General features: G+C 48.6%; 1 protein-coding gene across 1 annotated transcript; it reads left to right on the top strand.

Moving 5' to 3' along the window:
• Positions 1-36,821: 36,821 nt before the first annotated feature.
• IGFBP2 (insulin like growth factor binding protein 2) lies at positions 36,822-65,811 on the top strand. The gene is made up of 4 exons (XM_061147920.1): positions 36,822-37,310; positions 61,958-62,187; positions 63,210-63,350; positions 65,542-65,811. Exons 1-4 carry the CDS (start codon positions 36,890-36,892, stop codon positions 65,704-65,706), a joined length of 957 nt encoding a protein of 318 aa, XP_061003903.1. The 5' UTR covers positions 36,822-36,889; the 3' UTR covers positions 65,707-65,811.
• The last annotated feature ends 5,080 nt before the right edge of the window (positions 65,812-70,891 follow it).

Genomic DNA, 70,891 nt, shown 5'->3' with positions numbered 1-70,891 from the left:
CGTCCGGCACACCAGACATCCAAGGAACGTTCCTTTCCTTCTTCCCTTCACAAGCAAACACTATAAACATGATAATGGGAACCACATTTTAACTATTAGAGAGAGAGAGGCAAAAATGTTTTCTGGGACTTCAGGACATTTTAGGCAACTACTGTTACTAATTATGAGTCGTGTCCTGTTATTCGTGTTTGTATCTCTCTCCTGCGCTAATCTGTGAGCAGCCCCAGGGTGGGGTCCTGTCTGTTCCTCCTTGTTTTCCCCGCACAGGGGACAGAATTCAGTACACAGCAGAGGATCAAAAATGTTTGCCGAATCATTGTCATAAATTCAGTCTTAAGGTAGAAAACATTTGAAGCAGTGCATGAAAAAGGTAATACCAAGTAAGATGAGTATTTACGTGGTGGATAAATATAAAACAATAAAATCCTAGAGTGTGTTTTTTATTTTACTTATTCACTTTTTCTGCGCTGGGTCTTCATTGTTACAGACAGGCTTTCTCTAGTTGCAGAGAACGGGGACTACTCTCTAGCTGCAGTACACGGGCTTCTCATTGCGGTAATTTCTCTTGTTATGGAGCGCAGGCTATAGGTGCTCAGGCTTCAGAAGTTGCAGTGCATGGCTCATGGGCTTAGCTGCTCCCCGGCATGTGGAATCTTGCCTGACCAGGGATTGAACCCATGTCCCCTGCATTGGCAGGTGGATCCTTAATCACTGGACCTCCAGGGAGGTCCTAGAGTATGTTCCTTGTGTCCGGTTCTAATTCTGAGTGCCTGATGAGGTGTTTGGTGTTTGCCACAGACCCCCATGAGATAAGTACTGTTATTATGCCCATTTTACAGAGGAAAAGACTGAGGTACAAAGAGGTTAAGAAACTTGCTGGAGGTTCTGTAACTGGAGCAAAAGAAGCCAAAGTAGAATCCAGGCAGCCTGACTATAGAGCCTGGTCTTCTAGCAGCTATAATATTCTTCCTGTCCCTCATGAAGTGCATCACGGAGTGAGGAGGATGAAACACAAAACCCCACCTCGCCCCACACAGCTGATGCCCAGTTAGCTCCTAACAAAAATGTCCCACCTACTCGCATAGCTCAGGCCATCAGAGATCTGTACTTGGTAAGCTAGTAAGGCAAGAGAGATTACTTCTGTCTAAGTGTTTGCAATAATAAAAGAATTTCCTTTAAGGAAAAAAAAAAAGCATTTTTGCTGACTAATAAGCTGAACTTTCCTTGCACCTTATATTTCTATCTCTGTGCCCTGTGACCATGGGGAGCAGCGGCACCGTTCTTTGCATCCGTATCTGCCTCCCTGACTGGTCCGATGACCTACTTGGGAAAAGAGACCCGATCTTCCTTTAATAATCTTTCCATTTCCTGCCGTGCCTAGTACAGTGCTTGGCACAGAAAAAGCGTTCCATAAATAGTTGTGAAATTTTTGAACTAAATTAAATCTTCACAGTGGAAAAAGAAGAATGAAATAGTCCATGAAAAAGCAGAAAGTAATCTTTAAACCAGAGTGCCCAATGGTTTAGAAGATTGTATGCCTCCTTTTCACTAGGCAAATAATACATGTTCATGGTGGAAAAATGAGACAGTGTAGATAGGCAAAGAGAAAAATGTTGAAATCACCTGTGATTCTGTTAACATAACTCATTTCCTTCCTACTTTGTCTCTGCCTCTGCTGATATTACATACAGACAATGTGCGTGGCAGTAAGTGCATATGACCTATTTTCTGGCCTTTTTTTCCAACTCAATTTTATACGGATTTTATTTGCATTCTCCTGATTAATAGGGCATCTTTGCTATTAACATTCATTGTAGAAAACTTGGAAAATCAAAAGCTGGAAACAAAAAAAAAAGAGGAATAAAACAATGCCAGTACCAAGAATTAATGTCTGGGTTTTCTCTCTCATAAATACACACACACAAATACATATAATATGATTGAAATTACATACAAAGTTTTATATCTATATTTTCAAGTGTTCTTCAAAAGTATCGATTGCCATGGTTGTTATTGCATTCAGTGGATGTTACCGTGTATATTTTTAAAGTGCTGTGGGCTCTTTAGTGATAGATAAACTGTTCAAGGTCAAAGGATGATTCCCTTGTGAGCTAAGATTTTTTCTTTTTTAAGCAACCTTATTGAAGTAGGATTTACATACCATTATGTTCACCCCCTAGTAAATTCCATGACTTTTAGTAAATCTATACAGTTAATGCAGCCTTCACCAAAATCCAGTTTTCAAATATTTCCCATCTTCATAATGGGAAATTTTGAGTGCTTAAGACAGGCTTAAGAGGAGACGAGTCCGAGGACTGGAGTTGCCTTTCTGCAGATCTGAACCTCACACAGACACCGCTTGTCCCCGACAAGGTCAAGTACCAGGTACTGAGATCCGGAGTCAGGAGACCTGAGTTGCTGGTGCCCTTAGAAGGGGCCCTACCATCTTTCTGTCCCCCCTGATGGGGACCCATGCCCTCATTTATCAGATAGCTTTTTTTCCCCCTTTTGTCCACATTGTGTGACTTGTGGGATCTTAGTTCCTGACCCAGGATTGAACCTGGGCCACTGCAGTGAAAGCACCAAGTCCTAATCACTGGATCACTAGAGAACTCCACAACCAGATAGCGTTAATTTTGCATCTGGCATCCATTTCCTTCCCTCTGTTTCTCTCCCCTGCCCACCGAGGCTGAGACAGGCTGCAACAGCTCACAGCTCAGGCATCTCTGAGGAGCTTGTCATTTAGACATCAGCTCTGTGTTTTCCACTCTAGCCTCCCTGTGAGTAGGGGGATTCTGGCCCAAACCTAATCAGAGCTGATCACTTTCTGACTCAAAACCCTCCCACGGCTCCCCCATCTCACTTGGAATAAAAGGCAGATTCGCTGGTGTGGACTTGAGGATGCCTACTTTGTTCTCCAGCCTCTTCTGTGCTCACTCTTAGCCGCACGGGTCTTCTTGCTGGTCCTAGGATGTGCCACACTTGTTTCTACCCCAGGACCTTTGTGCTTGCTGCCCTGTTTTCCTCTTCCTCCTTTCACTTGGCCTCTGTGCAAATGTCACCTCCTTGGAGAGACCTTCCCTGACTGCTGTGTCTCAAAATAGTCCTGCCCGCCTCCCCCCATCACTATCTTTGCTTTTACCTTGCTTGCTGTGTTTACTTCATATAGCTTGACTTGCAGTTATATTTTAAACACAAACATTCATTGAGTGAATGAGTGATTAACCAATACATAGTTTGCTTTGACTTACGGAGATCTACTCATGAAAGGTATGAGCTCGAGCAGGGGTTCCCAACCCCAAAGCCACGGAGCAGTACCAGTCCATGGCCTGTTAGGAACCGGGCATCACAGCTAGAGGTGAGTGGTGGGCAAGTGAGCAAAGCTTCATCTGTATTTACAGCTGCTCCGGTTGCAGGAAAACAAGCTCAGGGCTCCCACTGATTCTGCATTATGGTGAGTTGTATAATTATTTCAGTATATATCATAATGTAATAATAATAGAAATAAAGCACACAGTAAATGTAATGTACTGGAATCATTCTGAAATTAACCCCCCAACATCCATGAAAAAAATTGTCTTCCACAAAACCAGTCCCTGGTTGGGGACCACTGATCTAGAGGACTTGACTATGTGATGGGGTGTGTAAGAAAAGTGTGAGTCTTTGTTGGGGGAAGGTGACCTCTGATGTCTCAGTCTGGCTTCAAATCCACTACATATTAGCTATTTTCACCTGTAATTAGGGACTGTTTATAATGCCAACCTCTGAGGCCTTTGAAGACTAACAGCCATAATGCATGTAAAATACTTGCTATTTGTAGTATGCATTTTAGGAAGTTAGCCACTATCTGATACATCCCTGTGATTATCACTGTCATCCTCCTCACTCTACTTGTCAAATCAGGGAATTCGAATATTGCCAGTGCCTCCTGAGAAGCTGCTTTGGCATCATGTAAAGAATTACATGGGCTAGTGGTCATCTTCCTATACAGTCGGGCTCACTCAGTCATGTCCGACTCTTTGTGACCCCATGGACTGTTGCCCACCAGGCTCCTCTGTCCATGGGATTTTTCAGGCAAGAATTCTGCAGTGGGTTGCCATTCTCTTCTCCAGGGAATCTTCCCCACCCAGGGGTTGAACTCAGGTCTCCTGTGTTGTAGGCAGAGTCTTTACCATCTGAGCCACCAGGGAAGCCCATAGAGTAGAGCAGTGGTTCTCAGGGTATGTTCCCTGGATCAGGGTATGTTCCCTGGATCAGGGTATGTTTCCCGCAGCAACATCACCCGGGAGCCTGTTAGAAAGGCAGTTCCTCAGGCCCCAGTCCAGACTTAACAGCATTGGAAACTCTGGGGGTGGGGCCTGGTAACCCACGCTTTAACAAGCTCCTGGGGTAATTCTGATGCAGGCTTAAGTTTGAGAACCATTTGGATGTGGCAGATAACTGGTACCCACAGGCTGAGTCAGACTGGCAGATGATTAAGCTTGGCCTGTAATGATGGCTGAAAAATCTGGAATTAGGTGTCAGTGTTTAAAATTAAGTGTCAGTGTTTTAAATCTCAGATTTCCAGCTTCTGTGTCAGCGGCAGAGTGGAAGAGCAGCTGCCCCTCGAGACAGTCAAGGGTTCTCCTATTTGACCCATCCCATTGCTCCCTGTTGTAGGGTGCCCAGCTTCAATCACTCCTCTTACCTGTCTCGACCCTGGGTAACACCTGTAACAGAAGTGTTTTTCTATAAAGAGTGTTACAGGTCATTCGACGGGAGCCCCACCTCACACAGATGACGAAGCAGAGCCCCCAGAGGGGAGGTGGCATGGGTGGCCATCAGGACTAAGTTCAAAGCGAGTGCAAAGTGAGAGACCTCTCGGATCTGCCCTCTTGAGGAAACCGAAGGGAAGGGATCAGCTGTCAGAACTAGCGCCTTCCAGAGCCCCTGGTCCTGCCTGTCCAGTCTGGGACCCCAACGTTGATCCACTGGAATGCTTTCAAGGATGAGATTCTGGATGATCAAGGCCATTTCCCTTGGCCTTGACATTTGGGCAAGCTGGGAGAGTGGGTCTGTTAATTTTCTCTGCTCTCAACCTGAGCGATGGGAGAGGGGGCTGTGCTAAAGAGAGTCTTGGACATCTGCAGGGGCCCAGCCCGGACGGCAGGCTTTTTCATGCAAGCTGGGCATCCCACAGCACTAGCAGACCCAGAGCTGGAATGAACAAAGCCAATGGGCGGGGCGGGGGGGTGGTGTGCTAAAGTCATGACGGCTGCAGCTAAGTTGACTTAACCCTGAACAACCTGGGTTATTTATTACTTCTCTTGACAGAGAGGGGAGGGGAGAAGAAGAGGGAGGAGGGAGAGGAGGAGTGGAAAGCAGGGGAAAAGGATCCCCCCCACCCCCCGCAAGGCCCGAGGTGGTCTCCAGGTCTCTCTGGAAACCCCTTCCTGCTGGTGGGCCTTGCACACTCTGCCTCTGCCCACCCCGAGACACAGCCTTCCTCTGCTGCACACAAGACTTCCCTTCTCCAGCTCCTCCTTGACTCCCATCTCAGGGATTCCCCCTCCAGGTATTCTTTCCAGGACTTTCTTTCCTCTTCAGCCTCCCTTCAGGTTAAGCCCACTCCCCCCTCAGGAATGTCTTTCCCTCAGAAGTGACCCGGACCCAGACCTTTACTCCCCTCCATCAACTGAACCCAAAGCCTGCTTCCCAGGGTGTCCTCCTCTAAGCCAAACCTCCTGACTGCCTTCGCCCCCTCCCAGGACCGTTGATATCTGGGGACAACACTGCGGCCTTCCACATGTCCATGTCTGGTACCCAGAGCACTTTTCTGGTGTCTGACAGCGGAGGAAGGAGACCACTTAGGGGGGACAGGGGTGGAGAGAAAGACAAGGTCTCTGGGATCCCAAGGAGGAAGGGAAGGGAAAGGAAGGGATGAATATGTGTGTGAGGAAGAGGGTAAGTGGTATGTGCCTGGGGGTCAGAAGAAGCAAGGGTGTTGAAAAGTGGGAAAGGTAAAATTATGAGCAATGGTGATTTAACCTAAAACAGTGGTTTCAAATTTTCTTGACCATGACCCACAATGAGAGAAAAATTTTACATTGCAACATGGTATACACAGATGCACACACACAATTGAACCCCTAGTTCAACAGAATACTTACCCTTACTGCATGTGATACACTAGTATTTTATTTTATTAATAATAAAATAATAATAATAATAGATGATATTCTATTATCTTTCTCCTTTTTTGTTACATACCTGTGTTTTGGCATATAGCTATAATATTTATTTTAAATGCATAATTTAATACCTATTAAAGTGATTTCACTTAGATGGTAAAGAATCTGCTTGCAATGTGGGAGACCTGGGTTCTATTTCTGGGTTGGGAAGAAGGTGACAGCTACCCACTCCAGTATTATTGCCTGGAAAATTCCATGGACAGAGAAACCTGGCAGGCTACAGTCCATGGGGTTGCAAAGAGTTGGACATGACTGAGCAACATTCACTTTCAGTGGTTTATAACCCATACATTGCAAAGAAATGACCTGGAGAGTCCAGAGGTTAGGATTCCACACTTCCACTAACGGGGTTTGATCAACGATTGAGAACTAGGATCCTGCAAGCCAAAGCAATGACCTGGAGGCAGGCAGTTGAAGGTGAAGTGAATGTATTATCCATTTCTAAATCTATGAAGGGTGATAAAAAATAATGATGGCTAACAAGCAGTGTTCTACACACTTTCACAGGCACTATCTTATTCAGCCTCACAAATGGATGGAGCACTATTATTATTCCTATTTACAAATGAGGAATCTGACACATTGAGAGTTTACATAACTTTGTTTAGGCTGGTCATCTGCAGAGCCAGGATTCAACCCCAGCAGCCTGACACCAGAGCCCTGCTCCTATTTTCTGCTTCTCCTGCACAGGGTGGCCGTAAATATGCAAGTCATTTGTTCACAGCTTTGAGGTTGTTGCTCCAGGGTTACCAGTGATGCGACTCAGCTCCTGTCACTTCTCAGGGGGCTGCCAGAGGTAACCAGGGACTTGAAACAGAGAAGTAACCAATACAACAGAACAGGAGGAGGCAGAGATCAACAAGGCCAGAGTTTCCCTCCACCATGGGGAATAGAGGCCCCAGGATTCACAGAGCAGGAGGCAAAGCTTGGTGAGAACCCAAGATCTCTGAGCAACTAAATCTGCTTGCTTTGTTCAATGGCTTTCCATGAGGTTTTAAGGAGTCAGGACAAGTGGACAAATATCTGTTGCTGATTCTTGTAAACAACATCATGAGTTCCTGGAGAAGGGTCATGTGTCCATATCTGTTCTGCTGCCCCCAGTGCCTAGCACCAAGCTGGGCATACTGTATACCTACTCTAGATATCACCTAAGGCATCTATTTCCTATTCATTATAAGCTTCTCTGTCATTTCCTGCATTTGTCATTTACATCTTATATGTTAGCAAATTTTCATGCATTTTATACTCCCTCAACCAACTAGAATTGTAAGCATCTTAAGAATGTGGAATGCATCTGTTTAATTTACTGACATGCACTGAATTACCAAGGACAATGCCTATCTCATAAGTAGACATTGAATAAAAGAGTGAATAGACATTGGGGGTCCCAGCTTCAAGAAAGGAACCATATCCTCCTCTTTCTAAACAAAGCACTTCTCTTTGATTCTTAGTTTAAGGATGCTCACAAATGTGCTCTTATCTGTTGTCTGAGCAGCAAGCAGTGACTACTTGCTCGTGGATCGATCATGAGAGTGAGCTAGGTCAAGGACTTCAGAGAATGACCTGATTGAGACTTGGGACTTCATTTCAGCCTGCAGATGTGAAAGGAAAATAAAAATGGAGTTGGTATTGCTAAGAGAGCTCTCTAAAAATGGAGCTGGGAAGTCATTAAGGAAGTGTGACTTTCCCACATCTCAGCCTGGATGAAATCTGACCTTTTGATCTTATAAAATCATCCAGAACATCTGCCAGAAACTCATGACAGCCTGTCTACTTATCAGGCCTTTACTCTAAAACAACTGTGATTCTTTAAGGACAAATATTTTCTAATCCATGTCAGAGTCAGTCACAATTCTCACCAGGCAACTCTTTAACATTTTCAACAATTCTTGCCAGGCCAGGGAACTCATGGCTCCTCTCTCATTTTTGATTCATTCTGTTTCCCAAAACACTCTCTTGGATTACCCGAATTTGTGTCTCTTGAATTGCAATGCTTAAAACTCCAAATAAACACTTTTCTTAATTGCAACCTCCTGCATTATTTTTTGGTTGACGTTATATGGTGTCAGAAGTGGGATACAGAACAGCCTGCCCACTCTCCAGCACTGCCTTGGATTTGTGTAAGGTAAGAGACAACTGAGGCTTCCCAGGTAAAGAACACACCCACCAATGTAGGTAGATGTAAGAGACACAGGTTCAATCCCTGGAACAGGAAGATTCTCTGGAAGATGGCACAGCAACATACTTCAGTGTCCTTGCCTGGAGAATACCATGGACAGAGGAGCCTGGTAGGCTGCAGTCCGCAGGGTTGCAGAGTCAGACACGACTGAAGTGACTTAGCAGGCACACGTCCACACAAGAGACAACTGGACGCTATCATTTTCTCAGTGTTCCCAGACTGTGGTGGTGGAGGCTTCCTTCCACCTTGGTAGAGGTTCTAGCTTATTTGGCTGCCCTCTGGGACCAGCTTCTGTCCTTTTTGCTTCTCATTTTGCTTGTTTCAGTTTCCCTGGTTGCTCAGATGGTAAACAATCTGCCTGCAATGCAGGAGACCTGGGTTCGATCCCTGGGTTGGAAAGATCCCCTGGAGAAGGGAATGACTACCCACTCCAGTATTCTTGCCTGGAGAATTCCATGGACAGAGGAGCCTGGCAGGCTATATAGTCCATGGGGTTTCAAAGAGTCAGACACAGTTGAGTGACTAACACTTTAACTTTTTCACTTTTGTTTGTTTTACATATAGGGCCTCCAGGATTTTGCTTCCTGTTTTGTTTGAGTGACCTTTAGGATTTCACTCCCCGTTTTGTGTTTGTTTGTTTTGTTTAAGTGAACTCTGGTATTTTACTCTTGTTTTGTTTAAGTGACCTTTGAGATTTCACTTCCTATTTTGTTTGTTTTGTTTGAATGGCCTTCAGGATTTTGCTTCCCATGTTGTTTGGGTTGCCAGCTTCTGTTCTTAGGATTTCATCCCCTGTTTTTGTTCTGCTGTGTAATTGCTCTTGTAGTACGGGGAGTTCACTTTTTAAGGGCAAGACTTCAGAGCAGCCTCCTTCTGGAACTTCTGCTGTTTTTGTGTATAAGAATTATGGGCCCTAGTCCTGCAAGTATTTGCCTTGCTGAACTATGATTACCCAGGATGTTTGCAATTAAATTGACCAACCTGGACTCCTTCGAAATTCTGAAATTAGTTTGTCTGTATCGTCAATTAGAAAAGGAATGTAAGACAAGAATGGAAGCATATTTCAATTGGTATGTTGAGACCTCCAAAAACATAACAAGGTATACACTGTTGCTTCCCTTAGAGAAACTGACAATTATCTCAAAGGATTTCCAAATTGGAAAAATCCTCTGGGGCTTCTGAAAGCTCACTCTCTCTCCCTCTGGATCCCTCTGCTCCTTCATGTACCTCAGAATGTCTACCACCATGCTCTCCTCCTTGCTATCCATTTCTCTCTGAACTTCTGTTTTATGATGGTGAGCTTGAGCTCCTGCAGAAGGCAATTACGCATCCAATGGCCTAAGAAAAATGTCTATCATTATTATGGCAATTTGGAAAACACATTTTTTTTTTTTTTAAGTTTTGACCTTAAAGGAACAAAAGCCCTTCTTAGAGGAAATTGCTTTTCTCTCCCTGTGCCTTTGAGATGTAAATATTCTACCTGGTAATCTCAGGGAACTATCTTGATCTTCTCTAATTTTTATGACTGAACAACAGAAAAAGAAAGAAAAAAAAAAGAAGAAGAAAAGAGGCTTTTTAAAATTCAAACTGTAAAAAGGACTCTCTTGCCCAGTCTCCTTAACATTGCTTGTCAAGGGCAAATACAGATTTAAAAATTCTTCTCTGCAAAAAAAATGAAAGACTTAGGCCATTTGAGTGAGTAGACTTAATTTATTCTAGTTGTTATTTATAAACTACTTGATTCATGATTGAAGTTTTAAAATGAAAACTCCAAGACCTCTGTCTGTGTCTATCTGTATGTATGTGTGTCTATGTATATACATTACAGATATGGCATCTATCTATATCTATAGTGTCTATTTCTATAGATACAGTAGACGGTATTGCCAAAATTAATTTGTAAAGGAGTTTTATTTAATTGGATTAAAGAAAACAAGCACTTATATAAATTTGCAGAAATATAATAGAAACTAATCCAAATGAATTGTAGGTTTACAGAATCTGGGAAATATTTGGTATTAAGCTAATATTCACTATTAAAGCTAGTTTAAGATTTCGGTTTAATTAATACAGACATGTCTTTAGAGTCATCAGCATTAAGTAGAATATTTTCATTGTACCTAGGTTTACTAAAAGTCAAATAAGTTCATGTGTTATCTTTGTTACAGAATTTGTCATCAAGAAAAATAAACTGATATGATATTTTCCTAAGTATCAATCAATTAAGTACATGTAAATGGGATAAGAGTTTTTAGGTGAACTCTTTAAGAATAATTATGTTTTATGATATGTTTCCTTAAAACAGTTTCCTTAAATCTTTTTGGTAACTTGAAACTTTAGACTTTTGCTAGGTTAAGTTAAATGATGGAAAGTTATTAAATACCTAGATCATTCCCCAATAAAATAAGATGCTGAAACATTAATGACTAAAGATATTTGGGACTATTAGTAAATGCATTTAGTGCCATACTGAGAAATTTTCTATAAAAAAAAGCACAGGCTTTTAGAGATTATAAAAGATATTTATAAGTTTGCCAATCTATAGAATGCTAATATAAAAGGCAGTTCATAATTGCTTCTTTTCAAAAGAAATTAAGGTTTCTAAGGGTTAAAAATTCTAATTAATATATATAATTAAAACTACTAAAATTAACAAGAAAAGCATCTTTGCTATAAAGAAATTTTTAAGAAAAGATGTAAGAAGTGAAAATGCATTTTGTTAAGGGAAGAGGGAGTGATTTTCTCCTAAAGCTGGTTATTTCTAAATGGGAACCAAAGAAAAGGACAGACTAAAATGGATATAGAAAGTTGTAGAAGGTTTGTGGAGGTAAAAATAAAAAAGGAATCTTTGGAAAGGAATTTTATGTGTGGTCAGGACTGGCTAAGATTGAAATGAATTTAATTAAGTAAATGAGTTTTAATATTAAAAGTAAACTGGTACAAAATCAAACTTTGGTTTTTCCCTCTGTTAAAACAACAAAGTTTTCTTGGATTATTGATCTAATCTTAATGAGAAGTGATCAAAGTTTTCTTTATCTTTAATGTAATCTGACTAGACAAGCAAAGATTTCATATTTTATAGCAAAGGCTTTTTATGGGCTTCCCTGGTAGCTCAGCTAGTAAAGAATCCACTTGCAATGAGGGAGACCTGGGTTCGATCCCTGGGTTGGGAAGATCCCCTGGAGGAGGGCATGGCAACCCACTCCAGTATTCTTGCCTGGAGAATCCCCATGGACAGAGGAGCCTGGTGGGCTACAATCCATGAGGTCACAAAGAATCGGACAGGACTGAGCGACTAAGCACAGCACAAGGTTTTTTATAAGTATACAACTTTTTATATTTGCCCATGAAGCCTTTAATACATTAAAAAAAAATAATTTTATGTTTCGATCTAATAATTTTTGGCAGGGCTGGATCTTCATTGCTGCTCCGGCTTTTCTCTAGTTGCAACGAGTTGGGTCTGCTCTGTCGTTGTGAGGCATGGGCTTCTCATTGCTCGGGCTTCTCCTCGTGGTGGAGCACCGGCTCCAGGGCGTGTGGGCTAAAGAGGTTGCGGCTCCCACGTTCTTGAGCACAGGTTCATAGTTGTTGTACATAGGCCTAGTTGCCCTGTGGCACGTGGGATTTTCCAGGATCAGGGATCGAACCTGTGTCTCCTGCATTGGCAGGAGGATTATTTACCTCTGAACCACCAGGGAAATCTGCCCATGAAGTCTTTAATAGTTATTTTGGTTAAATAGGTAATTAAGCATTGTTTCACAATGACCTATGATTCTATTTGACCAAATTTTTTTTTAAAGCTTTTGATACTTTTGACAAATTTTTCCAAATCAAATTCTAAGTGAAGTTTTATTTTATTTTTTTAATTTAGAACTCATCTGAGGTATGAGATGCTTCCGAGGGCCCCCGAACTATCTCAGGACTTCCTTGGTGGCTTAGATGGTAAAGCGTCTGCCTACAGTGCGAGAGACCTGGGTTCAATCCCTGGGTCAGGAAGAGCTCCTAGAGAAGCAAATGGCAACCCCCACCAGTATTCTTGCCTGGAAAATCCAAAGATTTATTTTCTCTTTATAAAACAAGAGTTAAACTAATTAGGCTTAGATGTTAAATTACATGGGATGGATTGTTGAGTAAGTAACACGAAACCTTCTTTACATTGTGTCTGTATATGTAAGTGTTCCAGTAACTATGTGAAATTTCTGGATATCTGATATGTCCTAGAATAATGTTGGAGAAGGAAATGGCAACCCACTCCAGTGTTCTTGCCTGAAGAATCCCAGGGACGGCGGAGCCTGGGTGGGCTGCCGTCTATGGGGTCGCACAGAGTCGGACACGACTGAAGCGACTTAGCAGCAGTATAATGTTATCAGTCATAATTCTAGTTATTATCTTCAATTGTTTTGTGTCACAAAAATAACCAAGTTTTCCTTTTCAATTCCATTATAATGAACTCTCAGATCTTCAAAAGTGTGTGTTCTTAGGCTGTCTGTCATTTATAGACAGTTACTGTTTTACCGGGCTTCCTTGGTGGCTCAGTGTAAAGAATTGGCCTGACAATGCAGAAGATGCAGGTTCCATCCCTGGGTCGGGATGAGCCCCTGGAGAAGGAAATGGCAACTCATTCTTGCCTGGGAAATCCCATGGACAGAGGAGCCTGGCAGGCTGCAGTCCAAGGGGTCACAAAAGAGATGGACACAACTGAGTGACTAACAACAACAATATTGCTTCATGCTTTTGCAAACATGTTTCATCTTCAGAGAGATTCATGGAAAGGACATCAACACTCTAGAGGAGAGGCTTCTGAAAGACTTTCAGATCTTACCACTGAACTGGGTAAGAATTTATATAACACTAACAAAGAAACCGATGGCTTCATCTAATTGCTAATAAAAGATCAGATCAAGAATTAATTCCATGGGACTGAATGAAGGGATGGGGATAATTATAATTTGTGTGACATTTTGTTTTAAACATTGTTGATTCTTTTATGTTTTGCTTTTTCAGATTTAAGGAAACCTTTTCTCCCAAGCTATCTTTGACTTGCAGCAGTTTGATAAAGCATACCCTTGTCAACAAAGAAAAAACATTTATCATTTTTCTGGTTCCTATGTTTCTGTTCCCTCCAGAATTTGGAAACTCCTAGTGAGTATTCTTATGTTGATGGTAACATAGTTATTCGTATAAGTTCAATAAGAATCTGTTCTCCTTATAACAGAATACAATTGGGAACTTTGGTTATGTTATCAAGATTTTGACTAAAATGTTATATTTGAGAGAAACATGCATAGACTCAGATATTTAAGACCAGGCAGCTTTAAAAAGCTAAGACTGATTTTATGGAGCCAATAAAGACCCATGGAAAAACAGCCTGGTACCTTACTTACAAGGTACCCAGCAGCCTTACCAGGGAGTAAGGAAGGGCCTTTCCTTTCCAGTGCAGGAACTTCAAGATATTCTGGGGACATCAAGAAAAGAAGAATTCACATAAATCTATAGGTATTGCTCTCCTAGCCCCAAGAGGCCTTTAAATGTTCAATCTTAGATTCTTATGAAAAGTTCCAGCAAAGAAATTTAAAAAGAGCCTTTAAAAAAATAAAAAAATAAAAAATAAATAAAAGAGCCTTTAATGAACTTCCTTGGTGGTCCAGTGGCTAAGACACCACACTCCCAAAGCACAGGGGAATGAGATCTTACAAGCCCTGGCACAGTCAGATAAATATTTAATTAATTTAAAATAATAAAGAAAAGAGCCTATACGATCAATTGCTATGGTTTTTTAAGACAAAAATACTTTTATTTATTTACTTTTGGCTTCACTGGGTCTTAGTGGCTACAGGTGGACTTTTCTCTCGTTGTTGCGAGCAGGGGCTACCCTCTAGTTGCAGTGTGTGGGCTTCTCATTATCGTGGCTTCTTTTATTGCAGAGCTAAGGCTCTAGGTCACTCGGACTTCAGTAGTTGCAGCTCTCGGACTCCAGGCTCAGGGCTCAGTAGTTATAGCACAGGGGATTTGTTGCTCTGCGGCATATGAGATCATCCTGGACCAGGGATCAAACCTGTGTCCCTGCATTGGCAGGCAGAATCTTTACCTCTTGACCACCAGCCAGGGAAGTCCAGATCAACAGTATTCTTGTTATATTTATGTAATCAGGCCACATTATTGACACCATACTTATTTTGCAAACAAATTAGTATCATTTTGGCTATATTTGATGGGAATAATGGTGATTTTAGAGAGAAAAAGTGCGTTTCATTTTTTTTTTTATTAGTTGGAGGCTAATCACTTCACATCATTTCAGTGGGTTTTGTCATACATTGACATGAATCAGCCATGGATCTACACGTATTCCCCATCCTGATCCCCGCTCCCACCTCCCTCTCCACCCGATTCCTCTGGGTCCTCCCAGTGCACCAGGCCGGAGCACTTGTCTCATGCATCCCACCTGGGCTGGCGATCTGTTTCACCATAGATAGTATACATGCTGTTCTTTTGAAATATCCCACCCTCACATTCTCCCACAGAGTTCAAAAGTCTGTTCTGTATTTCTGTGTCTCTTTTTCTGTTTTGCATATAGGGTTATCGTTACCATCTTTCTAAATTCCATATATATGTGTTAGTATGCTGTAATGTTCTTTATCTTTCTGGCTTACTTCACTCTGTATAAGGGGCTCCAGCTTCATCCATCTCATTAGGACTGGTTCAAATGAATTCTTTTTAATGGCTGAGTAATATTTCATGGTGTATATGTACCACAGCTTCCTTATCCATTCATCTGCTGATGGGCATCTAGGTTGCTTCCATGTCCTGGCTATTATAAACAGTGCTGCGATGAACATTGGGGTGCACGTGTCTCTTAAAAAGTGCGTTTCAATATCATACCTTCATGGATATTAGGTTCTAAGCGCTATTAATTTTCTTTGGGGTTTTGGTATTTACCTGTAAACTGGATTAGCTCCTGGGGCTTCCTAGCTGGTGCTAGTGATAAAGAACCCTTCTGCCAATGCAGGAGACTTGAGACTAGAGTTCCATCCCTGGCTTGGGAAAATCCCCTCGAGAAGGAAATGGCAACCCACTGCAGTATTCTTGCCTCGAGAATCCCATGGGCAGGGGAACCTGGCAGGCTACATTCCGTAGGGTCACACAGAGTTGGACATGACTGAGGTGACTTAGCACTAGATTAGATCCTGAATTCTCACTCCTCCAGTATCTATGGCTCTCCAAATATTTCCAGTTTTTCTCCCATCCTTGGAATCCTTGACAACTAAAACTGCCTTTACCTAAACAACTGATGATGTCATCAGAGACATCTCAAACTCCAAAAGATTCTTCAACGTTGACATCTAGAAGTCTTCTTCAGCTGACTCCCCTCTGGTCTTGGTAGCTTAGTGCAATCTGAACTGCAACCAGTTTTACTAATCATTGTTCTAATAGTTCTCTCCTTGTTGTTTTTAAACTGTTTGGATTTTGTGTTTCTCGACGCTGTGGTTGCTCAGTTGCTCATTCGAGTCTGATTCTTTGCAGTCCCATAGACTGCAGCACGCCAGGCTTCCCTGTCTTTCACTACTTCCCGGAATTTGCTCAAACTCATGTCCATTGAATTGGTGATACCATCCAACCATCTCATCCTCTGTCGTCCCCTTCTCTTCCTGCCCTCAATCTTTCCCAGCATCAGGGTCTTTTCTGATGAGTCAGCTCTTTGAATCAGGTGGCCAAATTATTGGAGCTTCAGCTTCAGCAACAGTCCTTCCAATGAATATTGAGGGTGGATTTTCTTTAGGATTGATGGGTTTGATTTCCTTGCTGTCCAAAGGACTCTCAAGAGTTTTCTCCAGCTTCACAGTTGGAAGGCATCAGTTCAGAAATAATGATAGATTGACATCTGGAGGTGATTGCTCACTCCTATAAGATTTCTCCTGATAAAGATCCATGCCCATTTGGAACACTGCCTAAGACTCTTACTGGACGGCCCCTTGTTGCTCAAATACGGTTATAAACTCTCTATAAGCAGACCTCTCCCAGAAACCACCCCGCTCCCCTCTCTGTGGGACACAACTCTCCGGGAATGAGCCTTCCTAGTCCTGATGGAGTTCATACTGATGCCCAAAACCCAAGTGATTGATCACTGATGCTTTTTAAAGGAAGAAATCAATCAAAAGGGAGAAATGTGAAAAGAAAATCAAAGCGAAGTTGGTATTGCTAAGAGAGCTCTCATTTTAGAGACATTAAGGAAGTGTGACTTATGCATGTCTCAGCCTGGATGGAATCTGACCTTTTGCCCTGATGTTAAGTCATCCCAAACATCTGCCAGATGTTAGCCTGTCTATAGTTATCGGACCCTTACCCTAAAACAACTCATGAATCCTTAAGGACAAATATTTTCTGACTCGAGTCAGAATCAATCACAGTTCTTGCCAAGCAACTCTTAAGGTGTGTACTTAGTCACTTAGTCATGTCCAACTCTTTGTGAGCTGTTAGACTGTAGTCCGCCAGGGTCCTCTGTCCATGGGATTTTTCAGGTAAGAATACTGGAGTGGGTTGCCATTTCCTTCTCCAGAGGATCCTCCTGACCCAGGGACCTCATGGCTTTTTGTCGTTATAAGCCCCTGACTCTTTCTCTTCTCTGGAACACTCTTTTGCAGTTACCCCTGATTTGTATTTTCCAGACTGCAGTCTTAAAACCACAAATAAGTTCTTTTCTTATTTGTGGCCTCTTGCATCATCATCATGTCATTATTATTATTATTTTGGTTGACACAGATAAAATTGTGGTCACTGGGTGGCCTTCCTGGGTCATGTAAAGCAATTGCATCTTTACATCTTTATATCTTTCCCTGCACTTGCATTTCTGAGACTCCTCTGCCCTTGGGCTTCTAGGAGCTTTGGTTGGTGGGAGGGACGAACTGGGGGTCACTGGAAAGGAGAAACAGCACCCTTTCCCTCCTTTCCCTGGACTTCCTGTCTCTCTCCACCCCCTGCAGCAGCAGCTGGGTCTCTGTGGCTCCAGCTTCATGTGGGAAGCCCCCTGGCATCCTCTTAGCTCTTGCTGTGTGTAGCGTGGCCAGATTTAGCAAATAAGACACAGGGCACTGGTTAAATTTGAACTTCAGATAAACAAAAGAAAATGTTATATTCAATTTTTATGATGGTAAAATGTGCATAGCATAGAATTCACCATTTTAAATCATTTTAAAAATTCTGTGGCGTTTGTGGCATTTAATACATTATATACTAAAATATTTTTAAACAGAAGTTCTTTTATTAAGAATACTTTCTTTCTCTGAAATTTAACCAGCATCTGGTGTTCTATGTGGGAACTCTTAGAGAATTCTTGCTCCTTCAACTCCTCTGTGCTCCCTCTAGCCCAAGGAAACTTTCTGTCACCTCTGTAACCAATTCCCTGCTTTAAAGACTGAATAAAAGACCTAGAGTGTCCCCCCACCCCCCCATCCCCCGCTACTGGTGCACTGTTAACCTCTCCCCAATCACTAAGGGATCAAAAAGAAGGTCTCAGAGTTCGATGCGCAGTTCCTAGAGGGTCCCCCCACCCCACCCAGCCCTGCTCTGTCATCGGCCCCATTTTTCTCAGCAGCTCTTAATCCTCCTGTTTCCAGAAACTGCCAGGTGTTTTTCAATCCTCAGGTGCACCCCCACCCCGTGGCCCCGGGGAATTAGTTCCACGTGTCTCTCCGCCTTTGTCACCCGGCCCCTCCCCCTGCCCCGCGCCCGCTCCCCCACCCCCATCCGCCCACCTGCCTTCCTTCCTCTCAGGCCTCATCTCCGAGCCCTTCCTGTTGCACGTCTGGCACGTCCCCTGCGTCTGCAGGCTCTCCTGTTCTCTCCCTGCCCCTTTTCAGGACAGGACAAAGGAAAGAAAAGGGTGGCCCTGGCTGCATTCACTACTTTTATTAATGAATGCGGGAGCAAAAACAGCTGGCCCTTGCAAACATTTCTGCTGAGCTGGGGGGTTGCAAAAGGAGGCCGAATCTCAGCGTTTTGGTTTTGGAAGGGCCCTTTGGAGCTAACGCATCTCACCCCTCGACAATAACCGGGCACCCTGCCCTAAGTCACCCGAACCGGGGACGCGGGGCGGGAGGCGCTGGCGCATCCTGAGTACTGGAGTGCGCCACTGGAGTGAGGTGAACAGTTCAGCCTTTGGAATATATACAAGTGTTTGTTTTCTTTTCCCCAGCGCCCAGCTCATGCCGTCCCATCCTCGGTAGCTGAGCGAGGATACAGTGGGTGGATTAGCGTTTCTCAGTCCCCGTGGCTCTGGGCTGCTCTGCACCCTGACATGATAGGTGGAGAAACTGAAGCATCCAGAAACATTCAGAGCAATTTGCCAGTTGCCCACGCCATCCAAGCGCATGAACCTTTTTCTGTTAATTCATCTATTACTGTATTTTACAAGAGTCAGGTCCTTGAGGGATTGGGGGAAAACTGGTCTTCCATCAGAGGTAACTGGAGAAGCACTGTTTAAGAGCAGACCCTGAAGAGTCTGGGCTGGGAAAGAGGCTACAGATCTTCAGGTGTGTGACAACCTCTCCACCGGGACTTGGGTTTCTCCTCTGCAAAGTGGGATAATAATGTTGGGAGCATTCAGATTCTCCACGTTCAGCAGAGGAGCACCAGGACTGCTGGGCACAGAGTGAGGGGCACGTGTGCCACCCGAGGCTCCTTGATTTGAGTTGACTGAACCTCCAGGATCATTCTCCACTGACTCTCTGGAGCTCTCAGAGGACATAACTCTATTCCCACTCTTTGCTGTTTCAGTAAGTACTGATTCCTGTTCTCTCCCTAGACTCCCCACTTGCTGCCTTAAGTCACAAGACCACACGATGACACCTGCGTCATAGGGTCAGCCCAGAGCAGTGGGTTCACGACTAGGACAGTCAGGGAGGTCAGGGGTAGACCAGAAGAGGAGAGCCAGGGGCAGGCACTGGGGTCTGAAGAGAAGACGTCTAGAGGGAGGGATGGGGGTGAGGGTCATTGGACCTGAGTCACAGGATAGGAAGTGAAATAGGGACTCCACAAAGACAGTGGAGGATGGCCCCAGGAGACAGGGATGGGAGATGGTGGCAGAATTCCAACAGGCAGTCCAGCCCACTCGCAGCTGCCTTTCAGATGCTGAGCATGTACCTTGCTGCTTGAGCTTCTAGATCTTGAAGATATTCTTGGTGTCTGACAACCCCTGTTGACAGCGTGACAGATCTCACTCATCCTAGGAAGGCATGTCTCTGCAGATCCTGTCGCTTGGGGGGGATGAGACATTACCACGCCCGATCTCTCCTTCTCCAAATGGCATTTGGTCAGGAAGCTGGCAGGTCTCCAGGACCCTGAGCCGCTCCTTTCATCCTGGTTGCACTTGTGTGCCCGGTCCAGAGTCTCCCTCTCCTTGAGGGACTCAGTTGCTGGATGGAGAGGACAGTAGAGCACTCACATTGCCAATCCTAGGCTGGTGTCCAACTTGGAGGCAGGTTGGGGCACTTTGTACAATGTTTTTCTTTTCTTTTCCAAATTTTCAAGTAGTTACCAGCATTTTCAGGTCAGGAGAATTCAGGCATAAGTCTGGAGAATGGTTTTGCTTTGAACATCAGCCAGTTTGATTACCTTGAACCCTCTTTCTTGAAAGGCTACTGTCACTAGGACTGAGCAGTAACTGACTCATCCGATGACACATGGACTCTCCATTTGCCGCAGTCCCCACCACTCCTGACTGTCTGGCCTTTTGCCTGTTGAACTTGCGTTCACTTTCTGGCACACAGAAACATTTGACTTTGCAAACTTTTGTCCAAACTTACTTTCTCCCAAAGTCCCTAATGAAATTCTCTTCATTATTCATGGGGACCTGCTGTTTTTCATTTCTACTCTATACTTCATCACCTACTTCATTCCTCTCCCCTAATCTAACCTCAGTTGACATTAGCATCTGTAGAGTATTTTAAAGATATTTAGACCCTACCTAGAGGGTCCCAGAGCTTCCAGACCTTTCTCATCTTGGATCCCCCGCCTACTTGGATAAATATTAAAACTTATAATAATGTACATAAAGCTTTTCAGAGTGGCCAGCATGTAGAAAGAACTCAGAATTGTAAAGTGTGGGTTATTGCTTTTATTATACCCTAGTTGTTCTAAGTATAGATTTCTAAACCCTCCTTGAACCCCTCCCCCCATGCCTCTCCTATAACTCAATACTATGCTCTTGTCTCTTATCTGGGGACATGGCCACAGCTTTCTAACTGGCTTCTCTCCTCTCCTTGGTCCCCTTCAGTTCAGTTCAGTCACTCAGTCGAGTCCGACTCTTTTCTACCCCATGGACTACAGCATGCCAGGCTTCCCTGTCTTTCATGATTTCCCAAAATTTGCTCAGACTCATGTCCACTGAGTCAGTGATGCCATCCAACCATCTCATCCTCTGTTGTCCCCTTCTCCTCCTGCCTTCAGTCTTTCCCAGCATCAAGGTCTTTTCCAGTGAGTCAGTTCTTTGCATCAGGTGGCCAAAGTATTAGAGCTTCAGTTTCAGCATCAGTCCTTCCAATGAATATCCAGCACTGATTTCCTTTAGGATGGACTGGTTTGATCTCCTTGCAGTCCAAGGGACTCTCAAGAGTCTTCTCTAACACCATAGTTCAAAAGCATCAATTCTTTGGCGCTCAACTTTCTTTATGGTCCAATTCCCACATCCATACATGACTATTGGAAAAACTATACCTTTGACTATGTGGACCTTTGTTGGCAAAGTTATGTGTCTGCTTTTTAATATACTGTCTAGGTTTGTCATAGCTTTTCTAACAAGAAGCAAGCGTCTTTTAATTTCATTGCTGCAATCACCATCTGCAGTGATTTTGGAGCCCCCCCAAATTAAGTCTGTCACTGTTTCCATTGTTTCCTCATCTATTTGCCATGATGTGATGGGACCAGATGCCATGGTCTTATTTTTTGAATTGTTGAGTTTTAAGCCAACTTTGTCACTCTCCTTTTTCACCTTCATCAAGAGGCTCTTTAGTACCTCTTTGCTTTCTGCCATGAGGGTGGTGTCATCTGCATATCTGAAGTTATTGCTGTTTCTCCCAGGAATCTTGATTCCAGCTTGTGCTTCATCCAACCCAACATTTCACATGATGTACTCTGCATATAAGTTAAATAAGCAGGGTGACAATATACAGCCTTGATGTACTCCTTTCCCAGTTTGGAACCAGTCCTTTGTTCAATGTCTGGTTCTAACTGTTGCTTCTTGACCTGCATACAGATTTCTCAGGAGGCAGGTAAGGTGGTCTGGTATTCCCATCTCTTGAAGAATTTTCCACAGTTTTTGTGATCCACATAGTCAAAGCCTTTGGCTTAGTCAATGTAGCAGATGTTTTTCTGGAATTCTGTTGCTTTTTCTATGATCCAGTGGATGTTGGCAATTTGATCTCTGGTTCCTCTGCCTTTTCTAAATCCAGCTTGAACATCTGTAAGTCCTTGGTTCAAGTACTGTTGAAGCCTCGCTTGGAGAATTTTGAGCATTACTTTGCTAGCGTGTGAGATGAGTGTAATTGTGCGTTAGTTTGAACATTCTTTGGCATGGCCTTTCTTGGTCCCCCTACAGATCTTTTATCCCGTATTAGGAGCCACCTAAAATGCAGTTTTATCCGTGTTATTCTCCTGCTTAAAGTGCTCAATGCTCCTCCTTTGTTTGGACATGAACGTTTTCACAATTCTTCACGGGACTTAAAAGTTGCTCTAAGACCTGTCTCCTCCCTCCTGCTCCAGCTCCCTTCCTCCCATTCTCAGTCTTACCCTTAACTTCCCAGCAATACAAACCTCCAGCAGTTCCCACCACAGCCCAGGCTCTGCCTACAGCCATACTTTGTCTGTGCCATTCCAATGGCTTGGCAAGCCCTTTGCAACCCAACCCAACCCTTATCTGTCTCTAGACCCTTCCTGAGCCTTATCATCTCCAAGAGGCCCTTCCTGTGCTGAGGTAGCTGCCTGCCCCATTGCCTCCACCCCTTGTTCCACCCAGCCTGCCCGCTCTGTTCATTTGGCAGGACTCTGAGTTCATGGTCTTTTATTTTTATATCCCTAAAGCACAGGAGGGCTTCTTGGCTCAGTGCTAAAGATTCCACCTGCCAGTGCAGGAGATGTGAGTTTGATCCTTGGGTCAGGAAGATCCCCTGGAGAAGGAAATGGCAACCCACTCCAGTATTCTTGCCTGGGAAATCCCATGAATAGAGGAACCTGGCGGGCTACAGTCCATGGGGTCTCAAAAGAGTCAGACATGACTCTGAGACTGAACAACAGCAAAAGCACAGTAGGGGCTTAATCAATGCATGTTAACTCAATGAATAAGCAAAGGGATGCCTCTTATTTCTCCAATTAAAAGGTAGCTTTTGCAGCCCAGGCCTGTGCTTTTCCAATGAAAGGGGAGTAGGTGCTAAGCAACAGAGCTCTTGGGTGTGCAACTCTAAGCTTCCTGAGGCTGGAGGGTTTCTGCTCAGCATTTTTATAGAGATGGATTTGGCTAGTGACTCATTTCACCCTGTTATTTCTCCAGGATTTCACATTGCAGTGGAATGTTTTCCATCACAGGTGCTGTGACCATATGACCTGGACTGTGGGTGGTCAGACATTCTGTTTTTGTCCTTATATATGCACCTATACTCTGAGACCACAGATCCAGGTTGGAGGTTGAAGTGTCATGGGCACCCTGCCCTCAGCTCTTAACCCCCATGCTTGTTCACTTTTTAGGAAAGGGAGGTTTGCACCCCTCAGATGAGAAGGTCATTAGAGGTACGGGGTGCAGGGAATGGTCATTCATTCAGCAGACTGTGTTGGACCAGGTCCTGGCTAAGTTCTAGGCACACAGTGGTGTGGAGCTTACCTTCACATGGTCAGACCATAAGGAGCTTACAGTCCAGTGTGGGGGACAGTCATCAGCTACGTGCCTAACTCAGGGTGAAGCCATATGGCTGGGAAGTGCCACGGAGAGGTCTAGGGTGCCTGGGGAGTCTGTAAGGAGGGTTTGACCAATGGGAGGGAAGGCCTTCCAGAAGGTTTAGATGATGGAGGAGATGGTTGAAGGAGATGCTGGCTGGTAAAAAGGGAAGGGACTTGAAGCGCCAGTTAGAGAAGGGAGGTGCTCGGTGTACAGAGAGGCTCAAGATGGATGGGGACCCCACGTAGGCCCTTGATGGCAGATCTGAGGCTTTGAGTCTTTATCCTAAGAGCAAAGGGAGACCACTTTTTGAGCAGGAATTTGAGTTGCTTGTAGTTGTGTTTGTAACAGAATCTCTCTGGTTGCAGCGTGGAGAGCAGGTGGGAGCTGGGTTGAGCTTTCTTAAAAGGAAGCCCATGAGGAGAAACCCCCTTACCTGTCTGCCAGTCATGCCTGTTCTCCCCACCACCCCCGAGTCCCCTAACCTCCTCCCACATAAGCCCCCCCAGGAAAGGGAGCATTGTCCACTTTGTTCACCAATTTATCCCAAACAAAGAAAACTATTCCTGGTACATAGCAGTTGCCCCAAATTCCTGAAGGTCTCCAAACTTTGCAAGTGCTTCAGGGAGGGTTATGGCAATCTCAGATCCATGGGTGGCTAAGACAGGCATGGGTCATCTTGTCTCATTTGAATAATTTGTCCTGGAGCCTAGCATGGGCTCAGGCCAAGGATTCAAAGGATCCCATTGTCTCAAAGGGAGAAAGAAGAATAATCAAGGAAATGACTAAGACAGGATAATAAGGGCCTGTCTTCAGTATAGAATGATGAGTTCTGCAAAAATGAATCTTTGGGAGTTTGCTTGATCTAGGTCAGCAAAATCTCATTTGGTGCCTGCTTTCTGCAAGCTGTATGCCTTGGATAGGTCACTTTAACTTCTCGGGGTCTCACTTTCCTTATCTGAAAAATGGGGATGATAAGAACTGCTTTGTGGAGTTGTTCTGAGAATTAAGTAACTCAATGAGATTATTTTTGTAAGTCTTTTTGCTAAGAGACTGATACAGAGCAGACCACTCAGCCATCCCACTGCTCTCTTCCCCCTCCTCCTCCCCTCCCCCTCCTTTCTTCCTCCTTCTTTCTCCTTTCCCTTCCTGTTCTTCCTTCTCTCCTGTTGCTGTTGCTATTACTATTATTCACTAGCTAGCTTCCCTGGTGTCTCTCCAGAAAGCCATGTGTGCATGTGTGCTGAGTTGCTTCAGTCCTGTCTGACTCTTTGCGACGCTATGGACTGTAGCCCACCAGGCTCCCCTGTCGATGGGATTCTCCAGGCAAGGATACTGGAGTGGGTTGCCAGGCCCTCCTCCAGGGGATCTTCCTGACCTGGCAATTGAACTGACATCTCTTATGTCTTCTGCATTGGCAGGCAAGTTCTTTACCACTAGTGCCACCTGGGAAGCGCCCCCCACCCCCCCAGAAAGCCATGAACCATGGTTAATTCATAATTCCTGCTTCTACTACCTTATAATTATATAGAGTTGCCCACCTGAGAAACAGCTCAGTTGCAACCTTGCATGTCCTCACACCTATTACTCTGGGGCTTTACTTGAAACCACACTTGCTTTCTCTGCTGTCAACGGCTTAATATATGTAGTGTGTCTTTCCTAAATCAGATGTCATCCCAGCCTCCCATGGCATCTCCCGTGATGCCCACCCCACCCTCGGGGGAATGCCCTCCCCTGCAGGCCACTTCAAAGGGAATTTTGCTTAGCCCTCACAACCTATATTTTAAGTCAAATCCTTTGAAATAAGCTCTCTAGTCTGGGTGGAAAAGTCTCACCAGGCATTTTTATGTGAAGTGGAAACAGAAAATCTCATTTTTATAGAAAGGACCAGTCTGGGGCTTCGTCATCTAGTGGAGAAGGTTGGGGTCGACCTGGGATGTGTTAACAGAAAAGGCCTAGACGCACAGGAGTCCAGACTGCCAGCTTCCTGGAGAGCTTCCCCGATGGCTCAGCGGGTAAAGAAGCCGCCTGCAACGCAGGAGACACGAGACTCGGGTTCGATTCCTGGAAGGTCACATTAAATTCCTGTCCAGCTTCTGTCAGGGCGGGCTGGGAGCACACGTCCAGGATCTGAAGACTGAACTCAGCCCTTCCTCCTCATTGGATGAGATAGTTTGGGTGAGGAATGGGACCCCCTGTGGGTGAAATGCGCCCTTACCTCCCACTGTGGCCCAGAAGGAACTGGAATCAAATGGGATGTGGACAGAATCATAAACAACTGCCCTGCTATGGGACACGGTGCTTATCTTCACAAATATTGACTTGGGAGGATCAAACAAGTGGCCAAAAAAACAATAATATTTTCTGCAGAGGGAAGGACCTGTTCCAGATGGCTCGGACCAGGCAGAGCGGACAGGCAGCGTCAGGTGGCATCTTACAGGGTTAAGGTCTCCAGGGGAAGTCGTGCCGGTGGGTGGAAGCTTCAGCATCGCTCCAGCCTGGAGGGAAGGTGGGATGAGGCTCAGGTGCCCACGGGTGGCCTTGAAGGATACCAGACACCCCATGTCCTGGGCCAAAGTTTTCACAGACAGGGGATTGACTGTTCTGAGAAGCCAGATCCTCACAGTAAGAGCCCCCTTGGGTTCAGCAGACAGTAGGTTGAACCTGCTCTTCGGAATAAACATCCTGCCAGAAGCTGTCATGGATGATTCCACTCAATCCTTACAGAAGCCCCGTGAGCTACGTGTTCTTACCCCTATTTGGCAGATGGTTAAACTGAGGCTCCAAGCTGTTTGGTGACTTATAAAGTCATCCTGGGCAGAATCGGCACTGGGACCCCACAGAGCCGCCTCTAAAGTATGTGGGCTTGTCCTAGGTGTTTCAAGCTATGAACTCCTTAGCGTTACAACTCAAATGCCCCTTCACACACTGAGGGTCCAGAGATCAGGATTCTGGACCAAAAGCAGAAACTGAGGTCATTTGGCTGAGCTTCTGGGTTGTAGCTATTTCGTAAAGATGCGGATGGAAATAACTATCGATTCTTCACTCTGACCGTGGGCAGGAGACACAATTCGGAAAGTATTGGCAAAATGCCCAATGCCGCGCTGTGTGTGCGTGTGTGTGTGTGTGTGTGTGTGTGTGCGTGTGTGTGTAATGGTGTCAGGGGATTCAGTGTGACTCGGAACCTTCCCTTCTGCCCAGATCCCAGAGGACAATACCTTAGAGTCCCATAGCCACTGATAATCATTACAACAGAGCAGAGTCCCTGGGACTTTTCTCTACAGAAGGAAAGCACGGGGTATAGAAAGAGGCCTGGAGTTGGGGGTCAGCGTGGGATGAAAGGGATATGAAAAGGATATCATTAGAGAAGATAACTAGGATGGAGAAAGGAGGCTGAGAACACAGAGAAAAAGACCAAGATAAGCTACAGAGTAGCAGAGAGAGGCACCAGCAGAGGAGATAGAAATAGTTGCACCGTGACAGTTGCAAAGAAGAGAAACACTACAGAAAATGAGGAAGACAAGTTTCCCTGGAGGCAGCAATCAGAGAGATTTCCAGTGGGAAGAACGTGCACTCGGGAGGCTGTGGGTGAGGGGGTGCGTGGGGGGCTGTGGAGAAGCAGCAGAGGGTGCTGAGCGCCGGGTGACACCCCAGAAATGCAGCACTGCTGCCTTTAGCAGCCCCAATGTCCTTCCAACCACCACCAGCCTCCAGAAAAGTCGATTCCAACACGCACCCGCTGTCCGCGGCAGAAGCCCAAGGGGGTTGTGAAGCTGAGATGTGGGGAAGGGATACAGGATGCCACCCTCACAACCAGAGCTCTGATTTCCGACACCACCTCCAGGAAGCCTTCCCAGGCCACTGTTTAGGCTGTGGGGCTCCCCCCGAGTCGCCCAATGCCTCATCATCCCCTTGCTTCACATTCGTGGCTCAAGAGATTCTAATCAGGGTCAGAAATCTCTATAGGTTCTTTTATTTGTGTTTTTCATGTGGGAGTGTATTGTTTCTTTTAATAGCCTGTACATTTCTCTACTATTTCTGTTAGATCTCCTTCGCGGGATCTGTGCAGGGCTCCTGTTCTTTTGAGTATGTACAGCATTCTCTACTCCTTCCTCTTTTAGCAACTTATACTTTTCACAGTTCCCATGCTTATTAAATTTTGGGACATTCTCCTGGCTATGGTTTCTGTTAAAAATCCCCTTTCTACTTGATAACTCTGTATAGCACCCACTGTCCTTTGTGGGGTATTGACACTCTCAAGAAGGCAGAGTAAGGTACTTTTATTCCCATTTTATGGATGAGAGGACTGAATTTCAGAGACTTCCTTGAAATACTTCACCTGGCCCAAAGGTTAAAATATCTTCTATACTGTGTACTTGAGTGTGGTACACAAGGTGATTTTAGGTGTATTTTGAAGAACATCTTTTAAGTTATGTTTTTTTTTTTCATGTGTAAAGGAAACATAATATATGAAACCTGTTTTCAGAAATATTACTACTGCAGTATTTTATTTAAATAAAATATGTGAGTTGATTTAAAGGTAAATATTAAAGAAATAATTGAAGTCACTCAAGCTAGGTCCCCAAAGGACTGATGTTTGGGAAACACTGCTAGGCATCTGCTCTGTCAGCAACGGCCCAGTCAGTGCGGTTTATGGCCTGCCCACGGCCAAGATAAGGGGACAGGAGTGCCAAATGGAGTGACCATTGCTTCAGGAGTGAAACCGCAGATTGGCCCCCTGACCTTGAACCAGGAGGAGCTTGTTCTTCCTCAGGCCGCAGTTCTTCCATCTGTGCAAAGAGGACTCACTGAGCCTGCCCGCGTGTTAGCACCTAGGCAGGGTGGGATAATCTCCATCTACTGTGGGCAAAGCCAGGCAGAAGAGGTGTGTATACTGACAGTGCATGGGGAGATGGGTGGAAAACACAAAAACACAAAGTAACATAAACTCGGATCTTAGAATAGCTGCCACAGAGTTCCAGTCCTGAATGCCAGTGTTCAGGTGTTCGGCCCAATGGGCAGCATCACATGGGGCTGGCCTCGTCCCCCACCAAGGTGCTCTACAAGGAGTGGAGCAAGAATGCTATTAGAAGAGAGTCTTCACGGCTCCCCGCCTGCCTCCCAGGAAACTTCCCTCATCTTCACACTGGCCTGTTTAGAGTCTCTAAATTGGCGGGGGGTCCTCCTCTTCCCCGAGGAAATGACTGTTTGCTACCTCCGACCCCCTCAATGACTGAGCTTCCAGCCTGGCTGGCTGATTTCATCATTTCCTTCTCTGCTCAAATCTCCCTCCCTTCCCCCTCAACCTCCACTGAGCAGTGGCCCTCTCACCAGCGGGCTTCTGATCTGAGGGGAGAGGCTGGGCTGTAATTGCAGAGCAAAGGAGTGCGTGTGGGATCACTGTGTGTCCTCCACGCAGTCCTCCCCCAGGTGGGAAAGGGGGATGGGAGGGCAGAAGGACACGTTCAAACCCATGTGTCACCAGCAACTCTGTAAGAACCCAAACGTGCCCACGGCGACCTCACGCCTTTCCTGACTCAGCGGAGGCAACAGATTTCCTGGAAAGGGGAGTCAGGGCGATGAAGTGTGTGCCACCGTGGGGGAAGCCAGAGACGACGGGAGGTGGGGGGAAGGGTGTGTGTGTGCAGGGGTCTGTGTGCACAGCTGGACACACAGATCCCTTGGCCTGCATTGCAACAGGCTTTTGTGGTGGACTTGGGTTTCAGCTGTAGGAGGAGCTCAGGGTGTGTGTGTGTGTGTGTGTGTGTGTGTGTGTGAATGTGGACTGCTGGTGGCCTTGCGGAGCAGAAGGCAAGCTGAACCGAGCCTGTGAGCCTGCAATTCCACATGGCTAGGGCCTTGGAAAAGCTGGCTGCGTCCCTCCTCCCATCCTTTATTTGTTTAGCTTTGCCGGCTTCTCAGTGGCCCCAGGGGGGTGAGGGTGGGGGTAATGGGAAGATGAGATAATTGTGGGGCCCTGAGCAAGTTTGCTTAGACAGTATTGTGTGACTGCGATTCACTGAACAAGCCCGGCAAGGGCGAGAGACCCCCTGGGAAGAGTGGGGGAGGGAACAAAAAAAAAAACCCCAAGTACGACAATACTAAAAGTGAACTGGAAGAAACACTCAAAGCCAAGAATCTGTTCCCATCGAGAGGGGCCAAAGGTGGTGAGGGTGAGCAGCCTTTCCCCCAGTGGAGGGCTGGGAGTGGGGGCGGTGGGGATTTGCCCGGAGGGGAGTTGGTGGGGCCGGGGCGTGCAGACAGATTTAGGATTAAGAAGTCTGGTGCGTTTCAGGAGCTCCCCCATCGGAATAAGATGGGCTGTTGTTTGCCAGGGCCTGAAAGGTTTATTTAACGATTCCAGATAGAGTATCGCCAAACAGATGTAGTCTTGTTCCTCGAAAGAAAAGCTGCAGCCTGGAGGAGGGGGGCAGGCCCATCTAATGGGAGCAGTGGCCCTGCTCAAATTTTTCACAGATGCTGCACCCCGCTCAAAACCTTTTCAGGGAAGCCAGTGCTGTCTCACTGGGTCCATGGCATCTGCCTTGCCTCCTGGTGCCCCTGTCCTGCCTTCTTCCTCCATGAAGTCTCAGGGAGCATCCTATTGAACTCTGAGTCTTGTCTTATATGACTGGGGTTGGGTGGTGGGGGTAGGAGTGGGGGTCCCCCTGGGCCTGGCCAGATGCTGGATTGAGATTGTCTTCTGGTGACACTGGGGATCTAGACAGCTCACTGTGGGATTCTGGGAAGGAGAGAGGATCCCTGGAGAGGGGACAGAGCTGGTCTTTCCAACAGGCATCCTGTTGCTCCCTTGCGGTTGCATGTAGGTACGTTCTAATGGGCGGTCAGTTGGATGCAGGCTGGGGAATAGCACTCCAGCGTCTATATTATCTCCTGGGTTTGACCGTCTTTGAAAGCCTGCTCTCTAGCATCAGGGAGGCCGTAGTGTAGAGGTCAGCATCCTGTTGTCCCTGGGCAAATTCTGGCCATCATCTGTTCTCATAAATGAAACATAATTGGAACATGGCTACGCTCCTTTGTTTGACTATAATCCTTGGCTGCTTTGGGGCTGGGATGACAGAGATGAGCAGATGTGACAGAGACCATATGAGGCCCGCAATGCCTAAAATACTTACTGAAGGGTTTTTTGTTTGTTTGGTTTTTTAAAACTAAAAATGTCTTCCGGACCCTGATATGAAGGCTGGGGGATGCTCTGCTCAATGCCTCTCTTTCATAGGCAATGGGTACTCCGGTAGTTGGTGATGGACATGGAGGCCTGGTGTGCTGCAGTCTGTGGGGTCACAATGAGTCAGACTTGACCGAGCGACTGAACTGAACCGAACCAAGGTCCCAAACCTGTCAGGAATTTCCACAACACGTTGACCTCAACAACCTCCCAAAAAAGGAGGGAAAATATGTGACTTGTTTAATGGGTAGCCTCTTTTCTGCCGTGTGGAACTCCGCTCTGCTAGGTGTAAGACGGAGGCTGGGAGGGAGAAAACCCAGTGCAAGGAAGAGCACTGATTCATTTAATCACCTGGTTCAACTACTGGCCAGGACAGTGCTCTTGGATGCTCGGCTTGGTTAGGCTGACCCAGGTCCCAGACTCCATCTACTATAGCCACATGGAGGAACCCATGTGACGATGACCCAGCAGAGCCTGACCAATCCATAGAACCATGACTGATGATACACATGTTTGTTTTAAGACTTAAGCTTTGGGATGATGGGTCCACAGTGAGAAATAACCAGACCAGGAAACAGGCAGTGGGGCCCGTGAGGAGCAGGCGGGATGACTAGGGTCATACACCTTGAAGTCAACACTGAACTGAGTGCTGGTGTCTTGGCTTCTCTGGGATTGTAGAAAGGTAATACTATTTGGGTGACCACAGATAGGTCACTGAACCTCTCTGGGCCTCTGAGGACATTCATGAGAAATGAAGTAATACTTGTGAAAGTATTTGCATGGAATTACTGCCCCTAGTTTTGTTCTTTTCTTCCTGTCATCACTGCATTTCATTGCCTGTTGCTTTGGCCGTGTAGGTCCGCTGGACCTTCTATTACAGGAGGGAGAAGGTTCTGAATCTGTGCTTTCTGCCAGGCCTCTGAGGCATCTATGCTCTGGTGTCTTTTTCTTCCTTGTCACTCTGGCACTTGTACATGCAGTTATCCCCGCCCTACCTCTCTAGAGACTAGGGAGCCACTCCCCCTTCCCCCTCAAGCTCGGTGAATTCCTCCCCTTGCAGACATTTCACCAGCTGTGTTAGAGGAAGGGATGTGAGACTTTCCTGACCCCACACTGAGGAACTCTTAGTCTCCCGAGCATCTGGTAATAATAACATCACGGCTGTCTGTTGTTGAGGGCTGTGTGCCAGGTAGAGTGTGAAGGACTCACTTTGATCATTTCATTCACTCCTTGCAGCAACTCTCTCAAATGGGTACTATTATTATCACCTCCTTATGACAGATGAGGAAACTGAGGCTCAGAGAAGGGAAGTTAACTTGTCCCAAATCACAGAGCCAGGGCGGGGAGGAGCTGGACACGAATCCAGGCAGTCCGGCTGCAGAGCCTTCTCTGAACTCTTCCACCAGCCTCTGGTGCTCACGTTGTCATCCGATTCTTTCCCTTTGTGTCCTCTCCTTTTGGTCACGTTAGAGTCATCCAGCTTGATTCAGTAACTTCTAAGGGAAAGGGTTGCTCAAAGGCCCAAGCCAGCATCTGGGGAGAGGTATCTGGTAAAGATGTTCTGAAGACGAAGATGACTATGGTGATCCGATCACGCTGTTGCCCTGGTACCTGATGCTCATTTGGGAAACCCCCACAGAGCACGCAGTCTTGGCCTCTGAGAGCACATTCTTCAGTTTTCATGTTGGTTGGTGGGGTTTCCAACCACTGGATCAGAAGGTCCTCTTGCCTGTCCATTTTGTTTCAGGACGCATCAAAGAGGAGGTGGATAGCTGGTCTGCAGCAAGGGCTTCCTTGGTGGCTCAGACGGTAAAGCATCTGCCCGCAATGCGGGAGACGTGGGTTCGATCCCTGGGCAGGGAAGATCCCCTGGAGAAGAAAATGGCAGCCCACTCCAGTACTCTTGCCTGGAAAATTCTGTGGATGGAGGAGCGTGGTGGGCAATCCCATGGATTGCAAAGAGTCGGACATGACTGAGCAACTTCACTGGATGGATAGAGAGTAGAAGACACTTTCTCTGCCCAAGCAATAGTCTTAACCTTTTCTCTTTTCCCTTCCTCCTGAAACAACTACAATTAAAACCCCATAATAAAAAAGGTGGCAACTCCTACAGGCAAGATGATTTTAGGTGCTACTCAAGATGTATAATCATGATACATGGACATGACATTACATCACATTATATGACACAATTCCCTTTGAAAATTCCTCCTATTCTATCATTAGAAAGGTGCTCAGCTTCTTCAGTCATCAGGGAACTCCAAAATAAAACCATAATTAGATACAACTACATATTACCAGAACGGATACATTGAGAAATGACAGAAAATGCCAAGTGTTGGTAAGGATGGGGAGAAAGTGGAACTCTTATAAAACTGTTGATAGGAGGATAGATTCATACATTTATTTGGCATGACTTTCTGGCTAGATCTCCGAGAGCTGAGCATCGGTACACGTCACGATCCAGAAATTTCACATCCAGGTAGGGAGGCCACGGAAATGTGTGCCTAAGAGGAGACGGGACGAACAACTACACGCAAGATTATGGACAGATCTCATGAGTGTAGGGCTGAGCAGGGGAAGTCAGAGACAAAAAGACTACATGTTGTACGGTTTCATTTATATGAAATGTAAAAATGGGAAAAACTCATCCACACTAGTAGAGGTCAGGATAATGGTTTCCCTTGGTGGGGACGTAACACCAGAAGGCAGCAGGCAGGGGTCTTCTGTTGCTGTTAATGATCTTTCTTCATCAGGTTATATGGGATTGCTCAAACAGTCCTCGAGTTTATGATACATGTACTTTTTTGCATGTATGTTACATTTCAATAAAATGTTTTAAAAAATATTCCTCTCCTTCTGATGACTTAATGGAGAAAAATTTCAGCTTGGGTCAGGCTTGCCTTTACTACTGCTCTTTAGACTTGGCTCATCTTTTGTTAACCAGAGGAGTATGCCAGCCTCAGAGGCTGCAGGAAGCAAGAGGTAAGCAACTTGAACTGAGTAACATTGTTTTGTTTTCGTTGTGTTTATTTTTATGGTTGCTGTCTATATATGGCCATCCATCAATACTGCTCTTCCATTTATGGTAGTGATATAAAGTTGCATATTAAAAAAAACTTTAAGTAAAAAAGGAAAAAAAAAAGGGGGATTGACTTTCATTAAGAAAATATTATGTAAATAATAGTACAGGTGGTACTTAGTTACGGTAAACCCTGTGAGGGTGGGGTTTGTGAAGCACGTTTCAAATGGAAAAAAGGCAAGGATTAGGGGGAGGGGAGTAAACCAGTTGCAGCCTGTCCCCTTCTCTCAAGGAGTCCTCACTGCCTCATCCTCAGCACAGACAGGCTCTCAGGACAGGCCTAAGGACATCACAGAGGAACTCATGAGAAATGTAAAGACAGATATGCTCTAGGGGGCTAGGAGCTGAGTACCTGAGTTCACTCAGGATTTATCTAGTCTATGTGTACCGGGCGCTGTTCTAGGCCCTGGGACTGCAGTGATGAACAAAACGGAGGAGTCCCAGGCCAGCTAGTAACCTGCACGGGGTCTTGGTCAAGACCTTGCTCCTCTTCTTGAGACTTTAGTCCACTGAGGATGTTCTGTGATTGAAGCCTCAGCAGAAGGTGGACTTTCTGGAGTAGGACTGTAGACTTCAGGGTGGTTAGGAAAGGACTTAAAAAAGATGGGGCTGCTGGTAGCGACCGAATGTGCATACAGAGGGAGGAGGATTACTCTTAATCAGGGAACAAAGAGAATTGGTGGAGGATCTTCAGACTCATCAGAAAGAAAATTTTCATTGAGCACTTGGCATGTGTCAAATTAGTCTTACTTTGCCCGCTCATCTCCATGGTTCTTGGCTAAGAGATCAAGAACTTTAAAGGAGATGGAAGAAGAATGCGTCTCAAAAGGTAAGTGAAGAGCTGAATGAATGAATGAATGCCTCAACTATCCTCTCAACAGCCTCATGATTGAGCCTTACCTTTCGTCTCTAGCTACTGGGCACTGCAATGGCAACTGATTATCAGGGCCCTGAGAGGAGTATTTCCAGAGACCATACTTTTCATTCATTCAGCACATTTATTGAGTGCCTACAAGGTGCCTACAAGGCTAGTTCAAATTGAAATGTGCTATAAGCAGAAAATTGGCACTTCCCAGGTGGCTTAGTGGTAACAAATCTGCCTGCAATGCAAGAGATGTGGATTCGATCCCTTGACCAAGAAGATCCCCCGGAGAAGGGAATGGCAATCCACTCCAGTATTCTTGCCTGGGAAATCCCATGGACAGGGGCGCCTGGCAGGCTACAGTCCTTGTAGCTGTAGCCCAAGCCTACAGTCTTGGGTTGCCAAGAGTCGGACACAACTGAGCACACACAGACACACATACGCATAAGATACACCTCAGAGTTTGAGGATTTAGTATGAAAAAAGGAGTGTTAAATCTCTAATAACTTAATATAGACTACGCCTTGAAATGATATTTTAAAGAAACTAAATAAAGTATATACTAAAATGGGTTTCATTTATTTCTTTTTACTATATTTTAGCATGACTACTAGAAAATTGAAAATTGCACATGTGGTTCACGTTTGTGGTTTGCAATAGATTTTTATTGGACAGCATCATGCCAGAGTGTGTCTACTCTGAAGATGCTCAGACTCTAGCGGATGAGACCAATAGAAACAAATGTTACAAGGTTGGCACAGGATGCTAGGGTCACCGAAGGGAAGGGTGACCAGCAGCTTCCCATGCCTGTCTCTTCTTAGTTCCATCAGGTCTGCACTAGATACAGCTCTGTGATTTCCAGAAGTCCAGTTCTATTTCACTCCTCTGCCCAAACACGGACGCTGCACCTCCCTGCCCATTATATGAAGCCAACCCTCCACCCAAGTCAACTGGATTTCCTGCCAGTCCTCCCCCTGCCTCCAAGCCTTTCTCTATCCTTGCTTTCCTATTTTCAGGTCTTTGCTTTAGCTGGTCCCTCTGCTCAGGACGCCCTTGCTGTGTCTGTATGTCCCCTGGTAGAATTCCAAGCTTCAATTTAAATTCTGATCCACCCCTGCAATCCCCATCACCTTGCCATTTAAACATTTCTCCTCCTCAAAGCCTCTGACAACCAGTTATTTGTTCATCTCACCAAACTCACCCTCATAACATTGTTGGTTCCTTAAGATCAGGCACTTGCCTTCCTGGGGCATGGCGCTGACTTTCAAGGCCAGGTGGCCACGTGGAAGGGTGGCATGGAGGTATTGAGAAATCAGACCCAGGCTGGAGGCAGTTCAATGATCCTATCCCTACCAAGAGAATCTGAAAAGAATCTTTGTTAGGGTCACAAGAGATGTGTGATAATTCAAGTGGGGTCCAGTCTGGAATTTCTGTGAGTTGGGGACAGCTTGGATGGATGAGTCAGTAAATCAAGCTGAACAATGAAGGGAGGCCATTCTTGTCCACCTGCATTTAATGGAGTGAGCTCTAAATGACCTTACTGCAGGGCATTCTCCCACACCTGGAACACTGCTCTGACCTCAGACCCCTGAAGCAGGGTGTTCTGTCCTGCTTGTCCAGGGTGATCTGCAGTGGGTGCGGTGGGGCAGGTCCCCAAGGGATTCTCTGCGGAGGGAGGGGGTGTGGAGCTGAGTAAGCCCGGAAGAGGGGAGATTTCTTAGTGTCCAGAAATTGTATTTCAGGTACTTACACGTTACCAGATGCCTGCAGGGTTGGGAAACTGCAATAGTCCCTAAGAGGGGCAGTTCGGGGGTAGGCTGATCTAGAGGACGTGAACAGCCTCCCGACTCCGAAGTCACTGTCCCAAACGGCACGTCAGCAGTGGGGGAAAACCCGAGGATGGAGGGAACTGCTGGGAGTAGACTGAAATCTACTTGAAGGTCATGCCTGACGTCCTCTGCATTCCCTCCAGCAGTGAGCCCAGCGCCGGCCACATGGGAAGCGCACAAACGAAGTCCTTCCGAATTGAACCGAAAACAGGAGACAAAAGCACCCACTCCTGCCCTCTCCCGCGCCGATCTTAACCCAAACCCCCAAGTTATTCTCATCTTCCTGGAGTCAGGGAGCCCGGGGTGGAAGTGCGTGAAGGGACGGAGGCCAGAGGGTGTAGGGGACCCACGCTGCATGCGAGGAGGTGGGGGTGGGCGAGTGGGCGTGCGCGCACGCAGAGGCCCGCGCGCGGGAGTGTCGGGGGAAGGGGGTGGTCTCCAAAAGGGGGAGGGGAGAAGGCAAGGGGGCGGGGAGAAGCAGGGCCCTTTAGGACCCGGCTGCGGCGGCGGGGGTGGAGAAAGAAGCGGAGGAGGCGGCTCCCGCGCTCGCAGGGCCGTGCCACCTGCCCGCTCGCTTGCCGCCGTCGCGCTCACCGCCGCCAACATGCAGCCGAGACTGGGCGGCCCCGCGCTGCCGCTGCTGCTGCCGCCGCTGCTGCTGCTGCTGCTGCTGGGCGCGGGCGGCGGCGACTGCGGGGCGCGCGCCGAGGTGCTGTTCCGCTGCCCGCCCTGCACGCCCGAGAGCCTGGCCGCCTGCAAGCCCCCGCCCGGCGCCGCGGCCGAGCCGGCCGGCGACGCCCGCATGCCCTGCGAGCTGGTCCGCGAGCCGGGCTGCGGCTGCTGCTCCGTGTGTGCCCGGCTGGAGGGCGAGCGGTGCGGCGTGTACACCCCGCGCTGCGGCCAGGGGCTGCGCTGCTATCCCAACCCGGGCTCCGAGCTGCCCCTGCGGGCGCTGGTCCACGGCGAGGGCACTTGCGAGAAGCACGGTGATGCCGAGTATAGCGCCAGCCCCGAGCAGGTTGCAGGTAACGCGGGGCTGGGACAACTAGTTGGGAGAAACTTAGAGGGCGGGGGTGGGGGGTGGGGAGCCCGGCTAGCGGCCCTTCTGGAGGGAAGGAGTGTAAGGCGGGACCTCAGAGACCGTTTTAACGGAGGAAGAGCAGGGTCCTGGGCCGGCTCTGGGTGGGGGTGGGGGCGTTGTTGGGAGGGGGGAAGACCCGAAAGTCAGGCCCGGGGAGAGGAACTGGAGCTGGAGAGGGCGGAAGATCCCCGGCTACTAATTTGGTGGGGAATAATACGGAGAGAGAAGGCATCCCTGTTACCATAGGCTTCCCTACTGGAAGGTACCCGACTTCTGTTTTGGAGGGGGGATTTGCTGGGGAGGAGGGTGCTGGTCAGATCGCTGGGAGTAGGAGCTTGAGGCTTATCTGGGGCACCATTTGAGCTGGTGGTCGCCGGCCGAAGGTTCCCGGAGAGGTCCTGGTGGAGGACGCTGCCCGGGGTGGGGGTGGGGGGTGCGGGGGCGGAGGCTGGCGGGTACTGGTGACACCAGGGACCTCTAGTGAGAAGGGGGCGCTAGGAGAAGGCAGCGGCGCATTGAGGTCCCTTCCTTCTGGGATTGTGAGGTGAGAAGAAAAGACTTGTGCATACTTTTTGTAGGGTGGGCTGCCTAGGAGGAGTAAAAAAAAAAAAAAAAGGAACGCTGCTATTTTACAGAGAGGATGAAGAAGGCGCTCGCTTTTGTGTTGGGTGGAATGATAAAAGAGGCGCATTTGGGAGGCGAGAAGGAGACCCCAACCGTTGAGTCACTGTAACTCAAGCCAGGTCGTCGGCTGCATGCAGTCTGGGGCGCGGGCAGCCTTGCCGCTCATTTTAGCATCTGGGCCCCCGGGCGTCCGGGCGGGAGGATGCCCCAGCCGGGACGCAACTACCCTTAACGGAGCGAGGTGTCGCCCCCCGCCGTCTCATGCTAATTGACAGAGCTCTTCCTGTCCCATAGAATGGGGGCTCCGAGATTCTTTGTAAGGAGCTGTAAGCCCCCGCCCCCTTCCCCCCAACAAGTTTTTTTTTTTTTTGGACACAACCAGACTATAAATATCTCACTTTTTTTTTTTTTTTGGTTGTTGTGTTTTTTTCTTTTTCTTTTTTTAATTACAAAAGCCTCCTGCTTCAGTGGTCTGGAGGAAGCTGTAATTATTTTCTTTCCTCTTGGAGACAGTGGTGAAATGTGTTCACTGCTTGCTGCCGTTGTTTAAAAAGCAAGCGAGTCTGACCAAGTTTCTCAAACTTAGAGACATTTACAAAAAGAAGGAAGGAAGAAAAGAAAAAGTGAAAAATTCTTGCTCCCGTCTTAGTGTTAACCCTCTTCCCCCTGCTCACCCCCCATCGCACCACCCCCCCCCCCCCCCCCCTTCCTTCAGCCTGCTATTGTTTTTTGCCTGTTCTTGGGAAGACAAGAAGGGGTCAGAGTTGAAATTTTTTTACGGTCGCATTTTGACCTTGAGTGCACAGCAAGTTAGGGCTTCCTCCAGCAGAACCCCTCAGTCCCTTTCTTCTGGCTGGGGCTTGCCTCCCTCCCCAGCCTGCCTGGAGGTTAACCCTTCCAGCTTCTCTTAGAAAGCGCTAATGCCAGGGAAAAAAGAATCTGCAAAGTCCTTTTACTGCGGGCGCCCATCCCCCCCCCCCCCCCCACCGTGGTCCACGGGGGGGGGGGGGGGGGGTACTGTGGTTTTCTGACAAACTAAACCCAGCAGGGTGAACTTTTGTTCAAAAGGCCTCCAAGTTCATAGAATCCTTTGGATTTTGACTGTTGTAACCAAGTGCGGTAGTACACGTCCTTCCTAAACGTTTTAGTATTTTTTTTTTTTTTTTTCCCCGTTCTTCGTTCTCACTTTCTGCCTGAAAAACCAGCTCCCCTGCCTCCCAACCCCCGAGGCAGGTCAGGGTTCTTCAGAAGGGACCAGATGTGGGGAATTCTCCCCGTGCACTCCTCCCTGGAGTCGTTAGGGGAACTCGGGGACAATGGGGTGAGTTCACGGGAAGAATGTCACAGGATTTTCTGCCTGGTTATGGGACTCCTTTCCGCCAGCTAGCCCCAGCTGCCTCCTCTGCCTGCTCCCAATGGCCAGACAGCCGCCTTCCGCATTTTTCTCTTGTGTTGCACGTTGGGAAGAGGGGACACCAGCGTGGGGGGGGGGCGGGGAGCGGGGAATGTGGGGTGGAAGCTGAGTGGGTGCCCTGGAAAGAAGTGTCAAGAGCAGGGTGTCTGCAGTGTGAGGAGGGCTGGGGGGAAGGGGACACTGTTGGGAGAAGCCTGGGCTTGCAGGGGTGGGGAGGGGTGGGGGGGGGGTGCAGGGAAGAGAGAGGGGCGAGTTTGGAGGTTCCTGTGCAGGAGAGGGTCCTGGGCTGGGGCAGGGATTGGGATGCTGAATGAAGAATACGGAGGTCCGAGTTGGGTGGGGTGGCCCAGATGAGACCTTAGCACTGAACGCCACTGCCTCCACTCCATCACTCATCTCTTCTCCCCCACTCTGAAGAATAACACCCCCCTCCCCATCCCAGCCTGCCTTCCTCTGTGAGCAGGTTGCTTTTTGAGCATTTTAAACACACCCTTCTTATTTCGAGGCAGCAAACCCCAGCAGTTCCGGCTTTGCTGTTAGCTCTTTTGTCTTTGTTCCCAGGACTCAGGGGCTGTGCTGCTGGCTTCCTGGGGATGGCTGGGATGCTGGGGGTGGGGCTGGGCACATCAGCGGGTGCTGAGCCTGCATCCCATGGTGGTGATGGGCTGGGACCCACTGGTTTCAAAGAAACCCAGAAGTCACACGGAGGCGAGGGGGGGCGGCGCTGGGAGGGGGGTTGGAGTAGGTGGGCCTGGAAGAAAAATAGCAGGGGGACCCTGAGACCTGCTTGAAGTCTGGGCCTAAGAAATGTGTGGGTGTGTTCGGTAGCGGAATGTGCAGAAGTGCCTAGAAATGTTGGGGAAAGAAAAGGAAGCAGGCCTGGGCCGGTCCGGGCCCTTTCAGAATTCAGGGCTTCGGCCAGGCCGGACTGGCTCCCTCCAGCATCTCCCCAGCCTCCTTCCCCGCCGCGTACAATGCCGGGGATTATGCCGAGGGGCGGAGCCGCCCAAGTGGCCGTCTGGCCCGCTGCACTTATAAAGGTGCTATAGAAATGTGCAGTCATTCAAAGTCCCAGGGCAGGCGGGCCGGCGGGCGGGCGGGCCAGGGGAGGCTTTGCCTCTGCAGTTGCTGGGGCAGCATAAAGGGGGGCAGAGGCGAGGGCTGATTTACAGTGGTTCAGTGCAGCTTCAAAGAAGGGGGAGAAAAGCAACGGGACTTCTGGCTCGGAGCACTGCTTTGCATCTTGTCTTGCATAAATTTGCATACTGAGTTCAAAGTCGTAAAATAGTCTCGGGGAATGAGTGGGACCCACTGTCAGTGATTGCTAGCATCACTACCTTCCGGCCCCCTCACCCCAACCCCCATCTGGACGGAACACCCAGAACTAGCTCTGCTAAGCCGCTCTGCCTGAGTATGTTGGAAGGGGAGATGGGGGACTAGAGGGCTGCTGCTCCTGGGTTCTTCTGGGGAGGCCTGAGACTTATAGTTCCTGGACTACAGGATCAAGCTGGGTGTGGCTCCAGGCGGGCGCTATGGCCTTGGAGGCAGGACTGGTCTGGAGGGTGTGACTCCCCCGGTTCTGAACCAGCCTGGCCAGAGGCAGGCAGTGTTGGAGTCTTTGCCTTCAGGCTCCGTGTTCACCTTCCACTCCTGCCTAGAGTTCACTGTGCTCGTTCCCTTTGTGTAGAAATAATGACCCATGGTTGGATGGCATCACTGACTCAGTGGACGTGAGTTTGAGCAAATTCTGGGAGATGGTGAAGGACAGGGAAGCCTGGCGTGCTGCGGTCCATGGGGTTGCAAAGAGTTGGATATGACTGAGTGACTAAATAACAATGACCCCATCTATTCCTTTAATGAGGTATTCAAGTGAGCTTTGAGGGGAAAAAAAAAGTCCTATATAACAGTGTCAGAGAACTTAGAGGAAAAAAACCAGAGGTAAGGAGCCTCTGAATTAGGATAGGTGGTGGAGTCTAGGGGGAAAGAAGAACTTGTCTGTTGTGGACATGCGTGTCTTTCTATGCAGTGGTTCTTGACCTGATTCGATCATTGAGTTTCCTGGCAGGCAGAGGGAAAAGGGAGGCTTAGATTTTGTCACTGTTAGCTTACCTTAGCACTCAGCTTTAAAATAAGCTTTTCAGGCACACAGTTTCTTTGGGGGAAATTATTCCTATAGAAATGCCTACAGGGTTTCTGAGAGTAACGGCTGTTACTCAGCTAGAGTCATCAGCTGTCAGACAGGATGACTTTGAGAGCATCTCTGTTCTTTAGCCCATTGATCAGGTTAGCTTCTAGTCGTTTCTCAGATTAGCTATTCTCTGCTATAGGAAATGGAGAAGGCAATGGCGATCCACTGCAGTACTCTTGCCTGGAAAATCCCATGGACGGAGGAGCCTGGTAGGCTGCTGCCCATGGGGTCGCAAAGAGTCGGATACGACTGAGCGACTTCACTTTCACTTTTCACTTTCATGCATTGGAGAAGGAAATGGCAATCCACTCCAGTGTTCTTGCCTGAAGAATCCCAGGGATGGCGGAGCCTGGTGGGCTGCTGTCTATGGGGTCGCACAGAGTCGGACATGACTGAAGTGACTTAGCAGCAGCAGCCATAGAAAATGGGACACACAATTGCTAAGTTTTGATATGAGCAAGTTCCAAAAATTCTTGGTTTAATGAAATGCAGGATTGGGGGGGCGTTGGGCAGGAGGGGAGGGCAGGGCAGGAAGTGCTAAAGGGAATGAGAGAGAAGCAGAAAATGAACAGGCTTGGGCCCATGTTTGGTTTGTTGTTGGTCCTCCTCACATACTACAAAACTACGGGAAAAAAAAATGTTTGGTCATCATTATTATTGTTTTTAAGGAGACTGCATATCCAGGGACTGCATTTAGTTTTAGTCTTTCTTTTCTCTGTCCACCTCTGCTTTCTCCAGCCTGTGAACCATTCTCTTCTCCCATGCTTCTCCTCTTGTGACTCTAGAACACCTTGCTGGATGCTAAGCAGGTGGACATGGCTTGAAAAAAAATGATGTGGGAAATAGATTGGCTCAGCCATCCTCAGAGATCCAGAAGTAGATGGAGACCACATAGATAATTGGGGATTGGCATGTTTGAATGAAACCTGACTCTTAAATGAGAAGGGCGGTTAGCTGGCGTTGCAGGAGCTGGGCTTGGTGGGGCTTGGAGGGGGGAAGCCTTATCCTCCCAGGGGGTTCCTGCTCAGGCTGCTTCTGCCACAGCCAAGACAGATCAGTGAGTTTATACTTCTAATGCCCCAGGACGCTGGTGGTCTGGTTGGCAGATGTTCAGAGCCCCTCTGCTTCTCCTTGTGATCTCTGACTAGTTTGCTGAGATGGCAGGCAGGCTCCCATCTGTCCTCGTCCTGGTCGCAACCAACTTCTTTGCCTGCTTCATCTCCTGTCTTAACAGCAACCCTGCGAGGAAGGCCTTTTACCTCCATTTCACAGGTGTGGACTCTGGGGCTCAGCGGAGGGGTCCCCTTAGCAGGTAAGTAGTGAGGTGAGAAGCTAACCTGCTCCCTTTCTTCTGAACCCCTCAGCCTCCATGGCCAAGCAGGGGAGTGGGGGCCTTTGGCAGCAAAAGCCTGTGACCCCATCAACCAGAAGGTTTGTTCCTGGACACCTGCCACTTGCAGGTGATGCTTGGCCCACTGTTCAGTAGTTTGCATTCCCTCAACTCTTTTGAGAGGCACAAGTCCTGGAGCTTGGGGATTTCAGAAATGGAAGTGGCCAGCGTGCAGCAGCCAGGAGGGACAGAAGGGCCCCAGCACAGGCCTCTGGAGAGGAGCTGGTGGGCAGGGAATGATGGTGACAGCAGCCTGGCCTTGGCCGGTGGAATAACCTGGGTTCCAGTGCAAGCCTGTCTTTCAGAACCTGAGTGATGTGAGTCTTGTCCTTTGTATTTCTCAAATGGGGTGTGTCTGAGATCAGCTATGATAATGCAGAATGCCTGGCACATAGTAGGTTCTCTTAGCTGCCTTAATCTTGGCAATCTCCTCTCTGATGCTTAGTCAGCCAGCCTTTAAAACAAAGGTCAAACTGGCTATGTCAGGCAGGCCACTTGTCTCCGCAGGTTGTACCTGGCGTTGTGGGGCCTCATCCTGGTATGAAGTGGCTTTGGTTCAAATCCCAGTTTCTGCCACATACTTGCCACCCAAGGCAAGAGATATATTTTCTCTGAGCCTCCGTTTCCTTATCTGTAAAGGAAGAGTTGATAGCATCAACTGCATAGGGTCATGTCTGCACACGTGTATGCGAGTGTGTAAAGATAAATAGTACATATAAAGCCTGAGCACTTGAGTGTAGTTTCTTTTTGGAATGATTCACTTGATTTCCACCTCTCTGTCTATACATTGGAAGCATCCACATCAGATCCACTTTCACAGACTGTAGTGGGGCTGTTGGGAGAAAAGGTAATGAAACTGTGCTTTCTTTGCAGCATAAACCCAGTTGACAGTAAACAGAAGACTGAGGTCCAAGACTTAGATGTTTTATGGATGAGTTAGTGAAAATCGCTCAGTCGTGCCCAGCTGTTTCCAACCCCATGGACTATACAGTCCATGGAATTTTTCCAGGCCAGAATGCTAGAGTGGGTAGCCTTTCTCTTCTCCAGGGGATCGTCCCAACCCAGGGATCGAACCCAAGTCTCCCGCACTGCAGGCGGATTCTTTCCCAACTGAGCTATCAGGAAAAGCCCATGGATGAGTTAGGCGTGCTCTTTAGGGCTTGTGCACCACGGTCTGGGGCTGACCCTCCTTCCTCTGGCAGCTTCACTCTTGTTGTTCAGTCTCTCAGTTGTGTCCAACTCTGTGACTCCATGGACTACAGCACGCCAGGCCTCCCTGTCCATCACCATCTCCTGGAGTTTGCTCAAACTCATGTCTCTTGAGTTGGTGATGCCATACAACCATCGCATCCTCTGTTGTTCCCTTCTCCTCCTGCCTTCATTCTTTCCCAGCATCAGGGTCTTTTCTAATGAGACTGTAGTGTCCAGGATGTGGGTGGAGTGGCTGTGGGGGCAGAGGGGGCCCCAGAGTTTGACCCTGGACACTTGTGCTGCTCAGAAACGGGATGGGTGCAGTCAGACATTATTAGGAACTTACCCCAGTGCCCAGAAGCAGAGTCCTGCCTTCATCTGCCAACCGAACTCTAGGACCCAGAGCTCCAGTTGCTGGCGTTCAGAGGACTGGGGAGTCCTTGAGGCCATGTTTCAGGGCTGGGCAGCACTGTCCTCCACGGATGGCCTCCACAGGACACCTGCCAGGACCCAGCTTCAGCAGACGAGGATCAGAAGCAGCGTGTGCTAACACGCTTGGTTCATTGGGTGTGTGCAGGATGAGCTGTTGTGTTGTCCACGCAGCCAGTGAAGACCCCATGGCGCCATTTCCCCGATCCAGGAACATGGGTTTTCAGGTTCATCCTGTCTGAGCCTTGGGTGCCAGAATGTTGAACATGATCCTGGCAAAGAAACCAGATGTTCTGTCCAAAAAAGTGATGTTTCCTTACTCTGCTCTCTCCAGCATTGACCTCACTTCTGAGTGGAGTGGGGACTGAAGGGTTCTCAACAGATGTGGGGGCGTGTTTTCTGGGCGTTGGGGTTCTTCCTAATGTCCGATTCCACCCGAGGTCCCGGAAAACCCTCTGAATGGCGTGTGTGGCCAGTGACATGACAGCAACTCAAGTGTCAAGCCTCTGATGGGGCTGAGACCCCAGGAAGCAGAGAAAGCTGGGTGCTTGAGTCTTCAGGGGGCAGCAGAGAACTTGTGAAACCCACGCCAGTAGGGACAAGGCACAGAATTTGCCCTGGGGAATCTGGGGTGGAGGGTCTTCTTAGACACCTTGGTGTTGGTGGTGGGGGAGGGGAGGAGAGGATACGCCCTCCGTACAGATGGGGTGGTGGGTCTAGGGAAGTGAAATGTGTTGGCTTTCAGATTCCAGAGTAACTGCCCCCTCCCTCACCCTCACCCCCACTGTGAATAGAGTGGAATGGGCCATAGGACATTTTTTTTTCCCCTATTGGAAAATGGACCATCTCTGTCTGCCCCTCCTCCATCTTGGCTCCTGAGCCCTCCCATCCCCCTCCTCCTGGGCCACTCCTGATCCTTAACAAAGCCAGGGAAGATCTGGGCTGGCTCCACTCCTGGGTGTCAGTCAGGACGCAGAGGGAGACCTTGCTCAGAAAGCCGGCTCCCCCGGAAAGAAATACAGAGTCGACTGTAGTCAAGAATTGTTTCCTTTCCCCTTCCCCCCGCTTTTTTTTTTTTGCAGCGGGGAGGGGGGCATTTGGCAGCCCTTGGGGCCCCTTCTGGCTGCCAGCCCCTCGTCTCTTCCTGACTGTTGGGAGGCAGGGCAAGAGTGAAGGTTGGGGAGAAAGGGGGGCAGGGGCTGGCAGGCCTCCAGCTGCCGGGCTGGGGACTTGGCCCACAGGCTCTGCTTCAGTTGGCCCCGAGCGGAGCCTGGGGAGGTTTCTAATTAGTGAACGGTATAGGTGTGTCAGCCTGTGTTCATTCAAGGAACTGAGCTCTGGGAGCGAGGAAGCCCTGAGAGGAGGGGCCCTGAGCCCAGGAACGCCTTGGTAAGTTGGGGAGAGGAGGGTGGGGAGCAGGGGAAGGCTCAGGGATTCCCTCCTGATAGGGGTTGGGGAGATGGGTGCTTTCCAGCGGCAGTGATCCCAAGTTGTAGGACTGCAGGGAGTGAAGGGTCTACCTCACGGGGTAAATGGCAAAAGAATCATATTAAATTGCTTTTGTTTCTAGACTTTGTTCACTGCTACTTGCAGTGATCCCAAGTTGTAGGACTGCAGGGAGTGAAGGGTCTACCTCACGGGGTAAATGGCAAAAGAATCATATTAAATTGCTTTTGTTTCTAGACTTTGTTCACTGCTACTTAAATGCCAGTAAGGTTCCCCCCCCCCCCCCCCCCCCCCGGCCCCCCAGCCACTAACTGTTTTAGCCTCAGGATTCTCCCCACTTGACAGGTGAAGAAATCAAGGCTGCATTCAGGTTCCAAAGCCAAGGCAAGTACAGACCAGGATGGAGTCTGGGGCTCCAGCTTCTCATTCCAGAGCTCCATCCCGTCAGACTCACACATGCAGAGAAGCAGTGAATTATATACTGCTGCTCAGAAAAGCTCCTTTTCCCTGGGAGGTAGTAATTAAGGCATAACTTCTCAAAAATGTTCTTTATGCAACTCCCCAGGGAGTTTCTTTTAGGTCTATTGTCTTGACTTCTGGATAGAGGTGCCAAGATGCCTGTAGATGGAGGACTTACTTTCTAAAGTGCCTGAGGCCATGATAAAATGAAAATGGCAATTCCCCTGGGCCCTGCCCTTGCATTTGCCTGATAACACTGGGTGGTTTCTATGGCAACAATGGCAAGAGGTGTGTCAGGCGAGATAAAGGAAGGTGGGGAGGGATGTATGTTAGTTGGTTCCCATTCCCTTCTCCAGGGGATCTTCTCCACCCAGGGATTGAACCCGGCTCTCCTGCATTGCAGGCACATTACCACCTCAGCCAAGTGTTCTTTAGGAGGGATTGGCTTACTGGATCCTAAATGCTTTAGAGGTTGGGTAGGGGGCCACTTATGACTGATGGCTTCCTTCTCTGGGAAGACAAGAGAGGGTCCCGTGGAGGTGGGAAGGGACAAAGTGACGGGGAAGAAAGGAAGAAGAAAGCAAGCCTTGAGGTTACACGGTCTCTGTCAAGAGTCTTCCATGATGCCAGTGAGCAAGTGCCATTCTGGCTGGTTAAGAGCTGTGGAGGTAAACCCCTGGGCTTTGGTTTTGGCTCTGCTGTTGGCTATGTGATTTTGTGCCATGGGCCCCACATCCTGTGGCTTCTTAGTCAAGTGTGAGAGGAGACAAATTATCAATCTCACATGATTGCTTGATGATAAAACGGAGTTCTATACACAAACTACTTAGCACAGGATTAGAAACTCAGAAGAAGCACTTGAGAATCTCAGGGAGGTGTTTCTGCTTCTGAAAGGAGGGAAGGGCACAAACTTTAAAAGAATGACATAACCCGAGGACATGACAGAAACTGATTATAATCAAATAAGCCCAAGATGGTGGATGAGTTGGCTTCCATTAGACCTTGAGCATCAGTATATCTTAATACATCAGCATGCTAAATGATACACCCACCCGTGCCATGATAGTTCTGAGGCTAATCATCAAAGGCCAGAAAGTGGGCAGTGGCCCAGTTCCTGGAAAATCCCCATCCCTTCCCCTTATAGTTGGAATAATCTTCCCACTCATTGGAAGAAACTGAAAGTTGCTGTCTGACTTTTTGTGACCCCACAGACGGTAGCCTGCCAGGCTCCTCTGTCCATGGAATTCTCCAGGCAAGAATGCTGAAGTAGCCATTCCCTTCTCCAGGGGATCTTCCCAACCCAGGGATCGAACCCAGGTCTCCCCCATTGCAGGGGGATTCTTTACCGTCTGAGCCACCAAGGAAGCCCAGCCCCAGAAATTACCAGGCCATAAAACTAAGCATGCCATATTTCAAGGCCGTTTTTGCCTTCTGAGATGGACCACACTGTGTCTGTGGAGTGTGTTTCTCTCTAAATAAATCCGCTTCTTACCTATCACTTTGTCTCTCACTGAATTCTTTCTGTGATGAGACATCAAGAACCTGAGCTTCATTAAGTCCTGAGACCAGGTGTGTGATCTCAGTTAAAAGACCGTGGGGTTCAGGTCTCAGTCTGAGCTGCACAGTTAACTTCCACAGGGTGTGGCTTACCTGGACCACTGCCCTTTGCTTTGGAAAGTCCAGAATGGAGTCCGCGGTGGACAATGTTCCAGAGGGCAGTCGCGACCTTTGGTGCCATTGTTCCACCTTGTGTTTCCACCGGGGCACCTTCATTCCCCAGAAGGGAGGGTTTTTACCTGAGGCCCTGCTAGCTATCTCTGGTTCCTTTGTTGCCTCTAAACCGAGGAAGACAATGGATGTGCTGCAGGATTATATCAGACAAAATTAGTGAACTTTTAGTTGAAGGAAAAGAAAGCATGGTGACCTATTTAAAGACACTTATTTATATTCAAGACGCTTCTTGTGCTGGTTTGAGAGTGTGGCCGGCAATCCTGGACATCTCCGCAGGTTTTTACTTTCTTTTTGCATCCCCTGGGTTCAGTTTGGCAGGCTCCGGGGGTATCTGGGAGTGGCCCAGGGATGGAGAAGAGGTGGCAGAAGGGTAGGCTGGGAGGAGAGAAGTGGGTGGAAGCCAGTGTTTATGGCTCCCTGGGAGGTGGTCTGTGTGGTGGCATCGGAGCTGAGTGTAGGGACAGCTGTTTGAATGTGGCTCCCAGTTGAGGGAAGTGGCTTCTCCCTCCAGCTCATGCTTCAGCTTGCTCATGCCTTTCTCTTCTCCTAACCACTCTCGCTGCTCTGGGGCTTAGATGGTGAGGGAGAGGCCAGAAAGATGAGAAGAAGTAATATAACAGGATGCTCTAGGCCAGAGTGGTGGGGTTTTTTCAGACAGTCCGTTTTCCTAACATTTAAACACTGATTAAACACATGTACAAGCTATGAGACTGACTCTGCAGATACAGTCATACCACCTATAACACATGCTTTCTGAAATTTTTTATTTTATGTTGGAGTATAGTTGATTAACAATGTCGTGTTAGTTTCAGGTGGACCGCAAAATGATTCAGTTATACATATGTGTGTGCATGCTCAGTTGCTTTAGTCTTGTTTGACTCTTTGCTACCCTACGAACTGGATCCCGCCAGGCTCCTGTGTCCATGGGATTCTCCAGGCAAGATTACTGGAGTGGGTTGCCATTCCCTCCTCCAGGGGATCTTCCCAACCCAGGGACTGAACCCATGTCTCCTTTGTCTCCTCCACTGCAGGCAGATTCTTTACCGCTGAGCCACCGGGGAAGCCCTGCTTATACATATATATGTATCTGTTCTTTTCCAAGTTTTTTTCCCATTTAGGTTACTGTAGAGTATTGAGAAGAGTTCCCTGTGCTATATGGTAGGTGCTTGTTGATTATCTGTTTTTAAATATAGCAGTGTGTACTTGTCAATCTCAAACTCCCAATCTATCCCTCCCCAACGACACATGCTTTTGGATCGTAGAGGGGAGCAACATAGGCATTTGAAAAAGTTGATTATTGTCCAAGAAGAAATCAAGTCAGTAGAGATGTATTTAAATTTCATGCAAGTGGCTCTTTTAGCCTTTTGACCAAGGCTCTTGGGAATATCTTGACGTGAAATAATGGGGCTCTTTTCTGGTGGATGAAGTCTCAGAAGGAAGGGTATCTCCAGTCTTAGGAAAGAAGGGACAACCTTTTTCTTCCAAAAAATTGAGCACACAATATGTCTTTCTTCCTGCCCTCTTTTCGTGATAAGTACTATTTTTTTAAAAAAAAACAACAAAAAAAAGCCCCATGGAGGCTAGGTCCAAGTTTTTGTCTTCAAGAAGCTCCCTCCTTTGGGGGAGGAAGGAAAAGCATGGACCCAGGGCTTTGTGCCAGCACGCTCAGGCTCCAGGGCTGTGCAGGAAGCTGAGTCCAATTACAAGGGTGCTTGGCCCAGGAATGCGCGTCATCCACTCAGTCAAGTGGCTGTTGGACACTTGGAGGGCATTGTCCTTTCTCCTGAATGATGATGTGTAATTTCATTACAGAAGATGTGTAATTTTTTTCCGCCTGCAGTTTGTCCCTCGTTTTCGTTCTTCCTGTGAAACTCTTGGGTGGCTTCTAAGCTGGATCTCTCCCGTTTTAGGTTAAGGCTGCTACCTCTCTGCTTCTCAAGAAGCCAGAACAGTCATCTCTCTTCATTGGGCGTGAGTGGCCCTTGAGTGGCGATTCCGGCATCTTCCCCTCCTTGACCCTGTGGCCCTCTTCTGTTCTCTTCAAGCCTTTCTGGATTCATTTCCCAGTTTTTCATGCGGCAGAGACCTCGCCAGGAGCCTGTGGTCAGTCTCACCCCTGCTGGTTCCAGGTGTCTCTGGTGACTCTGAGAGTGGGGGTGAAGTTGGCCATGTCACTGGTGTGGTCCTCTTTCAGCCATTGGGGTTCACGGAGCACCTTGTAATTACTGATGCCCCTGCTTGACAAGGAGGGTGAGGAGTGGATGGAGGGAGTTTCTTTTCAAAGAAAATTTTAAAAATGCAGAGAAGTACTAAGAATGACATAACAATGCCAGTCTACCACCCATAGCTGGGAATGGTTGATATTTGTTGTCATATTTACTTCATCTTTTTTTTTTTTTTTAAAGCTTCCCCTCTCCACCAGCCACCCCCTGTTCCCTGCCCCTGCTCTCTAGACAACCACTTAGCATTATTCACTGCTTGTCTTCCTTAACTAAACAGATTTGCTAATTGGTCATTTCAGAGTTGTTCTCTGAGAGTAAATGGGAAAATGTACATAAAAGGTTTATTTCGGCAACTTTTCCCCCCATCCACTTTAGGTTTTTGAGATCTACCCATGTTGATAGACACAGGTCAGAGCTATTCTTTTTAACTGCTCTGATTATTTCATTGTATTACTTTATTGGTTTATCTATCCATTCATCTGTTGAAAGGCTTTTGGATCCAGTTGCTAAATAGTTTTCACAAGTACAGTGATGCTGTAATGAAAGTTTTTGTGCACAAGTCAGAGAGAAGCAGAATTACTGGGTCAGGCACATTCTTCTCTTTTCTATTAGCCTCTGGTCCAAGTTTGCACCAAAGCACATTCTCTGCTCACTTGGACCTTCAGCAGGTAGGTCCCCTTGCCAGGTTCTCAGATGACTTTCGTTGAACCAGATGAGAAATGCTTGGGACCCCCAGAAAAGGGGGAAAGCTCATAGGGCTGTTGACAATCTTGATATCAATTTCTCTGGTTCTTCAAGGACAGCCTGGCTTGCAGAGCCCCAGAGGACCGTGCTGAATTTCAGCATGTTTTTGTTTTCTCAAACTGTCTGCCTCAGCCCTGACCCTCCCCAGGCCTTGGCGATTCCAGGAATGACCCTGGTGTTTATGAAGCAGCCCTTTGGAGATCGCAGAGGCAGAGAGGCTCAGCGCTGTGTTTTTGCTCACTCAGGTTGGCGGGGAGGGGGTGAGATGAGAGCTGCTCTAGAAACCTTCATGGTGCCTGGCCAAGGACGGCCCCTGTATGTTCATCCAAGCGTAGACTCATGTCTGTTTATGAACCTGCCTGTCAGCAGGTGCAAAGAGCTCATGAGGCTTCGTCTTTGCATGGTGTACATGTGAAGCTGGATCTCTTGAGCCGAAGCCTTTTCTCTCACCACCAAGTAATTATTCAGGAAACCGAGGCAGGAATGGGGCCCTGAACTAGAAGGGGGCTGTTAAAAATATAGTCTCTGACCCCCACCCAGGTCTTGCTGTCTCCAAAGCTTTGGGGCTGGAGTGGTGTTTAGTCGCTGTGTCTGACTCTCTTGTGACACCATGGGCTGTAGCCCGCCAAGCTCCTCTGTTCATGGGATTTTTCAGACAATAATACTGGAGTGGGCTGCCATTTCTTTCCCTAGGGAATCTTCCTGACCCAGGGATTGGACCTGTGTCTCCTGTATCGGCAGGCAGGTTCTTTACCGCTGAACCATCAGGGGAGCCCTGGGGCTGGAGTATAGGATTCTGTTTTTCACAAGCTCTTCAGATGCTATCTGATGAATAGCTATGATTAGGAGACATTTGCCTGGTCTCACTCCCTGAATTTACAGCTGAGCACCGGGGGGCCTGCACATCTGAGACACCCAGCTGGCATCACCCAGAACTCCAGGCCTGGAGGTGATGTCAAGATCAGAACCTGGGGACTTTAGCTTCCCAGCCGGCACTGCCCTTCCCACCACACTGGAACCGGTTGGCCAAGGCTTTGAGCCCAAGAGCCCTTGTTCCAAAGGACATCCTACAAGGGCTCAGAATGGCTTGGCAGGTGGTTGTCCTTTGCCCTCCTGTTGTCCACTGTCGCTGTCTCCAGTGGTGGTTCCTTCCCAGCATGAGGATGGGGCTGGGTGCCCACTGGCCATCCCCCTCCACAGACTTCACCCAGCTTTACAACTGGCTGGTGGGCCCTGGTAGCTCTGGGGGTGCAGGGGCACGGTCCTCAGGTGAGGAGGGTCAGTACCTGCACCTGTATGATGTGACCACCTGGGTCGAATTCAGCACGGTTCTCTGGGGCCCTGCGAGCCAGGCTGTTCTTGAAGAGCCAGAGAAATTGATATCAAGATGGTCAACAGCCTTCCTAGCTTTCTCTCCTTCCTGTGAGTCTAGAACATCAGAAGAGGCTGCTTATTTGCAGCCATTTCCTTACGTAGAGGGTGGTCAGAAACCTCTTTTGTTTGCAACTTGCTTTGTTTGCAGACCATACAGAGGAGCGACTGGTCTGGTGGCATCTGAGAGATGTCAGATTTGCTTAGCGGTCGCCCTTGCAGGGAGCAGGGGCTCAGAGTGGGGGAAAGAACGGGAAGGGAGTTTGGAATGAATCTGGATATGAGCAGGGGGTAGATGGCCTGATAGGAGAGTCGTTAACTGAGCTGGAATGTTGCCACTGCTGACATCCATGCATGCACGTACTGCTCAGGATTCCCATGTGAGAGGTCACTGTTGCCAGCCGCCCGTGACCATCTAAAAAAAAGTAGAGGATGACATGTGATGTCTCTCACCCAGAGAGACTAGGGACCTCAGGTTTAACTTTAGCTGAAGAATAACAAATAGGCCCCCTTTGTACCCTGTGTGGATGTGTTAGCTGCTCAATCATGTCTGACTCTTGTGACCCCATGAACTATAGCCTGCCGGACTCCTCTGTCCATGGGATTCTCCAGGCAAGAATACTGGAGTGGGTTGCCATGCCCTTCTCCAGGGGATCTTCCCCACCCAGGGACTGAACCCAGGTCTTCTGCATTGAAGATAGATTCTTTACCGTCTGAGCCACCAGGGAAGCCCTTTTCTACCCCACCCATTTCTAACTTCTGCCCCTACCTTCCCCACCTTTCCCATCTCCCAGCATAGCCTGAATTACCCACCCCAGCCTCTGGGCGGCTTGTTTTACTGAACACAGTGGCCACAGCCTAGGCGAATCTGGTGAGCACAGTCAGCCATACAAAGGGAGGGACTGGCTTCAGATTCTCTCCAATAAAAGTGGAAAACTTGTTGGCAGGTTTACCTGGGAGCCCTGCCTCACCTGTGCGTGCACGGCGGCGTGAGACTTGTCTTTCCTCCCTCCCTTTCTCCCTTCTTTCTTCCCCTCATCCTCCCATCCTTCCTTCCCTTAGTTTCTGTAAGCAAAGTTAAAGTAATTTCGGCAAATCCACCCTTGCCCAGGGACTTCATCAGATGGCAGAGAGCTTCGATGTTTGCAACATAATATATATATATAATCAACAGAATCGTTTTCAGAAGAAATACCTGAGTAGATAGTTTTGCACAACTCTCTTTTCACTAGTCCCCACCCACCCCCACCCAACTCCATGCATTTGGCTATTCTGCAGGTCTGATATCACCCTCCATTCCCCTCTGCCTGACAAATGCACCTTTCATTTACTCATTCCGGAACTAGATGATCCACATATTTCTTCCAAGGCCTGGTTGCCCACATTGGGAGTCTACAAATGGTGTGGACTATTTAAGTAGCAGCCTTCACTTTTGTTGTTGTTAAGTTGCTAAGTTATATCTGACTCTGTGACCCCATGGACTGCAGCACACCAGGCTCCTCTGTCCTCCACCATCTTCCAGAGTCTGCTGAAATTCACATCCATTGAGCCAGTGATGCCATCTAACCATCTCATACTCTGCCACCCTGTTCTTTGGCCTTCAGTCTTTCCCAGCATCAGAGTCTTTTCCAGTGAGTTGACTCTTCACATCAAGTGGCCAAAGTATTGGAGCTTCAGCTTCAGCCTTCACTTAAGTACAATGATTATTCTTTTCTTTTCTTTTTTTTCAGCTTTGAGAAATTAGAGCTCAGAAAGGTTAAAGGGTTTGGCCAAAATCACAGGTGACCTGTCAGTGGCAAAGCCAGGATTGGGATTCAGGGCTCTTGATTCCTGCCCATTCGAGTTTGTGAACGAATTGTCCACGGCCATGGATATTAATGGAGAAGTTATCTGAGAGAGAGGAGAAAAATGGTAGTTAGTATTTATTTTTTTGCCCAACATATATGTCAAGCTTAAGTGCATTCTGGGGGAAATCAACATAGACCCATGTGACTTCTGTACCCAGCTGGGATGGAACCAGGGAAGGAGCCAACATTCCCCTGGCCTGTTACTTGCAATGTATACTCGCAGGGCCTGGGGATGCTAGTACCTGTTGAAGGAAGTGAGTTCACTGAGAGAGTGATGGATGTAGGGTTGGGTTAGATCATCTCTATGGTGCCCTCAGCCCTTAGATTTCTGAATAATTGTGAGACAGAAGGTTGGAAAATGGCTAGGGTTTCTTTAGAATAAAAAAGGAGATGTGTTAATGTATGATGATGATGTGTGATGGTTTTTGGGAAAGGTCTTCTTTTCTCATCAGCCCTGCATAAGCAGGAAGGGGTAGGGGGTTTCTGTTAGAGTCTTAAGGCTTGTTTTCCTCAGAGTGCGCTAAGGTTTCTTATAAATCAGAAATTATTGTTGTTCAGTCTTGAAGTCATGTCCGACTCTCTGCAATAGCATCGACTGCAGCACGCTAGACTTGCCTGTCCTTCACTATTTCCTGCAGTTTGCTCAAACTCATGTCCATTGAGTCGATGATGACATCCAACCATCTCGTCTTCTTTTGCCCCCTTCCCCTCCTGCTCTCAGTCTTTCCCGGCATCAAGGTCTTTTCCAATGAGTTGGTTCTTCACATCAGGTGGCCAGAGTGTTGGAGCTTTAGCTTCAGCATCAGTCCTTCCAATGAATATTCAGGGTTGATTTCCTTTAAGATTGATTGATTTAATCTCCTCACTGTCCAAGGGACTCTCAGGAGTCTTTTCCAACACCACAGTTCAAAAGCATCAATTCTTCAGCACCCAGCCTTCTTTTTGGTCCGACTCTCACATCTATATACATGACTACTGGAAAAACCATAGCTTTGACTATACAAACATAGTGTCTCTGCTTTTTAATATGCTGTCTAGGTTTGTCATAGCTTTTCTTCAAGGAGCAAGCGTCTTTTAATTTCATGGCTGCAGTCACTGTCCACAATGATTTTGGAGCCCAAGAAAATCAAATCTGCCAACTGTCAAATGGAGCAGAGGTCAGAGCATCGCAGGACGAGAAAGTAACATTTCATGAGAGGAAGGGTCTGTTGGACACAAAGGTCTTCGTTAAATAAGGTTGTCAGTGCTACAGTCAAACAGGAAGACACTGGGGGGGGAAGGGCTGTGCCCAAAATTGAGTTTTAGTATTTATGCATAGAAGTAGGCAGCTGGAATATCACCCTCCTTGGGTAGGTTAGGAAGGCTGGGTCACAGAGCAGGGTGGAGACCCCAGGCCAATTATGGAACACTTCTGACAATAGCAGAGAGGTTGTGTGTGCTCCTGGAGACCCAGGTACTGGTCCTTTTGGGCCTCTAGTTTGCTGTCTGTAAAATGGGACACCTCATCCATTTCCTCTCTTCCTTCTTCCTTTCTCACTCAACTTGCCTCTGGGTGTGTAAGAAGTGAAGTTGGGACAGTGTCCTTACTGCGTGACCAGCCTTCTCCCTGCCCTACAAGCCTCCCACAGGTGCGACTTGACTCTCCTGTCATCTTCCCCATTTGGAAAAGCTTGACCTTCTGTGTATCATTAGGAAACTGCCTGCTACAGCACTGACCCATTTCCTGGGTCGCTAGGCAGAGGAGAACAGCTACTGCTTGCTAGTCCTTAGGCAGTATCTCTTCAGCAGTCTTGGAGTTCCCCGTCAGTCATCTCCAAGCTTTCAAGCTCTTCCAGTTCAATGATTCGGGTTGCTCAGAACCATTTCTTAGAGTGACCTTTGCACTGCAGCCCACGGAGCTGCATACATACGTGGTTGCTTAATAAATATTATTCTGAACCAAACTCTCCTAGGCAGGAAAAAAAAAAAAATGCAACTTGGTATTTTTGTTCCTGAGGGCAAATTCCATCTCTAGCTGGAGTTCTTCCTGTGGAATGTTTTCCTGCGGACTGCCCTGCCACCTATCAGAGGACGGATGGGCAGAGCTTGGTAACATGTGATGATGTCCTTGTCCTGCAGAGGGTGGGGGTGCCCTGTGGGTTCGTCCCCGAGGGAGGGCCAGCCCCGTGTGCTTGGCACTGTGTATGCATGCAGCCCTTGGGATCCTGCCTGCCGCCCATGGCAGGGTGGATCCTGTTTGTGCCCATTTTACAGATGAGCAGTGAAGGCACAGAGCGTTTAGATAACTTGTCCAGAGTGGCACGGCTTGGTGGTGAAGCTGGGATTCAGCCAAGCTGATTAGGCTTTGTAGGCTGAGTGCTTGAAACTCTTTGGCTGGTAATAGGAGCAGTCAAGGAATCAAGGCTCTTCTTAGCCTACAGGTCTTTCTCATCTCCATCCCGGGAAACAATTGCATTTCCCTGGCCCTGGGCTTCCACTTCAAGGTGGGGGGTGTCAGCACCTGCGTCAGCGAACCAGGCCCATGGATTTCCTCATCTTATTAGCGCTTTCATCGGCAATGATGAAATCAATAAAGGAGTGGGTTCCAGGAACATACCCGAACCCAGGCGGCCTCCGTGAGGGTAGACAAACTGACCTTCAGCTCAGAGCGGTCAGGGACATCTCGGGACAGGAAACCACCTCTGTACTCCTGGGATAAGACTGCTCACTGGAGCCCTGTCCTCTGGGACCCGCATAGGGCTATTTTATATGACTTGGGGGCCCTAGACATGTTTGCCTCCTTGGGCCCCTTCCCCACAAAAAATGTTTTAAAGTCATATTTTTATAACTGCACACGTATCAGTGTTATATGAGGATGTTTGCTGTGACCTAAAAGTTTATTATTTTTTCTTCTGTTTTTAAAAAGAAATGAAAACATTTCCTGGGGCTCTGGGTACTGTGACCACCGCGGTGCATAATGAACAGGCCAGCCCTGCCAGGAGCCAGAGGCCCTGAATGAGCATTCTTCCTCTGTGCCCTTCGCCTCCACCCAGTGTTTCCAAACCTTTCCGAGGGCCTGGTTCTGAGTGTCAACTGGGGGCTCACCTCTAGGCACAGTGATAAGAGTGCCGGGAGAGTTGGGAAAGAGGGGTCAGCAGGCTGCCAGTTCTCTGCGGTCCCCACCACCATCGCCAAGAAGGTGGGCTCGGAGACCAGAGGCGTGCCTGGGGATGGAGCCGTGGTGGAGGGGGTCTTAGCTGAGGCGGGGCAGGGGGTACAGTGTAGCTCGGAGCTGCTTTGTGAAGGGCCGGGGGTCTTGAGCACTGAGCAATGGAGAGCATCAGGCCTCTGGATAAAGCCTAACTCCTGAACGGTGGTTTTCACCTGGGGGCATTTTCCCCTCCCAGGAGCCACCTGGTAATGTTCAAAGGCATTTTCAATTATTGCAACTTAGGGAGGGCGCTGCTGGCTTTTGGAGAGTGGAAGTCCGGGATGGTGCTGGGCGCCTCACACAGGGCAGCTCCCAACAAAGAATCTTCTGGTTCCAAGGCGAGCAGTGCTGAGGTCAGGAGACCCCAACCTCAAGAATGTTCCAGACATTGGTTCCTGCGAGTAGGCCCTTTCCAGAAGCTCCTCGAGAGGACGCAGGCTGACCTGCCCTCCTCCAACCTGAGGCAGTGTGATTACAGCCACAGTGGAGACGGGCTGTGTTCATCTATGCCTTGGAGTGGCTTCCTGTGAAAAGAGAGGAGCCAGCTGAGCTTCTGAGAGTCACAGCTTCAGACGGCAGAGCAGATGGTTCCAGAAATGGTGGGAGATTCCCAGAGCCCTTGTCTAGTTCCCTGGTCTGCAGAATGCATGGTCTGGAATGCTGGAAGTGGTGTTGAGGTCTCCAGAAATTCTGCCACGGTGGGGCAGGAAGCTGGCTGGGCAGGGTATGGTGAGGTTGGGGTTGTGCCCAGGGTGAACTGGGGCTGGGTGAGGGCGATCCGCAGGTTCCTGTATTGTCTTTTCCATGGGGTCCTGCGTGGTTCCTGCGTGGAAGCAGGACTTTTGTAATCATCTTGCTCTTTTCCTCCTGTGTTCCCTGGGCCATGCCAGCAGAGATGGGGACAGAGAGCCTGAAATTGTCCCATGGGTCCAGGGGTAAAGAAGCCTGTAGAAACGGAAATGGCAGAACTGGCGGTGAGGGTGGGGTTGAGTCCTTCTCTCCACTTGTGCCAACATCTGCCTCATCCGTCAAGGTTAACGTGAAGGAGATGGAGGGTTACCTGAATCAGACCATCTTGTTTATTTACCAGGTTTATCTCAGACTCTCTCAAGCCTTCCCTGCAGCCTGCTACCTTTCACCTCTGATACCTGAGCAGGGAGGGGGGTATCTTATCTTCTTTGTGGTTGGCCTCAGCTGCCTGAACACTCCCAGAGGAAAGCTGTAGCCAGCCCCCCATTCAGGGGAATATGGCCGGTACCTGAGCTGGGGAACCAGGAGCGCCTTCTCTTAGGGCCTCTGGGTTTCTGCTGTTTGGGCCTCAGAGACAAAAAGGGGAGGTGGGCAGGGTGAGGAGCGTCTGGGGCAGGTTGATGTAGAATGTGGTGGATCCGGACTCCCACCCAACCTGGTGTCAGATGCTTCAGACCCGCGTTCCCCTGCGGGTGGTGCTGGGGTTTCTGGAATAGGAAATCACCTGCACTTGGTTATTTATGATAAAATCTGGGCTACCCAGAGCCTCTGGGGAAATAGCCATTCTGGAGAAACATTTTCTGGGTTTCAGAAGGCTTACTCATTTAAATACTTCGATTTTTACTTTCCTAAAGTTTAACAATTTTGGATAGAAATTTTTTTTAAAAAATACTGAATACTTGACATGTTTATCCTTTCCCTTTTTGCATGCCTCGAAGGCATGGCAACCTGCTCCAGTATTCTTGCCTGGAGAATTCCACGGACAGAGGAGTCTGGCAGGCTATACAGTCCATGGGGTCACAGAGAGTCAGACTCGACTGAGCAACTAACACACACACAAGGTCATATTATCAACATGAGTCTTATTTTGGGCCACACAACGTGGAAGTTTTCAGGGGTCAGGTCATCAGTGGCTGTGGAGTTGTTTGTGGGGCACTGAACATCCCCAGAGTTCTTTTAAACTGTCTTCTATCCTCTCTGCCATTTGATACTTCTTGCACCAACAACATGCCTTCCTTCTTATTCCTTTTAATTTTGTTGATTTTATTCTGTAGTGGCCTTGGAAACCAGACATGCAGAAACCAGGCTTATTGGAGCAGTACTACTGTGAACCATCAGGGTTCTTCATGCATTGACTTTCTCTGTCTTGTGGGGAAAGCATCACTGCTTTACAACGCTCGGGCGTGGTGACCGCTGTCCTGATGCTCGTGAAACTTACCTTCCTCTGCTGCTTGTTTCTGGGTCAGGTTCCACATGGCCAGCGTAGCAGATCACTGAGGCAGATATCATCAGCATCCCTTCATCACTATTACCATTTTCGTCATCATCAACCAACAGTTCGTAATCACCACCAACAGGACATAGTTTCTGCATCCACCTGTTTCTCAACAGCTTTCCCTTTAACATACACTCGACTGTTCTGTGAAGTAGGAACTATTATTATCCAACAATTTGCAGTTAAGGAAACAGAGGCACAGAGTGAGTATATGTGCAGGAGAAATACAGGCTGGTATAAAAGATGGTAGAGCTGGGATTTAGCCCGAGTCCGCCCTCCTAACCAGTGCTCACCAGTCTGGAAATAACGTGTCGGGTTCTAAAGGGATCCTCTCCTCTGGCTAGTGAGAGCTGACATACAGGCAGCAGGGCTCGTGTGAAGGGAAAGGATGGGCGCCAGCCTTTGTTGAACTCCTGGGTTTGCGGGGACCCTGCTGGCCTGATCCCCTGGAGTCTGCTGGAAGGAGATGCTCTGAGAATGCAGGTACCGGCTCCCGGAGGCATGGAGGAGGGTCCTACCCCTTAGCTGATGAGGGAGTGAACACCAAAGCTCACAACAACCCAGAGAGGTTATCACGGCCCTCCTTTTACAGGTAAGGGTCAGCGTCTTTCCTCCACACAGCACTACCTGGGACAGCCCTCCACGCTGTACCTGAATTCTGAAGGGACTGCCGAGTACTAAGCACCTTGCCTGAAATTCTTGTGTAGAAGTATTTATTGTAAAACATTTGGGTATGTTACCCAGACTGTAAGTTTTTGGAGGTGCACTCAAGGGGAAGAGAAAATGTGCACGGTTTGTCTGGAGATAGCCCTGAGTGTTCCCTGGGCCTGCAGGGGGTTGTGGTGCTGTCTCAGGCCCCGAGGCCCCTGCTGTGTCTGTTAGGGGCTCCTGGCCTACCTGGAGCTCTTCGGAAATGGTCTCCCAGGTGAGGATCCTTCCAGACCGTTCACTGTTCCCTGGCTGGACACACCTAAGCCTACGTGAGACGGCGGGGGTGTGGGGCATGCCACATGAACAGTAGGAGCTGTTCCCTGTGGCTGACTGGCTGGGGGTCTAAGAAAGTTCCAAAACTGAACGGGTGGACCTTGGAGAGTCATTTGGATATGAGGCTACACGCCCTGCAATAAGATGAAACCACAAAGTGGTCCTTGTTCTGTTCTGGGAGCTCTCAATGTCATGGGTTAAAGTGGTAGTCGCTCAGTTGTGTCTGACCCTTTGTGACCCCATGGACTATAGCCTGCCAAGCTCCTCTGTCCATGGGATTCTCCAGGCAAGAATACTGCCATTCCCTCCTCCAGGGGATCTTCCTGACCCAGGGATCGAACCCCGGGTCCCCTGCATTGCAGGCAGATTCTTTATCATCTGAGCCGCCAGGGAAGCCCTGTTATGGGGGGGCGGGGCAGCATGCATAGACAGACCAGGAGACAAGTCAGGGTCCCTGGGTCGCGCTGTAGGAGGGGAGTGTCCATGCCGGCAGCACAGGAAGGGGGCAGGCGGGCTGATGAAGAGTGACGGCGGAGGGGGTGTTGGGCGCTGCGTTCTGGTGGCGACCTGACTCTGCCTCACTAACCACCAGACACCAGTGCTCTCTGTGGCTTGAATTTCACAAACTCGTCCAATCCATGCCTTTTCAGACCATAAATGATGAAGACTTTAAACAGGGGAGGTTAGTGGTGGGTGAATCTGAGAGGTCTTTCTAGGGAACAGTTGATGGCCTTAATCCCGTTCCCTGGTGAGGGCCTTGCCCACTTGATCCCTCAACCCTGCCTGGCCTCCTGGGATATGGACAGAGCAGAGTAGGTGACCCAGGCTCTTTTCCGGAGTGAGAGTCTGCATTCACATCATATTCTGGACTGTGATCTTGGTCAAGAAGCTGACCTTCGTGAGCCTCAGCTTCTCTGTCTGTAGAAGTTGGGGGAAGTTGGTACTCCTAGTGGCTGTGAAACTGAAATTGATCATCCACGTATCTTGCTTAGCGCTGTCACTTAGACATTGGTCATCCCCTTTCTTGTCATTGTCAGGGGTTTAGCCAGTCCCTGGAGGGCCCACATCTGGGGACACTAGACCTGCAGCTCTCAGTCTGTTCCTCTCTCTCTGCAGACAATGGCGAGGAGCACTCCGAGGGAGGCCTGGTCGAGAACCACGTGGATGGGAACGTGAACTTGTTGGGAGGTGGAGGCGGTACCGGTCGGAAGCCCCTCAAGTCTGGCATGAAGGAGCTGGCCGTGTTCCGGGAGAAGGTCACGGAGCAGCACCGGCAGTTGGGCAAGGGTGGCAAACATCACCTCGGCCTGGAGGAGCCCAAGAAGCTGCGGCCACCACCTGCCAGGGTCAGAGAGGGTCGGGTCTGGCTGGAGGGGTGGGAGGACAGTTAAAGGGAGTGTCTTGTGAGATCCATGTCCTCTGTGCCTGCAGGCAAAGTACTTTCTGATTCTGCTGCTAACAGTCAGTGTTTCTTCAGGCACATCAGTATTTCTTTGAGGGCCTCAGCATTTTTGGCTGTGAGATGGGCTGGACATATGGGTTCTTGAAGTCCCTCCCTTCTAAAGCCTCCACATTTCTGCTCGGCTTTATTGTTGTTGTTTAGTTGCTAAGATGTGTCTGACTCTTTTGTGACCCCATGGACTGTAGCCCGAGACGCTCTTCTGTCCATGGGATTCTCCAGGCAAGAATACTGGAGTGGGTTTCTGTTTCCTACTCCAGGGGGTCTTCCTGACCAGGAAGTGACCTGCATCTCCTGCATTGGCAGGCAGATTCTTTACTGCTGAGCTATTGGGGAAGCTCTGCTTGGCTTTGAGATACAGGCCCCCCCCCCAAAAAAAAAATGCCAGAGATGAAGATGGATCCATGGAGCTGGCGGGCTGTAGTCCCTGGGGTCGAAAGAGTCAGACACAACTTAGCAACTACATCATCACCACCACCACTTGAACTTGCCCACTCTTGTTGCAATACACTACCCTCACTCAGCTACCCCTCTTCCATTTTTCCAGCTCAGCTCTGCTGTCTTGGCCCTTGGATGGGTTTATGGAAGGGAATGATGGTTGGGCCACTGGATGGGGTAGAGATACTTGAATTCAGTGTTTGCAAGTAGATCCCATTTTGGCCCCTGAAAGGATGGAGGAGAAGAGGGAAGACTCACCTGCAGGCTGACTTTCTCTTGGAGTGGGGCGGGGCCTGGTGGTAAGGCAGTGAGCTTGCTGAGCTGGGTGTCAGAAGTTGCTGGTTTTCCACCAGCTCGCTGTGTGGCCTTGGGAAAGTGGCCTTCTGCACACGGGCTCCTTTCTGAAGCGTGCCGGGGCTGGTGTTGCGTGAGCCCATTCTAAGTGTCCTGTCTGTGTGCCTGTGCCCGCAGACCCCCTGCCAGCAGGAATTGGACCAGGTCCTGGAGCGGATCTCCACCATGCGCCTTCCGGATGAGCGGGGCCCCCTGGAGCATCTCTACTCCCTACACATCCCCAACTGTGACAAGCATGGCCTGTACAACCTCAAACAGGTGAGTGAGGGTGTCCTCGGCCCCGGGCGTGCCTTGTTTCTGCTCCCCCACGCCACCAGTAAGCCCCTGAGGTCTCAGCACTGAGCCCGAGACCAGTCTTCTGCGAGGAGGGGTGGGATGCCAGCTGCCAGGCCAGGGAGGGTGGGGGCGGGGCTTGTTGGCTTCAGTCCCTTCGGAGGTGGACTTCACTTCCCTGGCTACCTGCCAGCAGCGGTTAGCATGGGAGGGAGCCTCTTGGAGAAGAGGTAGGGCCTCCTAACAGTGCCTCTTGACTTCTACTGAGCATTAGAATCACCTGCAGGTGATTCTGGGGACCCGGCTGCAGGAAATTGCCATTCAGAAGGTTGAGGGGGGTCCGAGAGTTTGCATGTCTAACCAGCTCTCAGAGATGCTGATGATCCCTGGACCCCACTTCCAGAATGACTGACTTAAACCATTCAAAACCAGGTAGCCTTTCTGGTTTTCCAATATTTCAAGGAATGGAGAAACACCACTTGAAATATTACTAAAACAGGTAATAGAAGAGGGCTTCCATTGGTGGCTCAGCAGTGAAGAATCTGCCTGCCAATGCAGGACACTCGGGTTCGATTCCTGGGTTGGGAAAATCCCCTGGAGAAGGAAATGGCAAGCCACTCTGGTATTCTTGCCTGGGAAATCTCATGGACAGAGGAGCCTAATGGTCTAGAGTCCTATGGGGTCAAAAGGGTCAGACATGACTTAGCGACTAAACAGTGAACAACAGCATGAATACATTAGAGAAAATTAAGAAAGTTTAAGTTTTTAAAAGAAAAGAACCCTTTTTCCTCCCCCTTCCACTCTGCTCATATGCCTTTTAATGATCTATGTGTATATGTGTATTTACCTAACCACATAGAGTTTATAGTGGTGATTGTTATCAGTTGTTTAATCCTGGTGGGTTGTCCTTTAACCTAGCCCACTGCTCACTTTCTCAAGCTCATCCCTTGTGTAGGGAGAAAAGGTCTGTGTGCATTTCACGTAAGGCAGGATTGAGAGAGTGTGGGGTCCACCAGCCATTCTGTTTTCCAGTGGAGGATCTGAGCCCAAGTGCATACTGGGCTTCTCTAGGGAGCTTTAAACAATACGAATGCCTGGGCCCCACCCCCAGACATCCATATTTTGTGAGTCTGGGGTGCTTTCTGGGCACTGGCTTTCAAAGGCTCCCTTGGTGATCCTAGTGGGTATTGGAGCTGACTTAAAAGCTGGCTATGTGGGAACTTGCCTTGTGGTTCAGTGGCTAAGACTGCGCTCCCAATGCAGGGGGCCCAGGTTCAATCCCTGATCAGGGAACTGGATCCCACATGCTGCAGCTAAGACTTGGCACACGAAATAAAAAACTAAAAATGTGGGTGTGTGGAGCCAGAAGATGGGGTACAGGGCTCTGCTGACCCCCAGGGGATCTCACTTCCCCATCTTCTTAGCCCAGGCATCTTGTCCCTTGAAATATCAGTCTAGCATTAAAAGCTATTAGTTCACACACCTGCCCTACTAAATGTAAGCCAGCTACTTTGGAGTGCCAAAGAAGCAATAGCAATCTTTTCTTCTGAACCTTATGGATAAACGGGATTTTCGAGAGGAACTGGCTCATGGGTAAGATCAGGCACCCTGGGAGGGAAATGCCTGGGTTGGTATACCAGCTGTGGCTCTCATTAGGGGAATGCCTGGGTTGGTGTACCAGCTGTGGCTCTCACTAGCTCTGTGACACTGACCAAGTCTGTACTTCCTTCTGACCATCTGTAAAGTGGAAAACATTGGTACCTAATTCGCAAGGTGATTGTGGGGATTAAATGAATGTATGTTAGATAGGAACTGTAAGCAAGCAGCAGAGATTGCTTACACCACACCCAGCATAGAGCAGGACCTTTTAACCATTACCGTGCATTCCCAGCCTCCACCGTTACAAGTGTACATCCACCCATCCAGTACACTGGGTCATCTGCTGGATGGGACCTCCCCACGTGTGGGGGCCAAGCCTTTCTGTTGAGGCCACCCTCAGCAGCCTTGGTAATAACCAGAGCGCAGTTCCTGGGCCAGCATCACCAGCATCCCACTGGAGCTTAAATGTCCATGAGGAATTGGCAGACACACCCAGACCTCGGAACAGGAGTCTGCATTTCAGTGAGACCCCCCTTGTTTTTATCGGGGTGTCCTTTATGTTCTCCTCTCTCCTCAGTGCAAGATGTCTCTGAACGGGCAGCGTGGGGAGTGCTGGTGTGTGAACCCCAACACCGGGAAGCTGATCCAGGGAGCCCCCACCATCCGGGGGGACCCCGAGTGTCATCTCTTCTACAACGAGCAGCAGGGGGCTCGAGGGGTGCACACCCAGCGGATGCAGTGAACCACAGCCAGCCGGTGCCTGGCACCCCCACCCCCACCCCCTCTTCGGAGCGGGCAGAGCATGGAGGGCGCATGCGTGATGGGTGGGGGCGGAGCTTCCAGGAGTTCTGACATGTGTATTTATATTTGGAAAGAGCCCGGCACCAGCTCGGCACACCCCGCCCCGCCTTCCCCCTCCCCAGCTGGAGATGCCTGCACCCTCCCTGCTCGAGGCCCTGCTGGGCAGGAAGGGGATGGTTGCAGTGGCGGAGCTGGGGTAAATGTTTGGGAGAGGGGAAAAAAAGAAATTTTTATTTTTGAACCCCTGTGTCTCTTTTGCTTAAGATTAAAGGAAGGAAAAATAAAGCGTGTGTGTCTTTTGCCTGAGTCTTTGCCCGCCCCCTCCCCTGAAAGAGGTTCTGAGGCTTGCCAGTCTCCTTCCTTCCAGCTTTACCCCAACTGCGTGGGGAAGCCGGGCAGGCCAGCCTCGGGTTCCCATTCATAACAGAAATGAGATGGATGGGGCGGGAGGAAGTCCGGAATCCAGGTGGAGACCCCCAGCACAGCGCTAGGAGTCTGACCAACCTCCCCTGCCCCTGGGTGGGCTCTGGGGGAGGAAGGGTGGAGCCCAGTGTCTCTTCGTCCATCTCACATTGAGACGACACTGCAGAGGAAGAAAGAGATCCCAGAAACTGGAATTGGGGTCCTCTGGCCCCCCAAATCAAGGCGAGTTCTCTTACCCCGCAGGAGACATATAATCACCCTTAGGGGAAGTGAGTGGGGCTGTTCTGATTCCGAGTCTCAGACCTGCTTGCTGAGGGGCCCAAGGAGCTGTCTGGCTCCAGAACAGCACCTCTTGGCCAAGGCCGAGGGAACAGGGAAAGGGCACAGACACGGCCCTATCTCTGAAGCAGAATTCTGCCCGCTCTGTTCTGTTGGCATCTCCAGCCCCGGCCAATTCTGGGGGGCTCCCCACTTGGCTGACTTCCCTAGTGGCTCAGTGGTGAAGAATCTGCTTGCCAATGCAGGCGATGCAGGTTTGATCCCTGGGTTGGGGAGAACGCCTGGGAAAGGAAATGGCAACCCACTCCAGTGCTCTTGCTTTGGAGAATCCCACGGACGGGGGAGCCTGGCCGGCTACAGTCCACGGGATCTCAAAGACATGGGCACAACTTAGCGGCTAAACAACTCCGCTTTACAGGAGGTCACAGGGGAAGTGGTGCCGGGTGCTTTCAGGCCCACTGTTCACACATGGCCTCACTTTCCACAGCGCCCCTTCTGTGACATCGTACCCCTTACTGCGTGGAGGAGGGGACCAGAGGCAGGCATGCCTGAGCCGCCACCCTCCTGATCAGCCACCTAGCAACTCAGGAAGGAGAGGCAGAAGGACGCCAGGGGCCAGGCCTGGAGAAGAAAAAGCAGGTCCCCCAAAGCAGGCAGATCCCTAGCCAGAGGCTCTGGGCTGTACTGGCTAGTGGCTGGCTGCCCCGGAAGTACATTAAAGCTAAGTTAGTCCTCAGGAATCCACAAATAAGGTGCTATTGTTAGCCCCGCTTCACAGATAAGGAAAAAGGCCCCCAGAGATGCCGAACCTGCACTGCCTGGCGCCGGGGGCCCCTGACTCCTAGGCCGGCTTGCCGCTCAGCCCTGAGTTATACTGCCCTCTGCGGGCGGAAGCAGGGAGGTTCTCCCGGAGAGTTTAGAGGGCTTTGGGCGCTGGTTGGATCTGTGCCCTGTGGGTCATCGGTCCCTCCACGAGGGTTCTCCCCCTACCCTTCTCCGATCCCCTCAGTGGTCGTCGGCAGCCGGTGGCTGCTGCCCTAGCTGGGGCAGCAGTTTTCAACTTGATTAATATTTGAATCGACTGAGGCACTAAAAAATTTCTCATCCTGAGACTGTGTGCCCTGCCATCAAAAATTCTAATCTGATTGGTCTAGAGTGGACCCCAGGCAAGGTGTTTTAATTAATTAAATTAAATTAATTGAAGTTCTAGTGCTTTCCAGTCGAAATTGAGATACCTGGGTTTGAATTCTGTCCCACCACTTACCTATTCATTTGCCCAGAGCTACATTACTCACCTTCTCTGAGCCTCAGTTTTCCACACCTGTCGAATGGGGATGGATTCAGCCTCAACAGGGTTGATACCTAATGTCACCCAATTGATAACAGGGTGGTATCAATGTGAGACAACAGATGAGGTTGTGCTCGGAAAGCTATATGAGTGTACCCAATGACAGGGGTTAGGATGCGGCCATTGCTGGGTCAGTGCTCGTGCCAGACCTTGGGGAACCCAAGGTGGTTAACTCGCTTGGGTCCTTTCTGTAATGTTTTTTGCAGAGTTCTCCTGAGGATGCCACAGTCCCTTTGTCCATTTTCATGTCACTTGCCCACAGCCCCCTTGTACTCTAGACCCTCTGAAGAGGTGGATTTTTACCGGTGCGTTAGCATGTGTGGCTCTCGCTACGGGAAACACACTGACTGATGTATAGTGTGACCTAGAAACCTTTTCAGAGGGAAAGCTGAATTGCACCCATGGGGGAAGATGGTTGGCTGGGCAGTAATCTCTGCTGATCAGAGATGTCAAGCTGATCGCTCACCTTCTGGGACTACCTACCTCTTCCAATTTTAGTTTTAAGACGGGAAGTTGATGAACACTGGGGTTATACTGCCACTATGTGGCAATATAGGGAACTGCATCTGAGTTTACATGGTCTCAAAGAGTCATTTGCTTAAGGGTTGGTCCCAGGAGTCCACGTTGAGTCAGATGGGGGTGCTTGTTAAACTTGTGATCTATGAAATCTATTCTGGACTGCCTGTTCTTGTACCCTCTGAATTTGGAGAATCACCGCTGTAGTGACTACATCTATCTGTCAGATGTGTCTGGAATACTAGCGCCATGTGATGGAGTAGTTGAGAGCATGAGCTTGGAGATAAGGCAGTCTTGGAATTGGGACTGTACTACTTATAGTGTATGTGATTTTTTTTTTTTTTTCCTGTGCTATGTAACTTGTGTGATCTAGTTTCCTGAGCAGGGGTTGCACCCAGGCCTTTGGCAGTGAAAGTGCAGTCCTGACCACTGGAGTGCCAGGGAATTCCCTGACTTAGGTGACTTTGGACACATTTCTAACCTCTGAACCTCATTTGTTTCATCTTTAAATATTGAGATAATTTCTCTCAAAGAATTGCTTTGAGAATATAAAGTCATTTCTGTCATATTATAAGAGCTGCCTACTTGCAGTTGTAGGCTTCCCTGGTAGCTCAGATGGTAAAGAATCTTCCTACAATGTAGGAGACGCGGGTTCAATCCCTGGGTCAGGAGAAACCCCTAGAGGAGGGAATGGCAACCCACTCCAGTATTCTTACCTGGAGAATCCCATGGACAGACCATGGGGTTGCAAAGAGTTGGACACAACTGAACGACTAACACACTCACATGCAGTTGTATTGCATCCTGGGTTCCATGTTAGGGTTTTACAATATAAAGAAGAAAAAGATTATGATCCCTGTCCAGGAGGGGCTGACGTTCTAGTGGAGGGAAACAGCCACCAACAGAAGTGTGCCTGGTGAAATTAAGACGGACATCTGTGTCTTGGGGGAGGCAAAGAGGCGTAAGGAGGAAGTAGGCATTTGGAGAAAGGAGTGGTGTGTGTATGTGAGTGTGTGCAAGTGTGTATGGTGGGGTTCACACAGAGGGACCAGCGTGAGCTACACAGTGACTGTGGAGGCCTGCCTGAGGTTGAGGCTGCCTGTGGAATGGGAGGTTTAAGGTGAGGGGGACCCACCAGGAAGGACCTGGGAGTCTTGCTGAAGGGTTTTGGACTGAAAGCTCTCAAGAGTCAAGGAATTTGGGCAGAGGATAATGTGACTGGTTGTTGTTCAGTTGCTAAGTCATGTCCTACTCTGTGACCCCATGGATTGCAGCACACCAGGCTTCCCTGTCCTTCACTGTCTCCCGGAATTTGCTCAAAGTCATGTCCATCGAGTCAGTGATGCCATCCAACCATCTCATCCTCTGTCATCCCCTTCTTCTCCTGCCCTCAATCTTCCCCAGCATTAGGGTCTTCTCCAGTGAGTCCGCTCTTTGCCTCAGGTGGCCAAAGTATTAAAGCTTCAGCTTCAGCATCAGTCTTTTTAGTGAACACTCAGGGTTGATTTCCTTTAGGATTGATTGGTTTGATCTCTTTGCAGTCCAAGGGACTCTCAAGGGTCTTCTCCAACACCACAGTTCAGAAGCATCAGTTCTTTGGTCCTCAGCTTTCTTTATGGTCCAACTCTCACGTCCATACATGACTACTGGAAAAACCATAGCTTTGACTAGATGGATCTTTGTCGACAAAGGGATGTCTCTCCTTTTTAATATCCTGTGTAGGTTTGTCACCATCTCTGTGTTAGAAAGTGAACTCCGAGTGTGGTGTTCAGCATGCAGGACACGAGTGGGAAGGGAAGGTCCCAAGCAGGAAGAAACTGCAATGACCCAGGTGGGAAGAGAGCATGGTCTGAAGCGGGCAGGGGAGGTGATGAGAACAGTCAGACTGGAGAGCTGTCAACGAGGTGGCTTATTCCTGGGATCTGGGAACTTACCAGGTGTCAGCGGTTAAGGAGAGTCAGGCCGAGGCAGCTGGGTGGATGGTGATTCCATTCTCTAAGAGCAGAGATGGAGAGGAGGAGAAGAAAGGAGATGAAGAGCGAACAGTTCAGGAAGGGGGGATGACGAGTCCAAATTTTGTTCGTGGTTTTGAACTTTGTGCTTCTGAGGTATAAAATCAGACGGGCAATGTACATGAGCTTATGGTACGAGTTCAGTTTTGGACACTTTGAACTTGAGTTGTCTGGGGGACTTTGGGTGGAGAAAATATCCTTGACCCTCCCGTCATTCTCATCCTAATATCTGGTTCAGGAGCAAGTCCCATCGGCCTGTCTGTCCCCTTCTCTGCCTCTCTGTCGCCAGCGCAGCAGGAGAGGGGATGGCTGGTGGAGGGGATGGGTAGAGAGAGAAAAGGAAGGGGACCGTCACTTGGAAACAGGAGGAGTGATGTCAAGGGTGTGAGAGAACGTGAGAGTGGTTTAGTGGCTGACTCCATCGGGGGTGGGAAGGGGAGGTAGGACGTACTCAAAGGTGGGTCTTGGTTTTCTCTGGCAGCAAGACGGCAGTGTGAGGCGGAGCATGGAGGTGTGTAGTAGATGAGGAGAGGGGGGACTCCCCAGGC

The sequence above is a fragment of the Dama dama genome, chromosome 8 (genome assembly GCF_033118175.1).
Source record: "Dama dama isolate Ldn47 chromosome 8, ASM3311817v1, whole genome shotgun sequence".
Taxonomy (NCBI): Eukaryota; Metazoa; Chordata; class Mammalia; order Artiodactyla; family Cervidae; genus Dama; species Dama dama.
This window is presented reverse-complemented; position numbering and strand designations above follow the sequence as displayed.

What these genes read in the sequence shown, in the direction of transcription:
- IGFBP2 (XM_061147920.1), top strand. Translation starts at nt 36,890, where the DNA reads ATGCAGCCGAGACTGGGCGGCCCCGCGCTGCCGCTGCTGCTGCCGCCG. An exon ending in CAGCCCCGAGCAGGTTGCAG is followed by an intron (nt 37,311 to 61,957) that starts GTAACGCGGGGC and finishes CTCTCTCTGCAG; the next exon opens with ACAATGGCGAGGAGCACTCC. An exon ending in TGCGGCCACCACCTGCCAGG is followed by an intron (nt 62,188 to 63,209) that starts GTCAGAGAGGGT and finishes CTGTGCCCGCAG; the next exon opens with ACCCCCTGCCAGCAGGAATT.